This window comes from Cygnus olor, chromosome 3 (genome assembly GCF_009769625.2).
Source record: "Cygnus olor isolate bCygOlo1 chromosome 3, bCygOlo1.pri.v2, whole genome shotgun sequence".
NCBI lineage: Eukaryota > Metazoa > Chordata > Aves > Anseriformes > Anatidae > Cygnus > Cygnus olor.
The window spans coordinates 94,673,205-94,745,293 of record NC_049171.1 but is presented as its reverse complement, the minus strand read 5'-3'; the positions used below and the strand labels follow the sequence as shown (position 1 = coordinate 94,745,293).

The window sequence follows — 72,089 nt, the reverse complement described above, 5'->3', positions numbered from 1 at the left end:
TGCACCTCCTTGGCCAAGCCCTCACCTGCTAGCAGAAGCCATCTTCCAAAGAGCCATAAAACCTCAACCTCACACCACGCTTTCAGTCAAACACCACTCTCCTTCTCCAACATTTATTTCCTACCCTTGTTTCTGTGAAAAGTACTTCTTTATTTCTTCCTTATAAGGTCAGGTCTCCTCACAAGTCTCCACACAATAGCACCTTCCTGAAAACTTCACCCATGTGATGATTCCCCTCCTCCTTATATGACCTTCCCCTGAGTGTTTTTATTCCCTACAGCTGTTCTCCTTCCTGCACCCTATTGTCTGTCTTCTACCCTTTCCCTGTCTTGTGTGTGTTCTTCCTAACCCCCAGCCAATCAAGTCACTTTGCCCATAGGCAGAATTTATTCTTTTTCCTTAGATATTTATTTGGTGGTGTGACTTATTCCTTCTCTCATCCCTGACACCACCAGAGTCCCCAAAGACATTAGAAATTGCTGTTGAAAAAGTTAATAGGTATGACCTGATTTGTACTTCTTCTAAAACAAGGTTAATGTAATGTGGTTTTTGCCATCTGCCACCAAACAGAGGGAAAACTCAACTGCCTCTGAAGCATCTGAACTTAAGGAGAAAATATTAAGCATTATTAATGAAAACAAGCTGTGAACTGCTGCAGCTTAGCTATTACTTTGCAGTGCATTAGCCATTCCTGCAACAATTTCAACACTTTTGGAGGAGTAGGCAGCCATAAAGGAAAATATTCTTTATGGACCAGGGTCTTTTGTCTCTACTTCTCCACTGAATGTAGGAGCTTAGCTCAAGATTCAACCCTGAAGTTGTCCCATTCTCCACTAAGTTTGATCATTCACCCCTTTTAACAAAATCTTTAACCTTTTTAGTGTATTAGTTTGGGGTACTAAAAACTATGAAAAATCAAATCTGCTGGTCACTTTAAAATCTTTATCCTGAGATGAGAAATGACCGGTTTGGGTCTCTAATCCTGCAGCCTCTGAAAAACAGAGGTCTTGACTTTGAGCTCCCTCATAACCACACCAGCTGTAGCTGAGATGATTCATAGATTTTTCCAACCATTAAGACAATTCAATCTGTTTGAGTAGCACAACACTGAAAGTCTTACGTGGTAGTTCATGCAGCACAATAGATCACAAACCACACTGTAATTTTGCTATTTCTAGAACAGAAAAACTTAAGTGAATAAAACTGAAGGAAATAAATTAAAGTTGTAAGGCATAAGTGCATGTAGAATTGTCTTTAAATGGGATTGCCCTTGACAATGGCTGAATTCCAGAACAGGGGTTCCTTACAGAGTATTTTTAAAAGTCATCTGACTCTGAATTATCATCTTCTCCTAGTCCCAGATCCTAGTCTGCAAGCAGTCACACTGGGGAAGGACAAGCAGTTTAGTTTTATGCACTCCCTAGAGCATGTAATCTTGGTAGGGTGGCTGTGTTGCAGCAAGCAGGCTGCTCTATTATATATCACGACTGCTCCCCGTCTGTGTAAGTCCTGCCACAGGGAAAAAATAGTCAAGCAAGAGAGAAAGAATGTAGAGCTTTCAGCAGAGGGAGGTATTGACACAGCATATAACTCCAGGGGTGGGGAGCTGAGATGGCCTGTTTCAGTGCTCAGCTAGTTAGAAGTTGTATATCCCTCCTCTGGCAGTATTTAATGAAGAAAAAAAAATAGCCTGCACTTACACAGCTTTGCTGATGTTTTTTTTCCCATTTGCAGATGTTGAGCTGCATTCTATTGTCAGTGAAAAAAAAAAAAAAAAACAAAAACAAAAACAAAAAACCTGAAACTAGAGGGTGGGGGAAAAGGAAATAGAGACATAAATTTAAAGAGAGAAGCCTTTGGTCACCAAAAATAGCCACAGCAGATAGTGTAACTAAAACCTGTGCCTATGCTGTCAGCGCAGCACACAGGGCTAAGTTACATAATATTTTCCACGTTTATTTCAAGCAGGGCAGCCTGCCAGCTTGATAGATTTCTAGAAAGGGTGGGAGAGAGAGAGTGGTTTGATTCACAGACTGCTGTATTTACAGCTCACCCCACGGCCACTGCCTTCCCCTCTTTGGGCGTTTACCTTCACAATTTGCCAGAGAGCAGTGTGAGCATAACCCTGATATAGAAAGTAAGTCACTGTTCAGACTGCCTAAAGCACTACAGCTGCGTAAATTAGCTTTGCTTTTCTTGTTTTGACGGTGCTAACGTGCACTGATTTGCTGAAGGTGCAGCCATTGTCGAAGTCCAGAAATTAGCAACAGGAAAAGTGCCGAGACGAAATGATGGGGAGAGGAGGGCTTCGGGTTCTGGCTCTTCCTTGCTTTCAGTCTGAGGAGTCAGTCCTGGCTATAGGGCACAGAAGTGGCATCTTCAGAAAGAAAAGGTTTCTGCAAAACTGTTGAAACAAAAGTAACTCCATGATCTGTTCAGGTTAGAAGTGAGTGTGAGTATCTGAAATGGATCTGAATTTTCTCAAAAGGCAGGGCTACTCCTATCAAGTGCCTGGATGAAACCAGCTACCTACTTTTCTGTGAGGAATTGCTAGGAAAGGTATAATTATGTGAAAAACATACATCAAGGATAGTCATACAAATGACTAAATGAAGAGTTCTGTGCTACTTGTGACAAGACAATCCATAAAGTTACGTATTGGCTTGTGTACTTCCTGCATTTATTCTATATTTTCTGTACATGTGGCAGGTCCTCCATTTGGACTTCTCAAATACCTCATTAAGATTTTACTGTTGCTGGCAAGAACTAACATTGCAGTTCCCCATCAAAGCTAGAAAGTAGAAATGACTAGAAAAATGACAAACAAAAATGCTATTTCCTATGTCCAGCTTGCATGAAGAGAAAATGGGAGTGAAAGAAAGGGAAAAAATAGAGAACTGATATCACTGCAGTAAAACCAGTATGTTGTCCATAAAACAGGCTACAAAAAGAAAAAAAAAAAAAAAAAAGAAAAAAGAAAAAAAAGTTAAGACTCTCCTTCCCTCTTCCATTTGCAATACATGCCCAGCACCATAAATGACTGTAGGGATGTTTGAATGGGAATGAATGCAAAACTGGCCAATTCTCACTAAACTGAAATGTACAGATGCAGCATAAAAGCTGCTAATACATTTATGTAGATTAGTGTTAGTATCATTAAATCAAACTATTCCTCCAAAGCAAGTTGCTCTGACCATGATTTTAATCAAAGAAAACAAAAGGATGCCAGCCAAATGCCATAATTTTAACCTGTAAAGAAGAGATGTTCCCAAACCAGTGCAGAGATAAAACAAAAGCACACCTCATGAAACAATGCAATGATGTCAAGTGAGGTATAATATTTCCTCTCACTAGCAACATTGTGTGCTTTGAGAGTAATGCCTTGGAGTCTGAAATCACCCTCCAAAACAAACTCTCCCCTTTCAATGTTGGTCTCACCAATAGTTTACAACTGGAGTTTATTAGCTTTGCTTCTATGTTATAATAACCTCCACCCAAAATGAAGAGCTGGGTAGAATGTCTTTAAAGAAGAATTTTGCCTCTTATGACCATGTTTAAAAGGAATTGCTCAACTGCTTTTCTATCTTGGATGACATTTTATCATTTCCATGTTTTTTCCAGTCTAAACTTGGAGAGTCTGCACGTTGGCAAAATCTATAAATTTACCCAGGGAGAACTCAGTATCCTCTTCTCTTCTTTCCCCCTGGAAAGGAGTCTAATTTTAATAAATGAAAGCAAATAGTATTGAACTTACAGGATCAATTGTGAGCTTAAAAAAAAAAAAAAAGACATCCTGGTGTTTGGAAAAGGGTAACCTATTCACAAGAAGATAAAACAGAATAAATTATCTCTAACACAATAAGCAATGAGATTATGTAGCATCATCCAACTGTAACTGTTTTTCCACAGTGTTACATCGCCATTGATTGAGTTTTCTGAATATTTAAAGATTGAATAATGAAGAGTGGCAAGAAGAAAAAATAGAAGGGAAGCCAGAATTTTGCTGGGGGGGGAAGAACACAAAAAATCACAAAAAAATGGAAAAATGGAAAAAAGGATGTTTGAGGAGAGCTGACTCAGACCCCAAAGAACAGAGAGTGACTAGGACAATAGACTGGGACACAAAGATGCTGGGTCAGTTCCAAGCTCAGCCACAAACTCTGCAGCAAGTTGTATAATTTATTTGAAGCCTCAACAAGCTACTGGTGAATGGGGACAGAAACCCCCCTGCCTCAGGGAGGGATGGGTTCTCATTGTGAGGCACAAAGTGTGTGTTGTCCACCGTGCTATCAGGGACACCAGGCACAGAACCCATTTGGCTCCAAACAACTAGCTGAAGGACAACGTGCAGTATCTGCACCAAAATCAGCCAGCTCTCCTCCTGCACTCCTGCACCACCCAACACAAAATTATTGTCAGGCAGGAACACGCACTGCAATTTAAGTGCAAAGTTTGGAGTCACTGAACTGTAGCTTCCTAAACAACCACAGTAAGGACTGCCAGAGCCCTCCTTCTGCACCTCAGCTGCAGAACCCCACCAAGTCATGGTTTTCCTTCTGGGACTTAAACTATCTGCCGTGTGATATATTACACCATGTATAAAGCCACACCATGAAATATTCAGCTCAAAGGAGCTTAGAAGTAGAACTTTTTATCTCTCAAAGATAAAATAATTTTTCACTAATAAATATGTTACACTAATAAATGTTGCATGCTGTAAACGCACACTCTGTTTTTGTAAGTAGCCAAAAAATAATCAAAAACTAATTTTCCTGTTGCTCCTACAGTCCTAAGAGTTGATATTCCTCATTCTTTAGAAAAGGAACTTTGAAAGCTGTAGCTAGACAGCAGGACAGAGGAGTGCACCGCAGTTCCCAGGGTAGGGCATGCCCTTTCACCACATCCTGACTGCGTCCTCGGATGGGACCGGTGTGCACGCTGCCTTCACACCCGTCATCGCTCCTACCTGGCTGTCCCCAGAAGAGAGGTGTGTGGTAAGAGCTGCAGGGCCAGCAGACGGGCCCTGGGCTGGACGCGGGAAGCCAGGACCAGCTGAGCCACAGCCAGCGTGCTTCCCTGCAGTCCCTCCATTGCCACGCACTGCATGCTGAATTGCTGATTATGGCCGTGGGTTTTGACATGGCCGGATAATGTCATTTGCTTTTACTACAGTTATTAGTGTGGGGCTTTCTACTTTAGCTACAGAAATATTTTGCAAGCCAAAAAAAAAAAGCCATTAAATACATTAATTAAATTCTAAACTTGAGGAAAGTACTTAAATGTTCACAGGCAGACTTTCTTTTGATTGAGAATTAACCTGTGTCATCCCAATGCTGTGGAAAAAACTCCTTTAGATATTCCTCACTGAGGGGAGGGATATTGAGGCTGGTTTCCCATTATATATTTATTTTTATTACAAGGCAACATTGCAACAATTATTTACACAGAGCTATAATTGTGTATGGCACTTAAAATTCTATAAAGCAGAGTAGCTCCAAAAGTTCTTAATTTATTGGCACAATGCTGCAAGGTGACAAGGGCCCCGAATTTCCACTGAATCTATTGTGTAATAGGAGTATTCATCACCTTGTAGGAAATGAAGGATATGCATACTCACTTAAATACACTGTGTTATACACCAATAGGAGGTAATTTCATCTAGGCCAGCCAACAGACTAGTTCACAAAGTCATATGAAAGGACGTAACCCAGAAGGCAATATAGTTTTTTGGGACAGATGAGGGCAATTTTACCACAGATATAACCAAGATGCCAGCAGCTTTGTTACCTGGGCAACCCGTTCCAATGCCTGACTGCTCTTTCTGAGAAGAAATGTCTCCTCATTTCTAACCCAAACCTCCTCTGGCACAACTTGAGGCCATTCCCTCTAGTCCTATCACTAGCACGAGCAACTGGATCCACCTGAGTTGGCCAGTGGGCACAGTTCACACAGAGTTTTTCACTTGACAAAGTGTTTGCAGGATCAAGGAAGATCTCTGCCATGCAGTCAGTCACAGCACAGAGATCTTTGAGCCCCCAAAGTTGCTCTGGAAGTGGGATCTGTCCATGTGCCATGACCAAAGTCCTGTGGATGCCTCAACCAAAAGACAGAGGTCATTAACTCAGATCTGTTTTGACCTTGTACCTTATCAGCTCTATTAACACAAGTCCTGGGAATTACACTCCTTTACGAAAACATGCTCTCCTAGGCTCTGCCTAAGAGGCCACTACAGGGGTAGTGATGAGAAGGAAGTCCTGAACACATCAAAAACAGTGCCTAACATCTTTAGAGCATGGTCATAATGAACTCAGAGCAGTATCTGAGCAAGACCATTCAAGATTGGTCTTGTCCACGTAAGGCAAGTACTGTATATTAAAATGAATACCATGCAACTCTAATTTCCAACCATTTTAAATATGGTACAAGAAAGGAAATTTCTCACCCTTGGTCTTACCACAGAACAACAAAACCTATTTTCCTGTTGATAACAAACAAGCTGTCTAGAAGCAATGAAAGACATTTTCTTATTCCAAATTTGACATGTTAAAGTATCTTAAATCTATTTTTCTACTTTAGTCCAACTCCCTTGGTAACAACCTAACTACAGATTTCATTAACAATTTACATGTAGATTTATACAATTTGGATTTCATTTTTAAAATATTGCAAGCAGTAAATATTTAAAACTTTTCTTTCATCTTTAAAACTATTTTAAATTAAATAAATAAATAAATAAGAAATTATAAGCAAATAAAACTAAAATTTATATCCATACCAGTAGTCACAGCCTCAAAACTAATTTGACCTTCTTTTAAACTGTAATATGCAAAGTGGTAGACAGCCATTACCTCAGATGTCATAAAATATATTATAAAGACATCTCTGCATACCTCATAAATCAGCAATTTCTATTTATGCACTAAAAATCAAAGTCTCATTTTAAAGCTTCTTTCAATATACATAGTATGAGAAATAAATTTAACTTTATATAATAAATAAAAACAGAATCCAAAGACCTTGTGTGTCCTCCCAGATGCTACCAGTAATCTCCAATTCTTCTTCTACCATTTTTATAAAATGTGTCCACTTTCTAAGCCTGCCTTATTTCAGAACACCATAGGTTATGGGTTTTGATTATCTAGGGAGAAACCCAGCTGCCTGGACTCCACCTGGACTCAAACCACCCCTCCAGAAGAACAAGGTTTTGTATTGCACCTACTAGCCTTCCAGTCTACACATTTCTGTTTCCCAATCACTTTTACTGAGGTACACCGTTAGTTCAGAATGTAAGAAACCAAGGAAATTCTTTCCACTGAAAGACTTTGTCCCACCAATCCTTTAATGCTTCATGACCAGATAATTCTCTCTTCTGTTCTGGGCCTTTCCTTACTCATTGCTTCCAAAGGTATTAACTGTAAGAGTCTGAAAGATACAGCCACGTTAGTTATTTATGTTGGAGTAATGATTGAAACTTTTATAAACACTGTGATAACATCATATGGTAAATACCCTACATATTTTCTATCATTTTCCAACTGTAAGTAGAGATGAGTTTTAGCTCCTCATTTTCGATATTTTCTCTTCCACCCTGTTTTTTTTGGATTTAGATTCCACCAGTAGAAGACAGTAGAAAAAATGTCTTTTATGAAACCAAGGATGGTATCACCTGGGAAGGCACAGAACTCAGAACCAAGTTACTTCTGCAGCATTATCATAATAACAAAATATAGGTACTGTGAGCCTGTGGAAAACTATACCTATCTGAACTTAAATTCCTAAGTAAATGTTCTTTGACATCTACCTCTGTGCTAAGGGTTAAGGGGAAAGGTAAGAAGTTTGGTTCCTAGAGCAATGTAAAAGCTGGATGCCTCATGACATTGGTGTAAGCAGATCCTCTTCACAACTGGTCATAACACACAATTAGTGCCATCCAGGACAAGGCAAAGACCGGCCTTTATGTGGTTTCACAGCATTCCCAGATTCACAGGAATTACATTGCTTTCCACTGCCCAGTGCCTCTTAAATATGGCCTTTCTTCTTCTGGGCATAAAGGAGTAGATCTTCTCCGAGAGGGCACACAGACACTGGCACCATCTCACAGAGCAGTCTGGACACCCTATGGAAAAGATGCTCTGTATATGTAGCTCTTCAACACACATAGAGCATTTCAAGAAAGGGATAAGGCAACCACAAAACATAGCAACCCCATTCTGTCCTTAATCTGTCACAGTCCAGCCTTAGCCTGATTTATAATCTTACATGCTTTCTTTAGTTAGCGTTCTCTGTACATAACAGACTAATATGCTAAAAAAAAAGAAGAGAGAAATGTGTTAGGGAAAACAACTGACAATGGCATAGAAGTATGTGCAAGTTAAGACATAAAGCTTGCTTCAGCTTTGCACCTTCCTGCTAAGTATTACACCCCCTTCTCCTGGCACAAGCCAGAGGATTTCATACATTAGAAGTATATCAGATTGCCTTTTCATCTGTAATCAATTTTCATTTTCTCTTTGTCAGTCATAAAATTCTATCTAGGGAAAGTACTTGAAAAATCTTCTTATATATACCTTGTTTCTTTATGTTAATTAAAAAAGATTGTCTTTAATTACTTATAATTGGTTTGCATTGGGCTAACAATGTGTAGATCTAAATTCTGCTAGTACATGATGAAGTGCAAAAAAAAAAAAAAAAAGAGGAAAAAAAAAGCCAAGAAAAGAGAGACAAGAACCGCCCGTATACCTATACTCAACAAAATGTGCAAAACTCAGCATGTGCATGAGTAGGCAAATAGGGCAGTTTTGGGCTACTCCTTATCTGGCCTTTGGGGATGGAAAAGTCTTATTTACACCAAAGCTTTCACCACCTAAAAACCCGGAACTACCTCTGCTTGGACTCAGTGGCAAGCACCCCATTTCCAGACCACTGAGTCCACAGAAAGTCGCAAAAGTTTCTCCCAGATTTACAGCTACATGTGCAAAATGAGCTCAGTGCTACCCACTGCCTGTGGAGATGCTGTGAAGTACGCACTGCACCGCGGCACCGTGAACCCTGTGGCCTCAGGGTTCAACTATAACATCACCATTGTTACAACAGTTCGGTCCAGTTTCTCAAATATTTACTTTGCCCAGCAAAAGAACCCAAAGCAAAATGGCAGCTAAATCCTATTCCTAAACCAAAACACATTCTCAGGATGGCCCATGCACTCCAGAGAGCATCTTGCTAAAAGCTGTGCAATAGTATGGGTAGCCACATCTACTGTTCCTGAGATAACACTGCTCACACCTTCCCTTTTTCCACAAAGGGAACAGAAATATTCATCCCTCTTGGTATTCCACGTGGTACAAGACATATTGCCCTTTGCCTGATCACGGAGGTGGGGATTTTCTAAATTGTGCAGAGAAAAAAAAAAAAAGGAAAAAAATAGCATGGCAAAGTAATGAAATCCTCATCATTTTTAATTATTGCAGAGGGTGGGGAGTGAAGTCCTGCAAAAAGCACAACTCCTGAATGCAAAGGAAAAAGAAAAGAAGTAAATACATATTTGCTAGAGAAGCACCAATGCCTGCACCATGACATGAGAGAACTATTTCTTGGTGCAGTGGATCGTCCCTCTCAGGAAACGGTCCCTTCTGACTGAAGAGCTGCACAAAAGGAATGCACTTTCAGTTTGCATGCACCAGCTTCAGAGACAGCGAGGAAGCAACGAGAGAGGCTGGCTGTGCAGCATGCTCTAAGTGTGCCACAGAGATCAAGCCTCAGGTGCTACTGGAACATGTTGTTCTCTTCAGCCTCGCTTCACCTGCTGCCATTGGCTGACTCTAGGTATCAGATGGAAATATCACACCACAGCTCGCCCAAAACTGCACCCACTCTTTCACGGCAACAGACATTTATGGCTTACCGTTTGCGTCATTTATGCCCCCTAACAACAGCAGCCTGCAAATCTGCCTGCATTTGCAAAGTAACCAAACTGCCTTATCTAGAAGTGCTTGCTTTCTTGTGGCTCTTTTAAGACAATCTTTGTTCTGGCATCTTTTCAAAAAAGGTGCTTGATTTCACAGACATGATAATATTCTTTTAAGAGACAATTTGTTCATAAAATCCTCCTTTAAAAAAAAAATCATATTTTTAAAATATTTTTTAAGATGTTTTGTCCTACTGGTAACAGTAGGACGGAGTTATACTCAGCATAGATGGCAGTTTGATCATTTGGACAGCTTGTTTTGCCAGTGTTTGCTAAAAGTACTGGAAAATTAAAACAGAAGTCTGTAATTTCATTCCAGAGACTAGACATCTTTAGGCCCTACTTTGCACAGGTTCTTCTGCACATTTTCTTGTGCAGATTTTGCCTCTTTGCTCTCATTTGCATTCCCAAGAGACACCGGTTCAAAACCTTTCTCAACCAGAGGAGAGCTGGAATCCTCTTTTGGGAGAGAGCCCTACAAGTACAATTTGTAAAGCCTGGCTTCATAAAACCCACATAAATTAGGTAAGCCCTCCATAACCTGACAGCTGGAACATGCACCTGCTAGAGAAGGAACCTGTCCTCCAGTTTCTATATTGGTAGGATTTATGCTCACTGTGGCAGGGACTGGGACAGAGATCTTGCTTCTCCCTGCTGTTAAGCAACAGTAATTAAAAGTGAGTTGCCAGATGAAAGTGGCATAGGCAGCATACAGAAATCACCTCCAAAGATAGCTCCAGGGCCACCTTCACATGGCATTCACTGGGGAGGATGCTTCTGAGAAGAAGAGCTACGTGCTGATATTGTCTACACACCAGATTTTCACAGCTGCATGCGAAGCTACTACTGACAGTGTTTTTACGAAGTTTTTGCCTTTACTATCACAAATACTCAGATACAGACTTTGAAAATCTGCCTATAATAGTGAGAACAGAATCCTGAAAATGCACTCCAATTCCTCTTGATGCACACATTTCCACGGCAGATAAGGCAGATACCTGATGGATGGTTGGGAAGAGATCTTAGCTGAATTGGTTTGTTCCAGGCAGCTCAGGCATATCATTCAGTTGCTAACCAGCTTTTGTACAGCACCATTCCACACACGCTGCTCATATCAAATAAATAAGGGTCATGCAGTGTTAGAAATGTTTTGAGTTCTAAATAAGAAGATATCAATGCCATACAGAATCAATTACTATCATAGATTCAGCTACAGACAAACTGCATTTTCAGTGGAAAGTTATATGCTTCTAAGCCTTAAATATTTCTCTTGTAACAGCTTTATTTAAAGAACTGTATTTTGGGTACGCCTGATTTACTGAAATATTTTGTGTCACAGTTCCCATTAGCAATTACTTCAATCTCCCTTTTCACTGGTAAAATATGCAATCTTTCCTAATCCTTCAGATTTGTGAGATAACAACCTTATTTCTACTACTGGGCAGATGTTCCTCCAGGCGCTGGAATTCAATAAACCAGATGGATTGAGAAAAAAACAGTTGCTGACTGAGGCCACACCGAGTTTGCAATGTTAGAAAGAGCCCCAGGGGGATGTGGTTGTGAGCAGAGCGCAGAAGGGGCAGGCAAAGGTGTGAAGTAGGCTACCACGTCACTGGGTGACACAGACATAACTATTCTGGGTGTAAGCCATTTCCAGCGCCGGTGGGACCTGAGGACAGTGAGCTTGCTGGTTGCTGGAGCACCAGATCTCCAGCCCCACCACGCTCTGGAAAGCTTCAGCTGACCATCTGCCCCAGCCACAGCTCTGCCTTCGCACCGCCACTGTCCCCACTCCTCTGCAGGGGGTTGTGCAAGGCCCAGGGATGTGGGTCAGAGCCGTGGCGCCTCAGCAGTTCAGGGAAAGCCAGCCCTGAGGTGGCATGCTCATTCCCAAGCTCAGAGAAGTCTTTCCCTTCTCTCTCTTGTGCAAGAGTGGAAAACAGGCAGGTTCCTCGCGCCGCTGCCTCCCCACCCAGTGGCCTCCCACACTGTGGACACACTCGTCGGATGCCTCTGCACTGTGTTTTGTGATGGGTTCATTCACAATACAAACTGTATGGCTATAAATACACCACACCATAAAAGGCTTGTGTGTAGGCCTTTCTCCTGGAAGAGAACATATTTTGAAGATGGTTTGGCTGATAAACAGTTGGCAATTTTATCTGTAGCTCTAAGCAAACCACAGTTTGCTAAAACCTACAGAGCTGCAAGGTGGCAGTCCCATGAAAGATGCTCTCAGCAACAGGAATTGCCCCTGATATATGTGGAACAAAAAGCAGGCACAAATTAAAAAATATTTTACCCAAGGCATAAGTATGCCTAAAAAACAGCAGTCTACAAATATCCCATAAATTTGAGAGATGAGGCTGTGACGTGCAGTAGGAAATACTTTGCCGCACTTTATAGTTTGCTTCTAGACTTTCTAAAAGCACTGTGTTTCAGGAGGCTACATTTTTATTTCCCTACCAATGCCTTCATCTAACAGCTTTCTGCAGGTCTCTGGTAAGAAATGTGAAGAAAAAATAGGGTATGGGGATCAGGTACAGGACCTGTAAGTTTAATACATTGATATTATACCTTCATCCTTGTAAATCCCTTCTTTAATTCCCCTTTGTGCTTTGAAACTGGACTTGCAGTTTGGAGCGACCTCCAGGAAAGCTCACTTGTGCTCTCCACAAAGTGAAAGTCGAGGTATACGAGGAGTCGAACTGCAAGCATCATCTCCATCCCAGAAGTTCAGCCACTCTTCTGGATACTGGGCCCTGGCCATTGTAGAGGAGCTGCAGGCAGGAAGACAGACCCCAGCAGCCTCGTTGTGATCACTTGCCAAGCAATGGATAAGCTAAATCATCTGTAGTGTGCCTGAAAGACAAACCGACTTCTAGGGAGTTTGCATTTCTTTCCCTTTCTCTCATGCTGCAGCAAAAGTTGCCAAATGCTCAGGCTTTGTATGCAAATGGCCTCGGCTGTTCTCTGGCTGCAGAGCTGAAGCAGCAAGCATAGGCCAGGACGGCAGTCAGGGCTGCATAACTGGAGCTCATTGCCCCTTTTATCAAACACAGTTCAGGCATGCTGATGGTTAGATACACATCAGACTTTCAAACTGTGGTTTATAGAGCTGGTAAAACTCGCTAAAACAGCACACATGAATTTCCTTCTCTTCTCTCAAATCAAGAGCCCCTGACAAGAATCGGCGTTAATCCCAGGTTGCGAGATGGTTTTTATCCGCCGCGGAGACAGTTTGTACTGCAGCCCAGCTCAGTGCGAGCCTCGGAGACCTCTTATGTAACCTACCTCTTTCACTCACCGCCCGCGTTTTGCTTAGGCTTGCAGTTTGCACTGGGAACCACATCAGACTGGGACCCACATGAGATACGGAAGCAAAAAAATATGGATTATAGCTTCTCCTTTAAAAAAAAAAAAAAAGGAAAGAGGATGCATGCGAGTTGGGAAACCTTTCTGTGTGAGCAGACAGAAAATGGTGTGTCCCACGTGTGTCCAGACATACCTCTGCAACAACAGCACAGTATCTACTTCTTACCAGAGAAAACAATCTTATTTATTTTCTATGGACCCAACAACTGCTAGAGACCCTCTAACGCAGCTAATTCTGTCTCTTCTCACAATGTAAAATACAGTACATAATCAGAACTGATCAAGCTGAGAGCGAAGCTGCTGTATCCCCCAGAATTTGGAAATATTTGTCTCTCTAGGTATGTCCAGAACCATCAACAGAATGAATTAGCCTCTGGTCCAAGTATAAATGAGGATAAGTGTACAGGAAAATCTATTTGGTTTCTTGCTACTGGAGCTATGCTCCACCAGCATCACTTTCTCATCCCAATGGTCAGGAGGCAATCATGCAGAACACATTCATCACCTGAAAAAGATTTCTGCACATTATTTTCCTTTTGTTTGTGCCCAGAGGTCAGCATTGCTCACAGCCCAGGAAAAAAAAAAATAAAATCCTGCAGCAGCAAACCTCTCAGGATCACTGTTAGAGCCCATGCAAAGGTACCAGCTGCATGTTGCTAAATTAGGAGTAGCTGTATTCTCGTGTGCCAACAGCATGGGGGGAGGGAACGGGGAGACTCTCCAGAGCAGCTGAGTTTGGACATAGCAGTGAATACAGAGCCTTCAGTGCTGACTCACTTTTTCCATTTTTAAAATAAAAACACTAGCAAAGATATTTTTAAGTGGTTACTGTGCTTTTCTGCTGCAAGCAAAGCCTTTTCATAAGTTTTAACTATCCTCGCCCCCTTCAGCAGTAACAGACTTTAGTAATCATTCCTCTTATATTAAATCCTCCTAGCCATAAAGACCAAGATAGTTTTAAATGGAGCACTTTCTAGTCCATAACTTATTGGTTTCTAAGGGAAAACTATTGTCCAGAGAAAGTGTAGGAGCCTGGGAGCCAGGATCCCCTGGCTCTATCTTTCATGTTTCTGCTGACATGCCGTATTACAGAAAACGAAACAGTCCTGGTTGCGAAATTAGGGCCTGAGCTGTACAAGCAGATTTCTGGCTCATTGAAGTTGACAGGGGCTCAGAAGTTCAGCCACATGGATCAAGATCCTTCAATGTGCCCTCTCCAGAGCAGGTTTACTTACGCCACATACCCCACCTTCTAGCATCATCAACAGCAGCACTTGCAAAAATCTGGAGTCAAATCTCATTCTAAATTCATTCCAGAACTTCAATTCAGCAACATTTCATTCATTAAATGGAATTTAAATTCATTTCCAAAACAAAACAACAAAAATACTGCAGTGCTACCAGAAAGAAGGACAAGCACATGACAGGATACCACCATTAGACTTGGGCTGGTGACTCATGGAGTACCCTCCAGTTAAACTAAGAGGATTTCAGAAGCTGGCAACAATGCTCAAAAAGTCACAGGTCAAGCCCTTGGGAACACAGCAAGCCTGAAAATTAAGCAGCAATGAGCCACATCTGTGATGTACAATCTCAGACAAAGTGGAACCTAGAGAGTCCAAGAGAGGTTGAGTGGCATCTTTTTGACATTTGGGGCAAACAGCAATTTTTCACATGCTCCACCGCTCACAGGTGGTGCCTCATTTGGCAGCTAAAGAAGGCTCCAATTTTTTGAAAGCGTTCAGTACCCATAAACTTCAGGCCAGACATCTAGGACCCTGTCTTTTTTAAAAAGGTACACTAAAAGATTTTGAAAGTTTGTCACATATCCTAGGATAAAAGTAGGAGCACAATTCTTTTGAACTTGCCTTCAGTTCTGTGCTTGTGGGCTCAAAAATAGCATTTTCCCTTGAAAATAACTGCAAGCACAAAGCAACAGGCTTAAGAAGAAGAAAAAAATATAAGGTTCTATTTAAAGTTTAGCTTCGGAAGTCCCCACATGGAAATCCCCACTGTTTTATGTTCCGCGATAACAATTTAGGTAAAATTCTCTTCCATGCAGTTTTTAATTAGACAGTATCAAGAAGACTCACAGATTAGAATAAGTGTTCCTGTTGGGGTCTTGAAATTACCAGACCTATCCAGCTGATTTTGAGAGCTTTCTCTTGCTCTCTTTCCCTCTCTCCACTTGCATATTTGTCTCAGTATTCTTCTGCATCATATTTTTCAGTAATTTGAGAAATTCTCAGCTATTGTTTTTAAATAATATCCATTTCACGGAGGGGAAGTCTATTTTTCCTACTCCTCTCTTCCCTCCCACCCCCCGCCCCTCCAATTGTGCATGCCTCTGCACAAACAGATCCTGGAGTACGTTACACAGCATTCTGTCCCCCTCTGTTTCCCCCACAGTTCCCACAAGAATATTGTATTCCTGTTTCCCATCCTGTCCCAGACTGTCTCTGTGGTCGCCAAGTACTGTTTAACAGTTGCCACATTCCACCTAAAAAGTGGAAGAATTTCTCCAAACACTCAGCAAGTGATTTCAGTTTGCTCAATACTTCCAGACATTCCCTCCCATGGGACTGGTTTACAAATGTACTAGCTTTGTGGTCCTTAGAATGATTGAGGTGCAGAAAATGTATACTTTCTTTAGCTTGCTCACTAATTATGTGGCTAAAGGTTCAAGTCCCCCCAGGGTGTCATCTGGCAGAAACTCAGGCACAAATGTACAAGTGAAAACAAAAATCCAGGTTTGAGATTTGTTTCCATCAGGAGAGAAAAGAAAGGGTTGAACAAATTGAGAGTACATAAACTCAGGCTATCAGACTCATAAAGCCTGCAGTTTCCCAAAGGATTTAACTCTATCCCAGAAGTCAAGATTTCCACCCTTGAAGTAAACACAGAACTAGTAAACAAGGACTCGGTTCCCATAAAAACAGTGCATCCCCTCTCCAAAACCCACATCTTCTCAGTCTCATAGCTGTATGATCAGCTCACCTAGTCAAGGTGTGCACGGACCAGCATGATGTTCCTGTCTACATTCAGCATGCCAGAAAGCCTACCAATAATACTGAAGGCTGGATCCTCAGCTGCTCGGTCCTCAGTGGGGTAGCTCTACCGACTTGGGAAGAGCTGAGGATTTGGGCCCAGGCATGCACAAGATATGAGTCTATATAGGCAGAGCAGACAGAAAATCATTTCATTCCCGGCACACCAGTAGACGAGTGCCCTGTAGATGGGAGGGAGAAAGGGAGAGGGAGAGATTTGCCCTCCATCTCTTGCTTTTTTATAAAGCTTTCCCTAGACCCTCTGAGAGATGATGTCTTCAGTGTGTGCCCAGACCTTTGTCTGACAGCTGCTGAAGCAGAGGAACCAAAGCATTAGTTTTTTTTCCTCTCCCAAGACTGATGCAGCAGCAGTAATGGCACGGCAGACACAGCTGTCTAGCTTGGGTTCAAAGCCAGTATCTTTTCCCTTTTTCCAAGTACACATACACACACACTCACTGTGTCTTTTGATAAGAGAGGCTGACATCATCTCCTACCAGTTGCATTTCCCCCTCTGTTTCAAGACCACAGAGGTACAACACAAATCCACTGTGTGAACCACTGTTGAGGAGGGGGAACTGAGGGTTTAGATACACCCCAAGTGGCCAAACACCTTTTAGATCTTAAACTTTTAAATTCACATTAGTCAGTATTTGGAGAATCTGCTTAACGCACAGATAAATCCACGTTTTCTTTTTACACACTGGGCTGAGAACTGCAATTAATGGTGTAATGTGAAATGTGGGTGATTTGCACCCTGGAGTCAGGGTAGTTGAAGTAAATTTGTTCTTTCTTTCCATTAAATAAATAAATAAATAAATCTCACTTACTAGGAAATCTCTCGACCCACAACACTGTATGTTCTACACCCTACCCCCATATCATATAGTTTTTCCAGCTGAAGGCAGCTAGCAAGAGCAGGAAGAAGGTTAAAGAAAGTAATAAGACTGGGTAACCTTCTCCAATTCATGACATCTTGTACAAAATGAATCTGAATTAATTCTAAATCCAACCATGGCATCTTGTAATTATTATGCCCCATGCTGTCCTCAAGTATAGTCACTAGAAAAGAGGAACATATATCATGAATTTTTGCCTGAATTGTTTGCAGACACAGTGGGGAAGAGAGAAAGGTGAGCTTCTCACAGGGAATATATGCAGGGCAACAATAGCAGTCCTAAAGCTCCAGAAAGATCAAGTATTTGTCCCCTAAAGCTGTCTTAGCAAGAGACAGCTTTTATTCCTCATTACACAGCAGTGGAACAAAAACTGAAATTTGAACTTGGGGCCACACCACATGGAAAAGCTCTCTGTGACTGCAAGCCTGGAGTCTTGTTCTGGTGGAATTTTATGGTGCAATGTTCGATTACAAAATTTTGTTACACAGCTCTTGAACTTTTATTTTTTGGTGAGGAAATAGGTACCCATTTTAGATAGATTTCCCTCCTTGGCACGCTTCTTTTGCCTTTTTCTGCTTAGCATCTCAGCTCCTGAGAGAACGCACACTACAGGAGCACAATCTACTCATATTATGAGAGTAGTTGAACATCATCATCTTCTCCATATGTTCATACTTCTGACCTTTTAAGAAATCTTACTTGGGCTAAACTAACCGGAAGAAAAGAAGTCATTGATTGAGACAGCAGGGGCCAGAAAGGGCTACAGGAAATACCAGGAGGGGAAAAGGCAATAGAAGAACACAAGGGAGAAATGCCAAAAAAGCAGGGTCAAGAGCCTAGTAGGAAAAGACATGCTCCAATCCATCTCGTCTAACACTGAACACCTCATTGTGTGGGGGGCCTAAGTTAGAAGCATCATCGACATCCTCATGAGGCCTCCTGGCCATGGTTTTTTCAGTTTAAGGACAGGCCATAGTTACAACACGAGAGTCTAACCAGATGTATTGTGGAACAGGATCGTGAGATACCAGGTAAGATCCCTGAGACATCAACAGCAGGTGTTATTGAAGTATTTACAAAAGAAAAAAAAAAAAAGTGTCAAAATGTGTCAAAAAAGTGATAGGGGGATGCAAAAAAAGGGCATTTTTCAATCAGCTCTGTTGGTATTGTAGATGAACATATTCATTCTATGGGTGTTTTAAAGGTATCAGTTTCTAGTTTGCATAAGCCCTTCCTTTTCTAATTTCTAGTGACATTACCATTTAACTCCATTATGGTTTCTAGCATTTTCCTGGAGGTTGGTAAAGACAAAAATGGCAAGACAACTCCTGAAGGTCATTCTGTTACTGGCTTCAAGATAACCAGGACATTTTTTATTTTTTATTTCTCCAGAGCCCAAATTTCTGAGCTCTCAATAGAAAAGTATAATGTACCTCTGTTTTGCACACAAAGAACAAGCCTCGCTGGAGCATTACTGAGTTGCCACACAAAGACCAAGTACAGAGCACTAAAGTAAAATGCAATATTTTGTCATATTCTAAATGTCATGTTTCAGAGACACAATGGTTCCTAAAACAGCAGTATTAGACCCATTGGTATGGTCTCTTGGATGATGTTGGACCTGTCTGTTCACTTCATGACTGACTTTGCTGTCTGTAAATGATGACAATGATATTGCCTGACCTTATGAAAACACTGAGATCACAGATAACAAGTATTATATGATAACAGGTGTAACTTTAGATATTATGTGACAAGCTACAGGTGAGAAGACTTCTTAAAACCTTCTAGTCTGCCTCCTTCCCTGCCTTGCAGCTTGGCTTTTTTCAGTATATTTTTCTGCTGCTTTGTGCACAGACTCCCACAGCTCTTTAAACAGAGCTCCTCTGTTTCTTATTCCTACACTTAAAGATACTGTCTCATTTCCATTCTGACGGAACTGAACATACTTGATCTTAGAAGCCTGACATGTCCTACCAGAGAAAGGGCCATGTAACAATTGATAATGCCAGGCCCAGTAGGAAAAGAAAAAAAAAAAAAAGAACCATAGGAAAACACCTGATTAAAGTGAAAAAAATGCTTAGCTTAGAAAGGGATGGAAAAGTCCATACTTCTTAATCCTTCTGTGTTATACAGAGAGTAATGCATCTTTCTGTTTGGAATTTTTAGCCTTAAAAGTTGGTTTTTGAGCTTGTGTCAGTTGGCCTTTCTCTTTTATTCCACCACGACACTTGCAACCCTTGTGTTATTCCTTCAAGGATTCTGTTGGCTACATCTTCTGTTAATATAAGGCCCACAAAAGGAACACAATGCTCCTGCTAAAGTAAACATGTTTGGATTTGGTGCCACTTAAGACCTTTTTTTTTTTTTTTTTTTAACTTTTTTTTTTTTCTCTGGTAAGGGATTCCAGTTACTTGTGGGTATGTTTGAGCTTGCCTCTCTCAACTATAGCAGTTTAACCAAGTGAATGCTTCAAGTCAATAGCTGTAGCTACTCCACGGGGAGACTGGGAGGTTCAGATGATTCTCTCTGAAGGACCGTAGCCTCTCTGGATAAAAACACCACTCACAGCCAAACATTTTGATTGTAGGTAACATCTGGCTGCTGGGGAAGCAACTGTGATATTGGTCGATTCACTGGACTATGGTTTTGTGGGTGGAGCAGATGGGCTATCGTGCAGCACAGAGGTTGAAAACAGCTAATGCAACAAAGATTTTGTAGTTAATAGAAATGTCAGAGAAAATATTGAAACAGGTGTAAGGGAAATTAGTCTATATTACAATGAAATCACTCGGGCATTTCCCTAGCACGAAAGCCTTCTGTAAATATACTAAAACTTGTTTTTCCTTTTTCCAGCAACAGTAGACCCATCCCACAGCTTGCAGAATAACCTTTCTCCTGACTTTTACCACATCCCATATGCCAGTCTGATCTGACAGAACAGTACATAACACATGACTAATGGTTAAGGAGAAATTTATCAGGAATGAAAAGCGGTTATACACTGCTCTGTCTTCTGTGCCTTTCTTCCCCATTCTCTTCTTAATACCAAATGTCTGTACAGCTTTTATGAGAAGATTGGGGTCATATCATATTTCATTGAAATTATCAGAATTTCAGCCAAAAAAAAAAATCACAGTGTTCATAAAATGCGGTCACGGGTCCAACTCAGGCTGCTTGTTGTGGCACTAAAACAAGCCAAAAGTAAAGGGGATATAACGTATGTTAATACATATGCGGTTTCTTAACTGCTGTGTACAGCCAAAGAAGGAAATTCCTACATGTGAAGGCAAATGTCAGCTGCTCAAAATGCCCTACCACCTTTGGATATGGCTATAGATAGCACTCCCCACTACAGACCTTTCTTTTTTAGACCAGAAAAATTTGTTGTGTGTATGGGTATATGTATGGGTATATGCATTAAATATAGAGATGCAGATATCAGAACAGCCACATCAACTTCTATCACAGAATACTGTGACATGGACAAATAGCCACACAGTTTCTTAAAAGTGCATCACATAGGTGCTAAAATTTCAGTAGCTGCTCTCATTTTTCAACATCAAAAATAGATTCAGACATTTTTTAAGATCTATATTGATTTGACTGACAGTAACTGACTCTGAATTACTACATTTACATTTAGAAATCTCCATACACACACTTTATTGCACCAAGAGTTGCATTCAGCTATTCACGCACTGGTTGTGGAAGTGCTAGGTTGTACCAACTGCTAGGATACATCATACAAAGTCACCAGAGAAGTTTTTTGTTGCATTACTTCTTGCCCTTAATAAACAGGTTCTGGAAATGAAGATCCTTCTTATATTTTGGGAAGAAGAAATCCATACATAAGCAGAAACTGAGTTTCTACCAAAATTATTTTCTTTCTAGGTGTCTCCTTTCCAATAAACATTACAACTTCCAGCTTATTTTACTTATAATCATACCAAAGAGTAACATACTATTTGCAGGTAAAAGTTTTACATTCATAGAATAAGTCAAGAGATCTGACAGCAGCTTCCACTCATGCTACCTGTCTATGGAATCTGTCTTATGTGAAGAGAAGTCTAAGAATATCAGAAAGAAAAAAAATATATATTTTTTCAGTCAGAAAGAAGATAAGACCAGGAGATGAGAAACAGAATTACAATGTGAAAATAAAGTCATTTGATTTTTCAGAAGTCAGAAAGGGCTAACATAAAATCACACAAAATGACTTTTTATCCCCTATTTTAAGGGCAAACACTTATTTTGTTAATCTCTTGTCTTCCTTTGTCTTTAGAGATGAAAACAAAATATAAATGATAAGCAACCTTATTTTCAGTGCAGAATTTCACTGGAGGAGTTTGTTAACCAAAACTAACAACTGAATTTTTTTTGAAATTATTTAACATACATGACCTGTTTCTATACCTGCATCAATACTATAACTTGTACATTGGAAAAAAAAATCTACTTTCATCATTCAAATTTCACCCATTAAATCATTATGTTACCCCAGTGTTATCCCAGAGTTTTCTTTTTGTACAGAAAAAGCATATATGGAGAAAAAACTTCTGGAAGCTTCTGGAAATGTTTGTTAACAGATATGTAAACAGCAAACATTTGCTGTGTGTATGCTATGGCATGCCTTACAGCAAAAATGTAACGCAAAATGCATGGACAGTGAGCTTATATAAATAACGGGAAACCAGCTCCTTCAGAGAGGCCCTGGAAGTTTCAAAGCAGACATCTTACCAGAGCTTTTTAGAAATTCTAAGCCTGGTTTAGAAGCTTTATAAAACCCTATTTTTTCTTTATACATAAATGTGATTCCCATCTACAAAATGCTTTTTCTATACTGTGCTGCTGTGCTTTGAGCAGCTGAGATTATATGAAGTAGGACAGCAAAGCCATTTGACGGCTCTTAAAAAACAATCAGTCCCCTCTGTAGCTTTGTATAACAACTGTGTAGTGTTACAGTAAATCTGGAGAACGCCTTTAAAAAAAACAGTGAAGATTCCCATAAATCCAGAGACTACTGCTTCCACATTGACAACGTTGACCAGAATGAGACAAAGACACGGGAAATCCCTTGAGGTCTTCCGTGTTTCTGAACCTGAGCTAGCTTTGATGGTGTATTCCCCTCCTCCTAAGAACTGTTGTCTGAAATCCATTCAAACGTTCCAAAAAATAACAGTTTACGCTTTCATAGTACCTTTAAAACCAAATATTCTAAATTACTTTATGAACTCATTTTAGCAACACCACTGATACGCAAAGAAAAAGAAGTGAGATAAATTTCTAGTACAGCTCCAGTCTACCTTAAAATGAGTTTAGTCGACATTTTCCTATATGCTTAATCATTTAGTATTTCAAGATTTATCCTGCATACTTTCTGTGGGAAAGATTCTGCATAATGTCTATAGTCTACTGGCCCAGCACACTGAAAATACAGAGCAAAGTGATCAGAAGCAAAGCTTAGCTCTACCTGGGAATTTTTAGCTTACTGCATTCTTTTGGCAGATCATAGCCACTCTAGTGACTGTAATAATTGCATCCCATAGACATCCAATCCCTAAAAAGACAACTTGTTCTTTCCAGAGTGAGTTGGGAGATAATTTCACATAGCTCAATAAAGACAAATATTTGCCACTGGGCTGCAGTTTATGCACAAGTTTCTCAGTTGGACTCTCAGTGGATTCTCAGACACAAGTATACAAGCAGAACAAAGCAAAAAAAATAAATCATCCTAGTTTCTAAGAACAAAATTATTTTTTTGTCAAAAAAGATACACTACATGAAACAAAGCTAAGTGCAACAAAAGCTGTAAATGTACCACAGTTTTGGCTTACATCATTCATATAAACCACTTGATTGCAAAAGTAGATTAAGTAATATAACTCTCCAAGTTTCACCATATTTAAAATTTTGTATCTCATTTGAAGAAAGCTTCCTATTCTGAGCATTGCATTAGCTCTTCTTTGAGCATGTAAATAACTAAAACCCGAGTTTAACAGACCGTACCTTTGTATTGTCACTGACATGTCATGACACTGTCAACATAGTTTTTAATGTTGTTTATTAATACATATTTGAAAGGGACATAATTCATTTTCAATCTGATAATTTTCTGTCATCAGCAAACTTAACTAAAAAAGATTTGAAAATATAGCAAACTAAAAATCAACTTATTTTAACCTTGATAACACAGCACCATTTGGAGCTGGTGGTATTATTGTTAGTAATGCCACTCTGCCTACAAATTATCTGAAAACGAACATAAATATTTGCTTTCAGTTAAATAGCCACAAAGGTGCGTTATCAGTAAGTCATCCATCCTTCAACCCTGGACAATGTGTAGCAAGACGTTGTCAAAATGATTTAGGTATAATATGCATTTTATCTTGAGCTTTTAGGACTGTTGAAGCACATCCCTGGTTACTGAAATAATATTAAAATATTTCTAGCTCTTAGAAATGGCTTCTGACTATTACAAAAGGATACACAATTGCAGTTATAAAGTTCTACGTGAAGGGAGAAGGGGATGACAGAGTGGGTTTGCAGTTTTTACAATGTGCAAAGGACTTGTGTAATGCAGTCTGGACTTGAAAGTTTTCTTGTTCTCACACCTACAGAGAATTAAAGGAATGAAAGTTAATTCTTGAAGAAGAGATAGGTGACCCCCTTCTTTGATTTGATTTTAGACATTATCAGCTATTGAAATACCAATGGCTTTATTTTCTTTCCGCAACTCTTCCAAACACAGCTTTTCCTCTTAATACAGTCCCTGCACTTCTACCTGTGATCCTCTTCACAGATTTTCTGAAATTTCTGGATTTTTTTGTGAGAATGGGCATTTCTTTTGTAATTGTTGATGCCATTTATTGCAGGTCAAAGCTAAGCAATTCACAGAAATTACTTGATCAAAATAAGGTCTGTTATTATTTAAGTACTTGTCAAAAAAAATTCACAAAATTTTAAATTCACATTTGAACTTTAGCAAATGACACTTCCACAGTCTGATTCAGCAGTTCTCTCTAACAAAGATGATTTCTCATGAAGTCATAAAACTACAGATGCAGGCTTGAAAACAAATAGACATGAATCATTCGCATCGAGTCATGCACTTAAGTTACGTAGTGTCCACCTTTAAACCTTTGTTCTCTCAGTTTATTACCACTTGTGAAATGATTGATGTCTGTTCCTATCCAAATAAGATAGTGGAAATAATATTTTGCTCATGTAAATAGATTTAGGCAGACTATAGAGATGTGTTGAACGTTAATTAGCTTAGGAGACAGTCTGAAATTAAAACTGATTTCAGCTGTAACTGCAAGGAGGTCCTCAACACAATATAAAAGAGTAAAGATATCCTGAAGGGCTAACAAATATACTTTTAAAAAAGAAACTGGAACCTACAATAGTTGTAGTATGTTTTCATCACAATTACATATAGAGAAACAGAGATTATGTTTGCATAATTCAGTATTGATACAGCATTAAATGAAGGCCGGGATATCTATTATTTAGTGCATCCTATGCCTTCATAGGAAATTATGAGTATTATGGAGCATCTAGTAGCACCTCAATGTTCATCACATCAGACCAGAGGAATGATGCCATGCAGCTCTCTAACAAATCAACTAAGCAACAATGTTTAAAATTAGATTTTCCATGAGCAATCCACTTAGTAATTTTTTTTCACATCTTGATTCTCTTCAAAAGATGTTAATCTATTTGCAGATCCTCGACCACACTGGGGAGCAAGCTAAATTCATTGTCACTAACTGTCCTCAAGGTTACCGGCTAGTACACTAGAAAAACAAAGTTAAAAAAGGGTGATGAGAAGACCTTTTCTCAGCTGGTGTCTGTAAGAATCGCACACTCTCTTCCTCCCATCTTAAATCTCCCCTCCTTCTCTCCAAAAAAAAAAAAAAAATCCCTTTAGGTATCTATCTGACTAAGTGCAAACACTATCAAACACAAGTAATTCAAACTCTCCAAGTTTCAGGCCCAACTGTCAGCTGAAACAGAGAGAGCACGGGGTTCAAGCCTCCTCATTTCCCCAGATCGAAGACTGGTGAGATGAGATGTCAGACAGACGCGACAGCACTGTGCTCGGTTTCAGGCCACTTTCAGAAGCTACAAAATTTATCTTTGCATTTCAGGACAGCTGGAGCTGAAAAGCTTTGAAAACCAGCTCCAAGACAATCTTGCATCAGCCATCCGCCCCCAGCTGAGCTCACCCTCCAGGCACTGCGTGGGCCAGCAGCTCCCCGTGAGGGTCCACCAGGGCCTGTCCTATGTCCTCCCTGTGGAGGGGACATGGGTGCCCCAAAGGCCTTGAGCTGGGAATCCTGAAAAACATTTTATTATTTGAGCTGGGCAGTCCTCTAGCTAAGACGTTACGAGAAAAAAAAAAAAAAAAAAAAAAAAAGCAGTGTTTTTTCAGCCATATCCCCAATCCCTGGTCTTTTGGCAACCTAACCTTTTTTTTTTTTTTTTTAAATGCTCAGTTGTCCACTTTATAAAATGAGCATAACAATGTCTACTTTTGAAGAAATTTGACACCCCTGGTCATCATGTTCTCAAAGCAGTAAATATTACTGCATCACAGAACTATGAGTGAGAGGCCAAAAAGATCATTTTATTTTATTGTGACTAGTTGCATCATTCATCAGAGATGTATTGCAGATGGAGAAAGAGGAAAAACATTTTGTTGTCTTTCCCTTCTCCATGTCCCAAAATTAATACATTTACAGGTGCAGTTGAAATATAATTTACATCTTTTAGCCTCCATCTGTGTCATTTGCAGGAGTTATAACACTTCAGCAATCCGCTACTCCCATCCCCATGGAAACTGCCATCAAACTGCCAAAAATGGGACAGAATGCTTTAAACTAATCACTTTTCAATGGAAGAAGGCCTTTTTTTTTTTTTTCCAGAGCTGTTTCCATGGGATCAGAAGCCATTGCTGGTTGCCTAGTTGTTTAAAATCTTGTCAAGTGCACAGGCAAGTGCTCAGCCTTTTTAAATGTGACTCTTTCTACCAGACCTCTAAAGCAGAATTTGTGAGACTGATTCTTCTGCTATCCCACTGGGTATCAGCCATCAGAAACTCATGAACTCGGTAGAGTTTCACCAGTTTGAAAACAGCATGCAAAAAATGCCATCATTTAACTTCAGAAGACAGTTTTCAGAGGGATGAATGAAAGAGAGAACATCCATACATTATTTTCACCCCATAAGGTAGCTCAAAACAGTTGTGAAAGGACAAACTCATGGTCTGGTACTGTCAGCCAGCACAGGAAAATGTGATGTGTCAGGAGAGCCAGGCTACAGCCACAAAGATCCAACAGACTTCCTTTGTGAATTTCCATTTTCACCTATGTTCCCTTTATACCAACTTCCCAATCTATAAAAATGAGAAAAATTAGAATATCGGGTTCTACTGAGAGGAAGTTAGAAATAATATTAACAGGCAACTCTTTTGGCTAATACAAATTCAGAAGGCACATTTTGCTACAAGGTTCCCTGAGCAAGTGCTCCAATGCAAATCTCAGTTATGTCTCAGTTTATAGATTATCCCTCTACTAGGAAATCTCACTTGGCATAAACCTGAATTTTCACATGAATAATGCCTTCTGAATCAAGCTTCTATGTTATTACTAAAGAGCTAGAAAATATACACGTCTATGAGGATGTATATGACTGGGTGTGCCTCTGCTCAGGTTCTGCAAAACTCCAATCATTTTTAGTGCTAAAGGCATGGATTATCATTAATTCAGATTATGAGACTGGCCAAGCAGAGCAGCATAAGGAAATATCCAACTATACTCCAGTATTTTGCAAACAAAATATTCTAGGAATAAATGTTAATTATACAATTAAACTTCAAAAAGATTATGTCATTTGGAACCCACAGTCTTGTATTCAGAATTATAACAAAGCATAGCAATCCTATTAAAACACTTGATAAACTGTGAGCAGGTCTGCAGATATGCAGCCAACTGTATATAGTTCACCTGCACTGTAAAAGTATACTGGTTTTTATTGCATATGCCTGAGAAATAGGATTTGAAAGTAATAAGTATGTGACTAACTAAATGTCAACAGACTCAAAGAAAACAGTCAGAGAAATCAACGTTCCTGGCAGAAACTGGTGGAAAGTTCTGTGAGTGTCTGGTGGGTTGACCCTGAGCAGCAGCTAAACACCCACCCAGTCATTTGCTCACCCCCTGCAGCAGGATGGGGAGAGAGTCGGGTGGGCAAAAGTGAGAAAAAACTTATGGGCCAAGATAAAGACAGCTTAACGAGTGAAGAAAAAACAAAACAACGAGAACCAATGCAAAGGGAATCACTCACCACCTCCCAGTGCCCAGCCAGTCCCTGAGCAAGGACTACTTTGGAAAAATTCCCCACCCTGTTTCACAGCTGAGGATGATGCTAAACGGTGTGAGATATCCCTTTGGTCCGATCAGGTCAGCTGTCCCAGCTGTGTCCCCTCCCAGCCTCTAACTCACCCTCAGCTTGCTCCCTGGGGGACAGAGAGAGAGACAAAGAAGCCCTTGGTGCTGCGCTAGCACAGTTCAGCGACAGCTAAAACCGGTGTGTTACCTACACTGATTTGGTAACAAATCCAAAACACAGCACCATATGGGCTACTATGAAGAAATTAACTCTATCCCAACCACACCCAGTACGGGCTGTAAACAGCCACTGTATCTTACACACATTTTCTGTTTTCAAGCCACAGAAGCTCAAAGGCGTGAAGCTTCTTTGCTCAGAAAATCAAGCACATGTCCTTAGTTCTGAAGGCTCTTGGCTCCAGCCCTGCCTTTGGGCAAGGCAGCAACCAGCACAGCCATAGATTAAAAAGGAAGAGGGAAATAACCCCCTAACAACCCAGGGGCTGACCTTACAAGATGTTGAACCTCTCCTGAGAGAAAAGCATCCTCAGCTTCCACTACTGCTACAGAATTACACCCTGCATGTTCCTAGAAGGATACGGTAATTAATGACTCAGTTTCTCAGCGGTACTAGATATGCCTTAGTGAGACCAGGCACAATCATTAAAAACCTCAGCAGTTTACCGAGTAGAAAGAGGAATGAGACCAAAGTGTCTAAAACTTGTAAGGTCAACAAATTTTTGAATTTGATGGAAATGTGACAGATTTGAATTTGATGGAAATGTGACAGAGCTTTAATCTTGTGGTGTAAGAGCTAGGAGCCCCTGAGGTACCAAAATGGAGCAATCAGGTGGAGAACTTTGCCTGGAGCACCTTGTTTTGAGAGGTTAGTGGGATGTACTGGGTTTCACATCAAGACACGACTTTCTCCTCTGGATTTCCTTGAACCTTTGCACTAACCTAGAACTAGCACATTTGCTCTGGCACATGACAGGCACTATCTACACGTGAGAGACAAAATCTTTAGTAACAGCTGATTTTGAGAACAGTTTCTCCAGATTAATTCAGCACATTTTTCTTATCCTGGTGAGCCTGTCAGAGCAGTAAGTCAGTCAAAAAAGACTCCTCAAACCTTGGATTGTTTAGCAACAAAAATCAAATCACTTTCACTATTGACCCCTTTATAACAAGTTTAATAAAGATTTTTACTTCAGTAAACACAAAAAGCTTTTGTAGGAAAGCACTGTTGAGAGCTATTAAGACAAAAGCAAAAGAAAACCAGCCATACTCTCATCAAATTGATGCTAAATGATCAATTCATTTTTTCTGGAGGTAAATGACCACTAGCTAATCAGGCTCTTTACTCTCTTCTCTCAGGTCTCTCCCTGGCCTTTCTTTCAAAGCCCTCATACCTTCATTCAACCTTCTTCTGGACTCACTCTTTAAAATCTGCTCTTTCTGGAAGGCTCACAGCAGCTGAGAGAGACAAGCCTGCCTTCAGCATGCCTCTGGATATTGTTTGTTTAGTCCATAAACCACCACACATCCAACTCTGAGGTAAAAACTGCATAACAAAGAGCAATGCCTTCTTTTTTCTCTCACACTTTACATCGAAAAGAAAAATAGAACAGCATTACGATCCCCTCATCAGTATTAAAAATGAGGCAAATACAGTAATCGCTTCTCAATTATTCTATACTATTCCATGTTTCTGTGGTTCTGGAAAAACTTACATTGAAGTAAATGAACTCTACTTAGCGTCAGAAGTCTTGCTCTTTTTATTTCTTACTAAGCATCCCTATCCTAGCAAGAATACTGGTATTGTTTGCAGAAGTTGTTTTTCTGAGTCTCATCACTATGGGCCCTGATATTGTTTTTATTAATTAATAATCATTATGTATCAGTGTCTTGCTCATTTGTTCCATTTAGAAGATAATTCCTGTCCTCAGATGCCATTGGTTTGAATAGGAGTCTCTTGCATATATCCAATATTTTGTCTTTCCTGTTTGTGGGTTTTTGTTTTGTTTTAGCACTTGGGAAAAAAAAAAAAAAAAAAAAACTCTGGAAAAATAAATTGCATGTACGTAATGATAGAGACACCCCCACCCCCCAAACTGGGTTATTTTGGGTCACATTTCATTTTCACATCAAGAAAAAACTGCATGAATAGTGAATGGGAAAGTATCAGTATAATTGGAATCCTGCTGTTTTATGCAGGCCTGCACATCTGGAAGAGGGTGGGAAAAGAGAAACAGAAGAGTGGGAAAGGCTGGATTTGTCTCACTAGACAAAACCAGGGAGTCTGGAAAGCACATGTAGTCTGGTTACTTAAGTTACAGAGAAAGTTAGCACAGCAAAAAGAAAACGTTCAGCAGCAGGACATTACTCCCCACATATCTCATGCTCAGAAGTGCTCTTCTCCCTTTGGAGCTCTACCTCAGCCACCTCCATTAGTTAGTTTCTTTGAACGTGCAGGCTGTTGTCCTCCCCTGCAGGCCCCAGCGAACACAAGGAAGGTGGCAGAGCGGTTCTCCTCCAGCCAGCCTCCTGGTTACAGATTAACAGGAACAGCCCTGGTACCACAGAGCAGTTTAGACAGGCAAACACATTCATTCATGTGATTGATAAAATGTGTTTGCTTTGTGTTAAAGAATCCATAAAAGCCCTTTCTACCACTGCTATTGAAAAAAGCCGTGGAGGTTTCATTAGTGGTAAACAACTTCAGTGGCTTATCTGGGTCACTATGGTGTTGCACACAGGAGTCTGCACCTGGTGGCCTTTGTAGCTCTTGGGAAGCTTCGTCTTGGACTCCAGCTGAGCCCCGAGCCAGAGGAGGAGCAGGGGCCTGCCTAGCTCCATAACTGTGAGAATGCCCTCCCGGCCTCACAGATCAGGGTGGGGGGAGCACACTGACCCCATGGATGTCGTTTTGTGGTCACTCCGCAGACGGGATGAAATTTTCACTCCACAGACAGGATGAAACGCCTCCTCGCTCCCACTCCTCCACAGAGCTCCAGAGCGTGCAGCCTGGCCATTTCTACATTAAAGTCCAGAAGAGAGACAGTGCATGCTGTTTGCTAAATATATGCTACAGGAGGAAGCCAGAAGGCTACATTACTATTCAGAGACAGTGACAGTATGGTGATATACTGTGAGGAAGTATCACATAACCTCAGCGCTATTATTTTTATTACTATTATTTTGTCATCTCCATCCTATTTAGCTCTCCACTTATACTTCCCAATCCATCATACAGCATAATTACATTCAATGAATGAGCTCTCAAGTTACATTACAAAAAGAAACTCATTCTTAGAAGTTTCTCAACTGAGTCGTAAGCAATTAAAAACATCTCTGAGTGCTTCATTTAATTTTCTTGAATGGGAAAAGTCTTAGAAGTAGGTAGAAGCAATTTCCTTTGCGGAAGGGCCATGAATTCATATTATGGCATATGAATAATGCATTGTTCCATTTAAAACATCTGAAGAGCCAGCGCGGTCTGCTGAAAGATGGACCTACTGGCAACATAAACCAGAGGGGACAGACAAGTCAAACATGAGTAACGCAGCGTCAAGGAACCCTATGGCTGCCTCATCGCTCAGACATGGGGGGGCCTATAGAAGAGGGAACTTTATCTTGTTCCAACCACAAAGTTGGTCAGAGAGATGTTAGAAAACAGTAACTTAATTAAACTAGTCTACTTCATTTAGGGCAAGTTATTTGTTTCTCTCAGCCACTTGACCATCAAGTGAGCGAGGTCCAGACACTTCCCACTGAGAATTCAGATTTTCTGGGGGAAAAAAGTTGCCTCAGTGCTAGCGTCACTGAAGCAGCATATTCATCAGCACTGCAAGATTGTATAACTAACCCTTCCTAACTCTTTTTATAACTAATCACCAATCCATTTTATAACTATACAACTCTAACTATATAGACTGATCTTCAAAACAAGAACACACCAGCTCTATTAATACTGAAGCTGCAATTCTGACTGCGTAGCTCTACAGCACCTAATGGCACTTTGTCTTCGCTGGGCTCAGTAATTCCTGGCTAACAGGTTCACCTTAAATACACGGCCAATAGAATAGGGAAAACAGTGCCAAAGCATGTTTAGGACTGTAACTGGATTTGTGATCTTCCCTTATTTCTGAGAAACAGTGTACTTGTTAAAAAATGCAGCTTTAAAAGCAAAATCTTTGTTCTGAATTAATGTTTGCATAATCAGGACTGACACTTGGAATTTTTTGTGCTCTGCTTAATCTCAGTGCTTTCTGCACAAAATATGAAGTGATTCTCCATGATTTCTATTGGTTGTCCAGACAAAAGGTTCTTTGTGCATTGCTGGACCAAAAGCATTACATAAAGTAAATATTTGAGTTGAAGGTGTGCTACTGATAGGTTTGTACCCACTATCGTTATTTTATGTTGTTCATGTTGCTGGCTGGCATCCCACTTTGTAGCACAGTGAGTAAATGACTGCTCAGAAAGCTGCTGAGCAGGAATGAATCTGTCACATAACATACAAATTGCAACAGATGATTTCCACTTTAGACAATAAAGATCTTATTATTTTTAATAGCTGGGAGAATGTAGGTTTCTTAGAATAAGTAATATGCTGCAATGACTCACAGGCTATTTTTGAATATGAGAACAACATCTTAATTTACTTTAGCTCCACCTAGAAAGGTCAATACATTAAAAATATGACCACTTCTGCAAACAGGATGAAATTCTACCGTGCTTATAGCGGGGTTCATCTCCCTTAGCCTTAGCTAACTAAAAGGTGGACAACTGTTACAAGTTATTCAGCAAGTTATTCAGGGATGAACAGCTTTGAGAGGACACCTATTACTTGAATTTTAGAATTAGCCAAAGCAACTGCTTCAGATAAATGCAGATGTTAGGCAGCAAAGCTAGGTGAGATTAACTCATTCCTTACCATTGTTTGTGTTTCACTGCTAAGTACCACTGTGAATGAGAAAAGAAGGCCAAATATGGGCCTTTGTTAAAGAGGAATTTCTTCAATGGCGTAGGGATAAATGAGTTAAATTTAAGTTACTTCTGCCACCAACACTTACCTCAATCCTACTTTACCCAATCAATAGTCCTATTGAGATACCAGTGGTATTAGCTGGAGAATTAGGTAAATCATGCTGGCTGAGTTGACAGCATGATATAACCCTATTCTTTTTTCAAATACCATGTGAATGTGATTCCTATCATGTTCTTCTTGCAGTTAAATGCCAAAAACAAGCCAAAGATTTCAAAACCTTATTCTCTCACTCACAACTTGAAAAGGCACCCAAACTTGCACATAGTGAACTGAAAACTGAGCCATTTATTAGATCTTTTCAAGATCCAAACAAAAAGCGTCCTTGACACTGGAAAGCATGGATTTAATTCAGATAATTTCTAAAATATATGTGTTGGAATAATGTCATGCTATTTATTCTGCTCTTGTAATTTTTGCAACTTCATTTCTACAATATAACACAGCGTTATTAAGAATATAAAAATATTTCCTCTTCGATTTTTGCAGACACAAACAATTAGTTATTCTTAAATATTAACCACTAAAATGAGATGATGGCAACTTCCAGCTGCCAGTATGTATAAAAAATGATGTTACACATGGGGCCCATATTTCCCCCTTACCCTACAAGATTTGACCCAGTGACTTAGCAGAACCTTCTTGGAATAAGAACCAAAAATACTGCCCTTAATTTAAGGGGACATAAACTAAACACATGAAAATGGAAATAAATATCGGAGCAAAAAGTATTGTCAAATATGTTGATATTCTGCTTAGCAAACAGGGGATTTTTTAATTCTATCTGGGGACTTTTTCAGGAGAGGAAGGAGGAAGAGAAGAAAAGCAGAGAATGGGTGGGAGGTTTTGGTTTTACTATTAGTTTTGGAACAGAGAGTTTTGAGCTAAGCTGTCATCTGGGTTTTAAACCACAAGAATAATTAATAAAATAGTCATAATCAGGGTAGAATGCTTTAATCAAAGCTGAAATAATTTCTAAGAGACACATGATTCTACTACAATGAAATGTATGAGCTTCCCCTCAAAAATTACACAGTAAAGCTAGGCGCTGTAAATTGTCATGGCGTCAGAGCATAATTTAACTTGGAAGGGATCTCAGGATGTCTCTAGTCTGTGTCCAGCTGGGTCCTGATAACCTCCAAGGGCAGAGACTGTACAGCCCCTCTGGGCATTTGCTGCACTGCCTGGCTGCCCTCATGGGGAAAAAGCTCCTCCTCATGTACAGTTTGACCCTCTCTCATTTCAGTAAATGCCTGTGGCTCTCATCCTGCCACCACACCTGAAGACGAAGGTATATAACCACAATACTCCCTCTCTCTTGCTAAACAAATGAATCCCATGTTCATGGTGTTAATATGGTGTATGTTAACACACACAGTATGAAGGCAGTGGAAAAGAAACTATATATTCCAGGACTGATGCTAACACAAATGTGAGGCCATCATGGTAGCTAATAAATGCAAAGTATTCTACAATGGGCAAATGTGGGTCTTCCCAAGAAGTTTCTGGTGCTGCCAGTAAGGATACTAGGTCTAATGCACTATGGCTCACCAATTACATGAAATCTTTCCTGTTCCTTAAGCTTTGTATCTGTACAGTGCATAAATGAGAAGCAACCAGGAGTTCGCAGAGCTTCAGCTATGTTTCCATCACAGTTCTCACCAGCATGCCATCCATCACAGCAGAACCAATTTGAGAAAAAGGGACAGTTCATAGCTGACATATTTCAGCAGGAAATTTCTGTGTTCACAAAGCAAGTAGGACTCTCTCCCAAAGGCAGTCTCTATGACTTTCTGGGCTCATGTAGCTCTACTTTGCGCAGTCCTAAACCAAAAGATTAATGGAAGAATCACATTTATACTCCAACCATATGTTTTCTCTGGCAGCCACCACTGCAAAGACACTATTATTATAATAAAAGCATCAAAACAGAGTTTAGAGACTTTTCCCTCTCCTTCGGAGACTTCCAGAGACTCATTTGTTTGCACAGTTTTGCAATCTGGACAGAATAACGTGAAGGAGTGTTTGTCCTCCAAATCTGGTTGATAAGCAGTTAACTTCCCATTGTCTCCAACGAGCTTGGAGTGGAGGAGTATATATTGACTGTTTATATTTTTTCTCAGAACTTCAAGAAGACGGTGGAGATATATATCTGATAGTGGAGAGTATACATCAATGCTCCATTCTTGTATGTACACTATTTAAGTGAGGGTCCACAGTTTCCTATCTAGACAGGACCTTTGGAACACAAACCATCAGCGCTCCTGTGCGGTACCAAATCACCTTTATTTATTTGCAGCAGATCTACAGCCTGTAATGCAAATCATCAGAAAACCTCCTGCCCTCAGGGCACAGAGCTTCCACTGGCATTACCCTTAGCTAAGAGGGTCAGTCAAGGAAAAGGCTGACTACTGACATGGAAGCTCCCTTAGACAGACTGCATTAACAGAAAAGTGACTGCAGTTTCTAAAAATTTCACCTTGTTTGACTGCAGCCTCCAGCAGCATCTCAGGCAAGCTCTGAGGACCAATGAGTTTCTTGTGCTGTATAAAAACACGCAACTATGAGGCATTACTGTTGCTGTAAGAGTAGCAGGTCGATTGTACTACACAAACTGTCAAGTATCAGATTGCGTTACCGCTTCCCAGTACCAAGAACATGCAAATGACAAGAAAAAAGGTAACACAGAGAGGCTGTTACAGATAGAAAGACTGTTCAGACAGGTACGTTACCCAAGCAAAAAAGATCCTTTACTATGAGTGCAGTGTAAAGCATAATTTCACACCTTTCTACCCACCCTCTAGAGAGATTTCAACAATCTAAAACCGTCGAGTTCCTATGAAGGATATAAGGAATGTAACGATGAGTTTTCTAATGAAAACAATTTTTTCTAGCCTACTGTACCAGATTGTGGTATATATAACAATAGAAATGGTATCGGTGAGTGCTTTTTGAGTTCCTCCACCGCAAAGCCAGTCAGCCACCCACCAGCGAAGTCACCAGCTCCCTGCTAAGCCAGACAGATGGCTTATGTGCTGAGGCAGATGAGGAAACTTCTTGCATTGCCTTCCACCACCCACTTCAAAAGTATGGTAACACGAAGCCAGGTATACAGTCACATCTGAATTTGTCACAGCCATCTTTTCTACCACAAATATTTGATTATTATTTAAGTATAACCAATATATAGATACTCATACCCAAAAGAAGCACAGAGCAACAATGAAACGAGTAGTTAGTATCCTACCATTAAGGTGCTGGTCTGAAATTTCAGTTTAACTCCACATTTCACATTTTTTAGCCTGATCTTGTGTAAATAATTTAGCGTCTCCATGCATTTGATCCTTACCTGTAGAAACAATTTTAAAATATCCCTTCTGCATTCCACTATTTGTTTGTCATTGTCCTTTTAGACTTTCATCCCTTTGGGGAAAATACCACCACTTTCTCCTTGTGAGATCTACACAGTATGCAAGAGTAAATCCAGTTCAGGTAGATGGTCCTTTGTAAGGTACCATGTGCCTTAGGTTCTAACTCAGGCAGAGCACTCAATCAAAGCCAACTGTTGGAGCTTCCATCTAAGAATCCATCTAAGACCCTGTTGGAGAAGGGTCTTTAGTCTGCTCTGAGCAACACGCCTCCCTCTCCCCAGCACCCAGCTCTGAGCTCATACCTACACGAGCAGCAGCCACAGTTTAATTGGCACTCTAGGCAGTAACATAACACAAGGTCATAGCACAAGTTTTACCTGAAGGAGGATGAATGTGGAAACACAGGATACAAACAGTGTAGCAATGGCATAAATTATCTGGTAAGATTAACTCTACGTTTATGGCCCGTCAGCATTCCACTGGTCACTTAACAAGAAAAGACAGCTTAGGAATGCTGTTGGCATTCCCAGAGATATTTCTGGTTCTGGATGCATTTTTTTTTATTGGAGCTATGAAATAAAGTTACTCTGCAGCAATACTTCAGGAGAATATAATGAACAAATAGGGTGGCAGGAGCAACAGGTTTGGGTGAAATATAACATTTAACAGTCTTTTGATAGTCTGAGCACACATAAGGAAAACAGAACTTAGCCAAGAAAGCAATTAAAGCTTCAGGCCAAATCCTCTGTGGGCATAAATCAGTTGCACTGTTTCATACAAGGTGAAGAGCTCGCCCTGAAATGAATTCACCCTGCTGCTGTGTTATCAAAGAGCTTCTATTCACTTCTCCTGCTCACCAACGCTTGAAAGGAAGCATCCCATGAAGTATATGCCAGAATCCACACGACATATCTCATTGCATTTCCTCATCATATCCCCTCTGCTGATGACCTCTGGACCCTTCCTTTCAAATCCTCTGTGTCTCGATACCCCCAGTGCACAAACATGGTTACCTATTTCCTACAGAAATAAACTTTGCCCAGTAACCATGGACATAGTTTATCCAGTCAGGAAAACACACAGGACAACTGTCCATTGTGAAAAAAATGAGAACGCTCCTGTTCCCATTCAGTGACCCCATCCCCACTGACACCAGAGCAGTAATTTTTCTTATCTGAGGAAACATGACCACATGGGAGAAGATTACTCGTTGGAATATTGCAGTCACATTGAGCAATGCTTTCTTTTGCCTCCTCTGTAATCAGCGTACTGAAGGATAGATCTGACAGGATTTTATTGACATAGACTTTTTATAGATCCCGTTAAAAGGTCCCCAGACACTCATTCAGCTTCCTGTACATACAGTACAAAAGCACTGCAAAATCGTTAGTGAAAATACATTCTGCTCTGAATAGGCAGGGGAGGAGAGAAGGGAGATCCAAAAGACCTCAGTGGACTTTGGTATAATATGGCACATTACCTCTGTTAGTTTGCCATAACCAAGCAGAAATACTTTCTCTTATCATTAAGTGAATTATAGGACATGGCCTCAGTTCTTAGCCCTAATCTATCTGATCTTTGGCATATGTCTCCCTCACCTCATTTCCCTATCTTAACAATAAAGACTGGTTCCTTCACTTCATTTATCTTGTCAAATTAGACATGTACACTAACCCTTTCACCCTACATAATGTGGTTGGAATAGTGTCAGAGAGCCCTAGAACCTCAGATTCAGCCACAAGAAGAAGGTTCCTGCAGTGAAACACAGAAGCCACAAAGCTCCTTACAGAAGTAACATACTACATCAAGTAATCTCAGCTGAACCTCCAGAAGCACACACAGAAATTACACCTTTCATTTCTTGTGTTTTGAAATCCTTAACTGAAGAATTCAGCCAGCTATCACAGCAATAGCACCAATACCAGTCAAAGTTGGAAAATAATTTCTGCTTTAGCCTCTTGGTTTCACGCGTTTATCCTCTTTTGAAGCTGAATTTTTTATGCTTTAGGCTAAAAACAAAAGAAAACAAAACACCAATACATCTTGCTAAAATGGGAGCAAATTCCGAGCAGCTTTTGTGCTATGGAACAGTGGGAAACAAATATACACACACTTTTCCCATTGTAATGAAATTCTAACCATAGTTGTTTTTGAATAGGGCAACAGCAAAAACAGCTGAAGTTTGAAATGTGACACTCAGCACACACATTGTCCTTAATAAGAAGTACATGGTGTGCTGTGTTTGAGGAAGACACGGTTTTTGCTTTTTTTCCTTAAATACTAATTGACTGAAAAAGAATCCCTTCCCATTTTAACAGAGCCTAATAAAGCTGTGCCTTTTCAACATCACAACAGCTACCCCTGCCCAGTTTGACAAGCCCTTGGGCTGCTGAAAAGATTTTGAGAGGGGGGGAAATGTTCACACATAGATAACATTATATTTTCTGATTCATAAAATGAGAGAAACCTGAGTAAAATCACCTAAAACAGTTACATGATCCATAACACAGACCCAAGGCTGGCTCTGAAGCTGAGACTTAGTCTAAATCACAGATGAAGTCAGAACATCCATTTCTCTGGAAAAACTTGTGATCAGCTGTGTACTTCACTGTGCCCTCAATTGCCTTCACACCCAGCTGGAGGCCTTCCTTCCCCTTATCCAGTCATGAAAGATTTGGAAACGATGTTTCTGGATGTCCTACTTCCTTTGTAAGTAACTTCAAGGCCCTTTCCTACTATTCTGTGGGGAGAAAGAAATGCATTTCTTCACTGGACACTGCTACTACCACCCTCAACTACCTACAGACTGCAACTCTCCTGCAAAACAGTTTCTGCAGTACTCTCAATTCTTTCACCTATTTATGGCCACATTTATGCCTTCATCTCTTCGACTATGATTAGGCCACAACTGTAGTGTAGCAGAGTGGCTATATGTACCATTTATGTGCTGTATATGCCATTTGGACCATGTAGATCCTGGGCCATTATCGGACCAAACCACAGCTACTGAAGGTTACGTGCTCGACAGCAAGCCAAAACAATGTCATGCCCTAAACTATTTGGAGCTTGGTCATGCATAATACAGGGACATGGCCATATAAATCTCTCAATTTACACACACCTGCAGGAAGCAGGCTGGCATGGCAGATATCCAAAGACAGATACAATTTTCAAACAAGAATACGATAGATGCCCAAGGCACGTAGGAGGCCACAGGTCCTGATATGCAGGACCTCTGTGTATCTCTAGAGAGATCAAGGGCAACTCAGAAACAAAAGCAGATGAGCATTCATCATAATCTAGATGAGTCACAGCACTCTCTCTGGACAGAAACAGGAAAGAGGACATGTTTACAGGGTTGTGAGTGTTTACATCACTCTTATTTATTGTGCTTTAGTCATGGCCTGCACCTGCCCACTGGCAGCTCCATAAGCCTAGTGATGCTCCATAAATAGTTGTGACCTGCACCCCCACCCCACAACCACTCAACAGCACTTAGCAAACTCCCTGCTTTACCTTCTCCACGGAGCACCAGTGAAACCTTGGCAGCACGTGGTCTTTCACTCCCAGATCTTAGCTGGTTAAAAGTTTTCAGTTTAGCAGATTCAAGAGACTACTATTACATAATATAACATTGCAGCAAGCCAAAACCCAGGTTCTAACCCACAAAAACAGACACCTCATGCCTGGTGCCCTAGCTTTCCAGCTCAAATAATCGTCTGTGACTGCCAACACAAGATGCATGAGTAAAACACTGGCCCTGAAGCAAGTAATGCAAGATTAGTTATCAGGGATTGCAAGCTCTTCTCAGCAGCAGGGAAGGCAGCCATCATTTTCCATCTCTGCAGGATTTCAGCAGAAACAAGCCTCTTTAACCTCATGGAGAGGACAGCTTCTCAGCCTTGGTCAGAAAAATAATACAGAAGATGTCACGTATGTCATCTATTTGATATCACTGAGTGATATAGGAGGAACAGAGCTGTTTGGCAGTGACCCACAGACTGATGGAAAGGAACACTCTTCTGTTAACAGAAAACCTCACCAGGTCTATGATAGAGAGAACGGAGATGGACATACTTTCAGTTCCCCTGGAACAGATGGGGTAAGTTAAGCCACCAGTGACCTTCACACATCACTGTTTTGCAGATAGCCTGGACGACTATCTTTTACAGCCGTCCATACTTCACAACAGGCTCCAGCTCTTGGCCCTATATCAAATCACATCCATGGATTGTTAGAAGTCAAGAATTGCTAGCTTTTGTTGCTGAGTCACAACTGTACAGTCAATGCCATGAGCAAAGTGCTTACCCCCACAGCAGATACAGAGTAATCTTAGTACAGATACCCATGTAGGGTGCCATGTATATCTTTCAGCATTCTTTAGTGAATTCTAAGTAATTGTTCCAGCCTTGAAATGCAGAAGAAAATTAATGGATTAATTTTCTTTACAACTTCCCCATTCATCTTCACCTGACATGAGTAAATATTCAGAGCATATTGATCCACTCTGATGCTTTTATCCAACAGTGGCAGAAAGCTTCATCTTCTGCAGACCTCAAGAAGACACCAGGTCTGCAGGTATAGAGACCAGGTGTGTTATGGAAAATAGCAGGAAGCATCCTATAATTCTCGGGCCTACTCCTTCCGATGATGGCAGTATGTCTGTGACACAGACTGAAAGCAGAGAAGCCTCAGTCCTAACATACTGCATAATCTGCAGAAGGCATTAGATTTGTCTCTTCCCGGTTTTCTTCTCACGTTGACTGTGAAAACAAAAATTGGGCTGCAGAGGGAATCACGCTTATCAATCCCAAACTCAAAAAGCAAAGGAATGTTTCTTCAACCAGGCACTACCGAAGCTTAGAGTAAGGCATGTGTCAGTACAAAGCTCGTGCTGTTATACCAAGTCTCTTCTCTTCGGGAGCTGGACATGTCCTTCTTTTAAACACCAGAACTGCTCACCAAACTGTACAAAAGACCTTACATGCAGGAGATTTCTCAGACCTATGGAATACCAGGGACTTTTGCAAATCAGCATGATATACTGTCCTTCATTTAAAATATGAACACCCTCATTGTTGAAAGAGAACATTCTGTTAAGGTCATCAAGATAATTCTGAACTGAAATTTCTTAGAAAGAGATATTAAAGAATAATTAAAATCTGGTGCTTCTTCTTGCACTTAGCGGGGGATGAGGATGCTCACTGCTTTGCATATTTCCCCTTATTGTAAAGACACGGCTGCAGAACAAACAAGTGTGCTCACTAAATGATAGTAAAACTTCATTGTTCCTTACAGAGTTTTAGCATATTTTTCACAGAGGGAGATTGAGGGGAAGGTTGTTAGGTTTTGGCTGAAAAGACATATTACAGAACAATGCTAATCAAACTACTAATGACTATCCCATGGACAAGTGTGGCCAGCATTGTTCGTTGCAAAAAAAAAAAATGTACCAGCATTGTTCAGAGACCCTAAACGAGGATTTTTCTGGCAACATTTGACAGTGAAATATGTTGGTACATAAAACCGTCCTGATGGAGAAGGCCCAATACTTTGGTAGTCTACCTGAACATCACTGGTGCCTCTTCACTGGAAACAAAGTATTTGCAATTCTGCTTTTTGCCAGCCTTTCCTCCTTCCAAGCAAGTGTGACAGACTGCAAGAACATTTGAGTCCCAGCTAAATGAGCAACAGGTCAGCTCTAAGTATAATAACTATAAGCTCTAAGCATAATAATATAATAAGACATTTCTAAACATCCAAAAGATTGTGTTTCATGAATAAGCTGCTATAAATGCTATTTAAACAAACTTATCCACCACTAATACCAATGTTGACATTGCCCTGGATTTATAATGCATTTCAAAGGTCATTAATATTGTCATCATCAAATATCCAGCATTTCTTCTCTGAAAAGAGGGGGCTTTTGTTTTCATATATTTGATCTGATCATATCAAAAAGAAACATTTCACTTCTTTTTTCTGCAAACACTTTTGACTCTCCATTCTAATTCAAGACAAAAAACCTACATATTCCACAACCTCAAACATTGCACCAGGCAGAAGCTCAGTTTTTGAACCAATCTTCAACTACTACAAAAGACAAACTGTTTTGAATATTTCTAGGACAAAATTTGAAATGCAAGTTAGCTTGCAGTAACAGAATGTTTGGTGTTACGGAAAGAAAGAAAATACAAAATACAAAACACTCAGGCAATTTTCCTTGTGCACCCCTTTCTTCCCTTCAGGATATGGCAAATACTTTGGCTCTGTCCTCCATACTGACACCACGTCTTCAGTTTGTGGCATGTTCAGCCCAGCATTATCACAGCTGAGCATCAAAGCAGTCACTGGACTTTCTTTATCTGCTCCGGCAATAAAGGAAGAAAAATTATTTCTCCTGGGGGGAACTCATCTTGACATCCCAATCAACACCCTCGAATGCACCTGGGAGGATCTCTGGGATGCCAGCAACACAAGTGATTGCCATATCTTCTTGTCACATGCAGAAGGCCTGGAGTACCTTGTAATGGTTGCTGCTGTGGCAGGTCAAAGGACAGATGATGGCATCAGGTTCCTGCAGCTGCACATTGAACTGATCCTGAACACAGACCTCTTTATGAAGGCAATATGACTTATTTTTGCACCACTTCTCACTCCCTAATCTAATCTCTTTCTCTAAGAAGGGTGTTTCCATCTGGAGTCCTGTGACGGGTCATAACGTAGCAAAGCATTTTAACAATGTACATCTACAACAAGCCAGATGCATTCATGAGAGCTGATCACCAAATGGGTACACCCCAGGACTGTAAGTAATTCAGTGTTACTACCCCCAGTTCTGTGGGTAGCAGCACTTACATGCAGCTCCATTCTGATCTCTACAGTGTTTACAGCAAGTAACCTTACTACAGGTTGAGATGAGTGATAATAACATCTACAGAACACAACTAGACATAACAAATTTTTAGTTAAAAGTCATTCTAAGATGTATAAGGGAGGGATGCAAAAAGGTGAGAAAATCACTATAAGACATCCTAACAGGACTTCAGTAACTCCTGAGAAGTAATCAAGCTCTAAGGGAAATAAAGTTAAAATCTGAAAACATAAGTTCTTTCCACATGTTTTCAGGTTGCTCTAAAATCAAATTTAAAACAAACAAAAAAAAATCTTCCTGATCACTTTGAATAGGTTAAACCAAAACATCATGGACATCCAAGGCTTGTAGATATCATCAGTTGAAGACTGGATTCATTTTCTGGTGTTTTCCTTGGACCTAGGTTGAAGCCGAAAATGAAAGGCTCAACAGCTTTGCTCTGGAAGAGAAAGGTCTGTGTGAGTTAAAGCCTAATGTATTAGATGCTCAATAAAGAGTTGTAACTGAGATGCCCACTTGACCACAGACCTTTGGCTCACTCAACAGATACTGGAAAAGGTATTACAGAACTTGCAGACTCTTGCAAAAAAATCTATTTTGGAAGGAAAATATCTCAAGCTTGACACAAGTTTAGAAAAATAACTAGACCAGTAAAAAGGGATGTTTACTCTATGATATTTCCTTTCTAAACACGAGCTTACTTTCTTTTATTAAAATAACAGTATGTATGTGCTTTATCTGGGTTAAGTAATCATTCCATCAACAAACAAGTACTGTATATCCCACCCGTCCAACTTTGGAAGTACCCCAAATAAAAGAAAATGCCAGTAGTAAGGGAACATCTCAGCTTTGTTATTTGATTTTTCTGAAGAGCATCTTTTGTGCAACTCACACGTATTGCCGTAACACCTTAGGGAGCAGTCAAGAATCACAGAATCCGTCTCATGTTTGCTTTTACCTAGGTCTAATCTAAAATGCATACATTGGCATCTAAGGAGTGCTACGTACACCCTATTGTACACTATACCAACTGTTATTTTCTTAATTCAAAAGGCTCTTGTGTAGTCACATGAACATAGCTCTACTTGGTATTAAGTGGGAAGGCACACACATAAGTCAGAGGAACTCTACTGAGGAAATGGAGTTACATCAGTTGAATTGTTAGTGTGAAGGAACAGGGTCAAGCCTTTTGTTTAAATCAGTCGACCACAGAAAACTTTGCACATACTAGTCAAGGGTATAGCACATTAAGAATACATTGTGAAAAGAGAAGAAATGCTGTGCTTTATTTTGAAGCTACCAAACCCTCCTTTTTCTCCTCTGTCATGTGCAAGTCATTGCTAGAAGTGCCTCTTTGTTCAGGCTAAGAAGACTGGCATGAGGAAAGGGAGGTGCCTGGTCCCTAAACATGAGATCCCATTGATATTACTGATAGACTATTCTTTGAGGAGATCCATCTGTTTCTTATTTGGCATATTAGAATAGTAGCTTGTTACATTTTTACAAGAATTTGTGTGATCCAAGAAAAGCAAAACCTCATGTAATGAAAGAAAAAGAAAGAATACTTATTAAACAATCCCATCCATGCTGCACAACTCAAATATCCACCTCCAAAATGCCTTCATTTCTTTGCTTGGGGAGGAATGGGAGTGGAAGGCTACTTATTTGCCTTGAATTTTCCAAAATATACATAAAGCAACATCTCCTAAGTCCAGAATAAAACTTCTCTTCTTGCAAGTCTATGTTTTAGCACTTCTATGAAGTGCTGCTCTTCATAGCTGTATTACAGGTAACAGGTTCCTTCAGTCAAACTCCTAAACTGGCCTTGCAGAAATTTAAGCTGAATGCAGGAGCTGGGGGTATGATGAAGTCAGGTCAACAGCAACATATGATAACAGGTAGCTTTGTTTGGATAACGTAAGTTGCAACAATTATTCTGAGCTGGCTGTGGAAATACAGAAGTTGTGTTGCAAAGGTGGGAAGGAAAAAACGTCTTTCTTCAAGTATTAAGTATTCAATTTCCTAATAAACAGAAAGGGCTCATGTTCAGCTTGTAGTGTATATAAGCTTGTTCAAGTACCCGAAATAGTCAGGAGTATCATTTCTTAGTCAATGCAGCCAATAGTAAAGTTGTGAATCCAGTGCTTCCGTTTTGTCCTTAAAATGAAATAAACCTATCTATTGATACTATTTATCAGCACTGTCCCTTCTGGCTGGTGTTTAAATTAACATTGCAAAATATAAACCTTCCTGATTCATAAGGTCATTTAGTTATATTCTCATTTTCAAGGACAAATATTCTCTATTGACAACATCCATGCAAGAGTATTTATACCATGTGTAAAATACTATTTAAGAAATGCAATGTCAAGATGAGGTTGCAATACACAAACCTACTTCTGAACGAACAGAGTGAGAATTCAAGACATAAATATGATGAGAGTAACAGTTTAGTACAGACAGGGCTCCTGAGAGATTATCTGAATTTCAGAGGCAATATTATTTTCAATGAGGTTTTTATGTACTATAGTGCCCACCACTCATTTTATGGAGCTGAAGGTTCAGGATACTCCCATGAGTCAGCTGTAAGCAGGCCAAATATATAATGCAGTTAACTGCCATTACCATTAACCTCCAAATAATCATCTTTTTTAATTGCCATATAACTGTACACAAGAAGCATTATTCTTTTTATAGAGAAGTACTTATCCCCATAGTCATGTGGAAAGACATTTAAACTGATGTCAGGTAGAAACTGCTGAAATATTCCTGAGTCTGCAGATACTCCAAATTCACAATTAGTAAAATCAAATCATCAGGATTCAGAAACAAGAATTACCATTTAAACAAATGATTTTAGCATCAGAACCACAAGCTGATGTGCTTCCTTTTCAGTTTCAAAATGAAAGAGCAGTTAGTCACTTTCACAGTGCACAAGAGGTGCACAGAAACCAAACCTCCTCTGTCTTCAGCTGCAAACCGCTTGTGCCTAAGAGAAAGAAGCATGCAGTCCTGTTCCCCATCACAAGCCTCTCCTCCTGCCTCAATTCCAAGAGCAAAGGGCAGCACCACAAGTCCCTGTCACTCCCTACTGCACTGCCAAAAACTCTCCACCGATCTTCTACAACACACTGGTACCATGTCAGTCCAGAAATAACAGTAGTGCTATGCATCAAATTTAGGATTTGAAACAATATAAAATGAACCAGACAGCAGAAGAGTGCTACTGATTAGTACAGACAGTAACAGATGAAACCCAAGAGTGGGCTGTTACATGAAGGCTAATATACAAGTATGGCATTTAATTTTCATAATACATTTGGCTAATTGGATATTCTGCTGGCTGCAATTCATGGGCTGCCAAGTTTGCAATATGAATGAATGCTAAGGAGGTCTTGACACAGGAAATAGAAAAGACCTCTGGTTTCCTAGGCTAGAAGGATAAGGCGTTGCTTCTTTCAGAACTATTGCTTAAAAAATAATGCATCATGAAGCCCTGAGTCTCTGTGAGACTATAGAGAAGTGCTGATCCTTTGCTAAGGCTGCTGCTAATTCCTCCTGCTCACAGAAGTGCTACTGGTAATACGTAGTATATATAGACACATTGAAATGGAAAATATCTATTTCCTTTCGGCTGCCTAGCAATGAGGATGTCTTGATCCCAGAGACAGCGTTAGTCAGTTTCCAGTTGGACTTCAGACTCTTTGCTCTGATTTCAAAACCTTGCTTTAAAAAGGGGAGAGAGAGAGAGAGAGGGAGTACAGAGATGACTACACATATGCATCTATCATTTGTGCTTCAGAATAGGTTGTGCTGGAACTTTCTGTAAGTACTGTGCTGGAAGTCCCAGTAAAGTCAGGCATCCCCACACAACCTTCACTGTTTTTGATGGAAAAGTTGTGATATAAGCTATTATGTAAAGGTAACATCTGTATTGGGAGATCTCAGCTCTTTCTCAGCTAAGCGTGAAAGAAAAGAGCAGAGTTATCTTCAGAGCTGAAAAGCTATGAACCTGTACTTAATTTTAGAAAACTGATGATTGAAAATTTCACCTTTGTTTCACCTGAGTTATTGTGATACAACATGTCACCGCGTCATTTACCTCAGGGGAACATACTGCAGTGAAGGTCAGGTAACAGCTGGTTTCCAAAACTTGTTTTCGTCACGAGCACGGTTCTTTGCTGTGAATAAAGCACAGCAACTCTACCATGAGGAGACCTTTCCTTTTGGAGGCTAATAATGCCTCACAAATATTTTTAGAAGTATGACAATTTTTGCTGTATCTGGACACAACACCACCTTCAGACAATCTGGGTGGCAGGGGCTTACCACATAATTTGACATCAGGGTGCTACATGTGCTATCAGCTTCTTGATGCAGGGACACTGGTATTGGTGGGGACTCCTTAGAAGTCCACCAGGGCCTGTCCCATGTCCCACCACCCCAGACAGGAGCAGGGCACTGGGGCAGCCCCAGTCCTGGGCATCTCCCCGGGGATGGGACATGAACCCAGCTCAGCAGGTCCCATGGCCAGGCAGGGCAGGGCTGTGGGGAGCTGGAGCCCTGCCCTGCTGCGGCCTCTCTGGGGCAGGGGCTGGTGTGGGGGCTGGGGCAGAGGGGGAGAGCCCCAGGGGGCCAGGCAGGGACACCAGGGCCTGTTGGTGCCCCCGGGCCTTGACACTCTAAAGCTGCACTCATTAACAATGCCCGTGGAAACATAGCTGCGTAGATTGTGCATTTTTTCTGAGTAGGATTGTGATAGCAGGATTGTGAGCTTTAAAGCTATTAAAACTGTCAATATGCTGTTCATATATAAGGTAACATTTGTTTTCTAAATCGGTAGACCTTGAACAGCAGTACTCAGCTGGAACAGGGAAGGGAAGAAACTGCTGAAACGCAGGCCTTTTTGGTTTCAGTAAGGAAAAAAATCATCTTACTTATATGATAACTTCCCATTCTTCCTTACTCAAAATTTATGAATCAACCTGCTTTTCAGAGCTCTGAACATCTTGATTTGCATTCCTCTTCTCACACTGGAGAGAAACATGAGGATTTTCATTTGGCAGTATTTGGGCAGAACTTACCCAACCTTGGTGCTTCTATTTCACCATCAAGGCCTCCTCAGTCTCTGGCTGCAAGGTAACATGTGCCTTAGTTTCTTCCTAGCAGAATAGATTGCCCATTCAGTCAAATTATTAAATGCATTTATTTCCAGGGTAGTGCAAATATTGCCATCAAAACTGAAAAAATCCAATGTTCTTTCCCAGGTATAGGGGTCATGCAGACTTTTTAAAATAAGGTTCATTAATAATCCTTTGTTGAAAGCATCAGAGTTTGTCCCATTAACACAACCATTGTCATTAGTGACAGTATATTATCCTTCCAGACAGATATAAAGAAAAAGGGTTCAGTGTGTTAACAAAATTAATTTCTAACATACATGTAACTCATACCTACTTGTTTGCAAACTGTGAACCAATAATTGAAATTAAAACAGTACATGAAATGTAGAAAAACGAAACACAAAACTATTGCAACCCAAAGTACTTGTGGAGAAAAAAGAAACTCAGTTAAGACTGTCACAATACCCTTGCCTTTGTGTCATTGCACCAGTAGATAAAGCAAGTTGCCCAGAACCTATGTTTCACCAGAATGCATCAACACTGCAATTAAGGCAATCATACATTAGATTTCTGGAAAGTATTGGAAGCCTGTGTTTAGAGCGGGAAGTGAGAACAGGGCTTTCAAAGGGAAGAAGAGAGATGGTCACAACGGACAATTCATCATAACTGAAATTATTCCCAGAAGAACTTCCTGTCCTCAAAAAAATTTGAAAAAAGTTTTGAAATTCTAGAAATGTGCCATTACAACATTTTTAATACAAAAAGTCTTCTTTTTGTGGTTAAAAGCATCTTCTCCTGATGAAACTTAATTTAGTTTATATTAAAAGTTTAAAAAAAAAATAAAAAGGAAAAAAAAAAAAGGTCAACATTAAAATGAAGTATGTTTGCTTGTTTCTTAAGTCACTCATATATTCACTGAGCCCCATGCCAGGCCTAAAATTTCAAAATCAACAGAACCCTTGTGGGATAAGAAAACTGTTTTCTGTATATCCACACAACAAAGGAAACATATTAGCAGTTCAAGTTCTTCCCAGTTTCCTAGCATTGTGGCTCAGAAGTGACCTTTGAGAACTACCTTGGTGAATGGAAACATGGTCTAGACCTCCAAACTTTCAAATGTACAATTATCTCCTTATACCACATTTTAATATATATAACATATATTATTATACTTTGAAAAGAGAGCTACGCAGATAATCTTTAGGGTACTAAAAATGAGGCACTCCTTCAACCAAGTCAACGCAAAATTCTTCCAGTAGATTCACGAAATCGGTGTTAAACATACACACCTATATTTTATTATGGCCTTTGCCTGACAAAGAAATTAGTCACTGTTGATGCTGAGACTGTTATGACAAACTAGATAAAAATAAAAAAATAAAAAATAATAAAAAAATAAAGTATACCGTATTTGAAAAGCTTACGAGAAGTCAGGGGCAACTTCCCTTTTGCAGCATCCAGCTTTTCCAATCATCTTTTCTCCAAAGTACAAAACAGAAAAAAATGAAAAAATGAAAAAAAAATGAACTTATTTGAATAAGCACAAGTCATAAATGTATGGAACTTAAGATCAGAAAAGACTGCTTGATAAAGCAATCTGAATTCCCACATATGACAAGCAGTCAGATTTTACTGGGTTCTCATGCTGTGCTCAGTTCCTAGTATCTGAGAGGCACACACTATGCATTTGGCTAAAGCATGCCTTGGAGACAGCCCTCCAGCTGAAGAATAGTGGAGATATTTAGGCGTAATGTGCAAGTATAAAAGAAATGAGCAAGAAAGAGAGTTTGAGAGACTCACAGGGGAAAAAAAAAAAAAAAAAAAAAAAAAGAAAAAAAAAAGAAAAAAAAAAAGTAACTATCCATTAACTACAATCTAAAACCCCAAAATCTGTATCTGGAATTATGCATATCCATCCTGGACACTAAACTATCACCTTTCCCTGAAGTAGCTGAAAAGCTACGCCATTATGTTTTGATAAATCTTCTACTGTTAGTTAGGACATCCCAAGTGTAATAGCTATACTGCCAAACCCACATTTCTGGGTGGCAGTCATACTGGCACCACAGTAATTTTGTCTTAAGATTAGTTAGATGGTTTAACCATAATGAAGGAATACCTTTTGCAACCGTCCTGGTGATGATGATAATAGAATATGCTATACATATAACTTGAAGTCTTTTTCAGTGTAGGCTACTGTTTTTTTGTTGTTTTTTTTTTTTTCTTTTTTAAAATCAGACAATGTTAAAAATTGAAGTTTTAAAGATGATGTTCGAGAGCTACCATGAAATGGCACAGTCTTCTTTCTAAGCATGTAGTCACTAAACTCCTTCTTTCTTTATAGAAAATAAAATACATCTCAAAGTTGAAGAACTATTGCTGTTCATGCCCAACTGCTCAGTCACGTATACCTTTCCCAAACTTCCAACTATCCCACTGTATTTAAATTTTGACAGTGAACAATGCCCAAAGGTGTTGGAAATCTGGGGAAAAAATGGTTTAGCTGTTCTCAACTGGAGGACTGGCTATGGAAAAGGGTTCTCTTTTAATCAGTATGCCAGATCACACTACAAGGGGGAGAAAATTAGTTTAGCTTAGAAATGGTCTACATTAATGAGAAATATCTTAGAATTTCCTGCATGGATTGCTTTTTATTTCACTGAGTGAATCTTGCATACTTATTTCTCATTGTAATGGCTGAAATATATATCAAGAAAGCAGCAGTATACATGCTTACTTGTTTATATGCTTGTTAATGAACTGAAGTACAATGAGCTCTTTAGTCCTCAAAAAGGGATTTCTAATATTATAAAATTACAGTGCCCCCTTATGATAGTAAAATGACCATGTAGTGACAGTACCACGTAGAAACTGTATTATAGGTCTGTAATTTCTCAAAATACTTTAGAATAATCTACTCCCAATCAGGAGTTGCACTCAGATTGTTGCCATGGTCATCACTACATCTGAGGAGTTCTTTGTAATGGTATTTGTGAAATTATAGATCCATAGCTCTTAAGGCTAGAAAGGACCACATAGAATATCTCATGTTCCCCGCTCTTTAGTACAACCATATAATTTCACCCAGCTGTGTCTCCATTGTTTGCTAAAGCATACCATACACTCTGTTTGAAGACTTCAAGAAATGGTAAGCTCACTGTTCCTCTTAATAATTTGTTCCAGTGGCTGATAACTTCATTGTTAGCAGCTGAGAAGTTTAATACTAATCTAGGAAGCAACCAAAAAATACTGGGAATATCTCCACCTGTTTAAATGATGGTATTCCAGATAATTAATATCCTTCTAACCAGGTCTGTTCATCATAAAAGCAACAGGGCTTTAAGAATTATTTTTTTTTAGTAACCACTACTTTTGTGATTTTTTTCACATTTGTTTCTCATCATTTGAGTTTCTAGAAGCTTATAAAATTTGGAGGCAAATCCCCTTTCTGGTTTCCATCTTCACAGGCCACAATGCTTTCAAACAATGGCCGATACTTTCTTCTGTAGCTTTCCGTGATTTCCATGCAGCCTTTTTTCTTGATAGAATGGAAGCCTTCTTCTCACAATGAAATTATTCCCAGATGGACTCATTGCTGAAAATTAATGAGAACTCCTGCACATGCACAAAAAAGGAATAAAAAATGAGAGTACTTTTTGGGATGCCACAAAACACATTTCCAGATAAATTGATAGTTTGCATTTTTGCAGACCTTTACATCTTCAAAGCACTGGGCATGCATTCATCATCCGAAAAGATTAGTGATATTAAATGCCATAAACATTATTTTTCTAAGGTTCTGCTTCACCATCACTGTCAGGTTTAGCTGGCACAGTTCAAGGGGTGATAAAACTACTATGTATGACTGACAGACTTAGGTTCTGTAGTGTACCCAACTTTGACAAGTACATCGCCAGCAGAATTCTTGGAAATCTCACCCCCTGGTATGGGGTTAGGATACGGAAAGAGTGTGTCGCACGAAGACTGACTGCTACCATATATTAAGACCAGGTGGTCTTAATGGGTGGGCTACAACCCTCTTATCTGCCCTCCCCCTGTAAATCTGTACTCACTTTGAAGCTTTACACTTACAAGTTCTGAGTCCTTTATTAGAAGCTGAGGCTCAGCAGCATAGAGGATTAGCCTTTATTGTCTCACTCATGGCCAGGCCTGTCTGAAGGCCCTTTTTTTCTATGAGAGGTGCTTATTGATGGCAGAAGTCCTGTGGAGGGTAATTCCCAGAATACATCCACATATGGCAGTGGACCACAGTGCAGAGACTCCTGACCGAAACTGACAGCTGAGATGGTCACATTGCACACTGCAGCATTACGCAGAGAAGCTGTTAAGGTCCCCAGAGCACCTCAGCCATGTTTTTATGGCACTTGACCCAACCAAGCCAGTCCTAGCTCAAGTTCACAGTCATCCTGATCCAGACCTACTAACTCAGTGCCCATCTCACCATGACTGCAGTACCAGCAGTGACAGACAGGCAGGAACTGTCCACAGCAGTTTAGAAACAAATGCAGAAAAATGCTCTAAAGAAAGCAAGAAAATTCTCACAAGTTTTATATTTATCATCTGTTACACTGACAGAGGAAAGCTCAAGTTTGACTGATTTGATCAAACTAAGCAATTCAAGCATCTTCTACCTAATTTTAGGCCAAAGAAAATCACAGCAATGCAGAAGCAGCTGATAAATCAAAAGCAGAAAATTGGGAATTAAAGCTCAGTTCAGGCCTTTCATCTTTATTACCCTTCTTTATGTGCATATGGTAGGTGTTCAACACTTTCCAAGTCCGTACGATACTTCTTGTGCTTCAGGAGCTTTAGGCCTGTAGTCTTCTATAAAAAGGCAACCTAACAGTTTCCTGTGGCCGAAAGTTGAACGTGTTATTTGTTACCAGCTTGTTCATGGTTAGAATGAGCCCAAGTCTTGGCTTTAAGTGATCAGACTTACTTCAAAACACTCACTCATGGGATGAATTCATGTACAGAGAGAATTCTGGCACAATATTTTATTTCTGACTTATGGCACATGACCGTTTTTTTTCTAAACTAATATTAAAACCAGAAACTATAATATGCCAAATGCAGACTGCATTTTTTGGAAAGCTGATACCAAACGTAACAGTAAATGAACCCTTTTGAAAGGTTAAAGTTGCTTTCATATAAAACTTTTTCTACCAGGAAATGGAAGTGGAATGTTGAACTAAACATTTAACTTGAAAGAACTGCGCACAGATTCCAATGGTTGCATTATCCTTTAAAATAAGAAAAGCAAAAGGGTTTTATGAGCATATATAGCTCTAGTTTCATAAAAAGAATATTATGGTGATGAGGTAAAATGAATCCCAGTATTTTGGATGCTTCTTTTAACCTTCCAACAGCTCCCTCCTTGTGCATTAAGCATTCTAGAGTGAGGTTTCACAGCATGGCTGAATTCACCTAACAGTCCTGCTCCTTACACTTCTCCCTGCATCCTCCCTTCCCTGGCATGCAGGCTTATAGCTTCCCTTCCACCCTCTCTGACTTTCATGTGGCCCTTCAATGAGCCCGTTTGGATTACTAAACCAACACAACACTATCCATTTTTTTTTATTTTGCTGAGTTAGTTTTCCACCAGCTGGCAAGGTGAACCAGCCCTAGAGGTGACACAGATACCAGAGCTCCTGCAGAAAAAAAAATGGCTGAGAACAGCCCTCCTAGATCTGCTCAATATGCCCAGGAAACCTCAAACCCTTAAAGAACCCATTCTAAATAATGTGACACTTAGAGGACCCACTGGAGATTGTGGACCTGTTGCACTAGCTTCTGCAAAAAGCTAATGGAAGAGAGTAATCATACCAAACAGATTTGCCACTTACAGAGATAACAAACGGCCAACAGATGCACCATAGGGTGGTTATGCATGCTCAGGAGTAGACACTGCTGGATGAGGGCAGAGATCTGTGCATCTTCATATTAAGCAATCAAAGAATGCCCTTTTGCTGGATACAATTTTCTGATTGGGGCGGAGGAAGCCGATTTTACACAGTTTCCTTGGCTCAATTTTGATTCCTTCATCACTCTGTGGGAAAAAAAAAAAAAAAAAAGCCACTCAAATGAACTTGGCACACTGAGCTACTGCTGATTTGCCAGATTCCAGTGTCCTCAAGTGTGACACAGCATTATTATTCAGTGTCCTGTATTTAAAATCAGAAGTGATTTAGTCTGGCTTTCTGCCATCCCACTTGCTGACATGTTGACACCATGTAAATAATACATAGCTCTGTGGCCACACTACTTTCATGCCACATGCTGAGAGAAATAGACAACACCTGCTATTATTATTAGCCACATCTTAGATACCTTGGAAATGTGCAAAAGGAACATCAAAATTAATTCAAACATGTTGTGGTCTCCAGCTCCAAACTCCTTCATTAGGACTGAAAAGGAACCCATGCAAGTACTGTAATTAAAAACAGAGATTGCTGATTTACATCTCACACCCTTTTAAAGTCATCATTCTGAGACTGTTGCTAAATAACTGAGTCTGTTGAATGACACAAGAACTTAAACCAGCAAGATATGTCTCTGTACACCATTGAAAAGGCCACCATTTTAGAAGAAAGCTCACAGAGCAACAAAAGCTCAGTTCCATGCTGCAAAATTCTAGCTGTGTAATTAATTTCAGACACTGCCTCCCCTGCTAACATTAGCTTGTCTACTTCTACTCTCCTGTTCATGTCAAAATATAAACCTACCGAAGTCATCAGGGCAGACCCATTAAACCAAAGTGAAATTATGGTTTTCACTGGGGAACACTGCAAAGCAAAGATAGCACATCTGATATGTCACCTACTTCCTATAAGAGCCGCTTTTGTCATCTAAATGTCATACACCCTCAGTCACATTGGGAACAAGCAGCAATATATACTGCTTCTCAGAGGACATATAACAACATTGAAATTTGCTGTCTTTATCCATGGTCCCCGACTATTGCTACACACACCCCCTTTTCACAGACTTGTGACAAGAGGAAGTGGATGATTATACTTTACCTTTTCATAGTGTACACCAGAAGAAAACTTGCTCATCCTCATTTCACTGTGCCTATGCTGTTAGAGGAGGGTCATGATATTTGTCATTCTTGTGAAAACAAACAAGAATAACTATGAAGTCAGAAGAGACAGCAAAATACAACAAACCTGATGAAAAATAAAAGTCAAGTATTTATAGTTCAGAAGCTGGGAAGCCTGCATTGTTGTAGAGAACTCGCCTCAGTCCTCACTCTGTGACCAACACTAGGGAATTACACCTATGTAGGTACACAGTTCCCTACTGACTTTAGATTCCTAAAGCCATAAATAAAAGAATCTCTTGCTCCAAACCTCTGAACTTTGCAACCAGATCATCATTTCTTAGGGAAAATCAGATATACAGCTTGAAATGCCTTGCCCAAGTGAATTTCTCTGGAAACTTTGAAAACATGCAAACATAAAAAAGAAAGGGAGGGGTTCTTTTCTGCTCCTGTGAGACAGGCAGAGCACAGAGAAATTTAGTTTATTTCTGCTCAAGGATGAATACATTGGACAATATTCTGTACTTGTCCCCATTGTTCAAAAGGATCAGCATTTTGAGTGTCCCAGACTGAGACCAATTCTTTCTGTTTTATCCATTAAGAAGACCAGGAATCTTGTGGTCTCTTTTCAAAGGAATGTCTTTGTCCAGAATCTTGCCTCTGAGATTTTATTTGCAATATGTTATTTAGAAAAGAAAAGAACACTGGAATGACTTCCTCATTTCTTTACTAAATCTGTTCTCAATCTACTTTATTCCAAGCTTCCTTATAGACAGTTCCTTACAAGATATTCTACTGTGACGCTCTGTAATTACACACACGCTGGTCAAACTTTCTCTTGACTGGAAAAGGGTTGTACTAACTCCAGTAAACTGGAAGAAAAAACTTCAGGAAAAGAGTAGGTTGGTTGAGAAGATAACTCACAGTTCAAGATGTGATTTCTGTTCTTACAGTTTCTCTGGGTAATGTGAATGCTTCTCACACAGAAGTGAGAAAACCTATCTTGTGAGGTTTTGTGCAGTTTTTGTTTTGCCTGGGGTTTGGATTTCACAAGGCTAACTAGATTGCCCTTGTCTAGGAAACCCCGGGGGTAAAGCAGATGGTGTCTACATGCAAGCTAGAAAGAGTGAAAACTGGAGAAGGGTAGTGGCTGAAAACTAGGGAATAAAAAACACTGAACTGGACTAGCGGGTAAAATATATAAAGTTAACAAGAAGTTATGAAGTGGCACAACAAGGATAACGAAGTGTGCTCACCACAGGCAGAAACGTGTTTCGAGAGGAACATCAAATGTGTTTGGACCTTTTTTCTAAAGTTCCTTCAGAGCTTCTTTTGGTGAAGTTTTCCTTCTGCCTCCTCAATGGAAGTCTTGTGAGAATACTATTAGCTCCAGAAAATCCCCCCAAATTCTTGTCATGTGATATATACCTATATATAAATAAGTTACTCCAAAAAGGTAAAAAATAGCTCAAAAATAGCACAGAAGGAGCACAACTTGCACATTCTTACTAGAAGCCAGCAGCACTGCCTGAATGGTCAACTGTGGTAGCCTGACTCAACTGTTTTCTCTACCTAAATGTCCTATTTAAGTGATATAAAACGTACAGGTAAGTCTTGCCTTTTGTGCAGCTGGATGTGCATCAACACCAAAAGAGCAAAATCTGGTAAACGTGAGCTACTGACAGCAGCAATGAGTCTCTTCGAGAGGAAATGGTGCACTCTTCCTGTCATCGCGGTTTCCTCTCTCGGTGGTGGGGGGGAAGCAACGAGGGAAACAGACTGCCGCATTCAAAAGCAAATGCTTCCAGCACCGAGGCCTTCTTGCACTTTATCTGACATCCATATTTACAAACTCGAGCACATGTGGTTCCAAATAAATGTTCAGAGGGGAAGACAGCTGCTGTGAGGGGCCCAAGCGTGGCCTGTTCCCTACGGTGGCTAAGCAAGGGGTGCTGGATGCCGGGCCCGGCCAGTGGGGCAGCAGGCAGAGCTGTGACCCACCAGAGGTGACGTGGGGTGCTGATGGCAGGGAAGTGGTAGCACGAAGCAGGGTAGGGGGGCACATACGTGCATGAGACCAAATAGCAGTCAGAGGCATTTAATTTCCCTGCTCGTGTCACTTGCAGAACAATCTCAAACAACATACAAAAGTAGCAGGGTTTTTTATGCAATAACTAATATAGCCCCATCCATACAGCATTTTGAACATTTTCTGTGATACAACACTACTATTAACATTTCAGTTTTCACATCTAAAGGCACGCAGTATTCCACATGGAAGTGTAATCTTCTCTTGATTGTTTACAATTCCAGTGTTATACCCTCTCTTATCTGTTCACTTTGGCTAATGTGGCTTGATGATTTCACTCTGTTTTCCCTTTTCAATTGTATACATCAGATAGCAGATATTTGTACTTCCCTCCCATCATATGACACATTTTCATAATGCAGAGCGCCAACATGGCAGGCTTACTTTTGCAAAGAATTATCCTTGATCTACTCTATGGTATTTTTTAGAAACTAGCACTAATTTTTACAGTATAAATTAGGGAATGCAAGGTGCAGACAGTGCAAATATTAAATTCTGTGTGTTATATTTCTGCAGAAAATTGGTATTCACTCAGTCTGAGGATAACTCATGTCTGAAACAGCCTCTTTAAAACTGTGTTATCTGCTTCATCTCTGTGCTAGCCTGCTCTCTCTGATATGACTGACGCTTTGGAAGACATTGCTGTGAAAGGAGACTACACTTACAGCAGTGCACTTGAAAGCTAATAAACTGTCATCCATCTTCGTTATACAGCATGCGCTGGGATAAACAATGGGGAAAACAGGGGCTTACTGAAGTTGCATTGAAAAGTGAATCAGAATTTCATTGAAAATGTGTTGAGGACACTAGGCTGTAATTTTAAAGGTGTTCAATGTTACAGATAAATGTCTACTTAGCTTTCTGTACAGAACTTAAGTACCTGAACTCCACTTAACTTCAGCTTAAGGTGAGCACCCTCACACTCCTCAGAACTGCAATAGGCAGCTACTTGCATGTTAAAGGATTACATACCCCAAAAATCTGGACACTAGTTCTTGATGATCAATAGTGTTAGCCTACCAGCTCACTTCAGTCTTGAACACTGCATTGTTGCCTACCTACACACTAGGAGTAGGCCATCACCACCCATCTGAAAATTAACTCAGTAGTAATGAATGAGAAATATCCCTCTTGGCCTCTGTTTGAACCTGTGACAGGCTGAACAGCTACCCATACCATTATAACCACCCTAGCCCTCCAGTCTTACTACCCTGTGTACCTCTAATTAAATGCGCAAAAAAATAAATGTTTTCCTGACAGTCTTTCCTCAGGCTTGTTATGAATGATCTGAGAATGTCCAGAAAACTGCTATGAAAAGATGTTGTGAAACAATTTTTCATTCTAAGAGCTATTTTTGATTACACACACACACACAAATTCACTAATTTCAAGAAAATGCAACAGCAGTCTAAGCTTGGATCGATGTGTCTGGAAACTACAGCAAAGTTTACACACTCCAGTTACAATAAACAAATTAAAGAATAAAATAGTTACTAACGATATGTTGTGGTTGTTTGTTGTTGTTGTTGTTGTTTTTTAAAGGATTTATGCTTTTAAGATTACAACAGTGAAAGATTTAGCAGGCCAAAGTGCCTTCCTTTTCTATTCCAACTAAATCGTACACTATTTGGGGTAGAAATTTGGCATGGAACTCTGCTAGATTATCCCTGCATTGTGTTTGGACTGATTTCTTTATCCTTTTTTGATAGATGGACATCTAGCCTATCTCTGAATATCTTCAGTGGTACTGATTCCAAAGCTTCAGTTGGCAGCTGCTTTCCTTGGCTAGGAGTCCTTATATTTATAAACTTTTCCCTGATATATAATCCTAATTTTACCCTCACAATGCTTAGGGCTACTTTCTCTTCTTTCCTTCTTTGTTATTAATTAATGAGAATAATTGAACATTGCCTCTTTTTAGTTTCCTTTCTATTGTGAACAATAAAAGATGTCACTTTAAACTTCCTGGAATTAATGTGATTAATTCTCTCAACATCATACTGTGGGTCTAATTTTGCAAGACTACCATCACTATTCTTCCATATCTCAAGATTCGTCCATTTTTTGTTACAGAAAATATCTAAAACCACCTACAGCTCTTCAGCTCATGACCATAAATGACCATAAGCAACACTGAAGTTCTCCCTTCTCATAGATATATATTTTCTCTATAGATATATATTTATATATATCTAGATAGATATATATTATATATATCTATATATATATTATATATATATAGATAGATAGATATAGATATCTATATATATCTATATAGATATATATTTATATTTATATATAGATATATATCTTCTCTATAGATATATATTTTTTCATGGATTATTCTCATAAAAAAGGTTAGACTAGCTGATTCTGTGGACTCATACAGAAAATGTACAGGTTTCTAGAGCTGAAAAATATCAATGCTGCAAAAAGAATGATGCTCATAGTTGAGACAACAGTTGGAGAAACTAAATCTCATTAGAAAAGAAATAAAACAGTAGGTCAGTATCAGTGTTAATGCCACCAAATTGGGAGGCTGTCGTCTCTGTAACCGCTGCAAGACAGTTAAGCAAGGCCAGAGAAGGAGAGATTTATTTTTAGAGGGAGTAAAGACAACGTGAGAAAAGGAGCAGTGGACTATGAATTAGCACAATGAAAAGCTGCAGGAGACGCTTTTAGGAGCTGAAGAAGGGCCTAGAAACTGGCTAAAAAGTTTTGGGGACCTGTTTTTACATTGGAAAGCCATGGAAGATTATGTTAACCGTGCCATGCAAAGCAGTGTCACTCAACAGCAGCTCATGGCTGTGGATCCTGGGAGGAAGGGGGTTAACTGTGTCATGAATGCAGAGAAAGGTGCAGTAAGCCAAGTCCTGTCTTTCCTCTGAACATTTCCTACCTGCTAGCAGTTTTTTCCTCAGTATGTGCCTGAGTTTTGTGCATTCCCTCCCAAGGAACCCAGGCTTGTTCCTAGGTGCATTATAGAATCCTGTTCATCTTTCCTGGACAAATTCTATTATGTGCATTAGAACGCACAACTCTTGGTGGACCTAGCCCTCAGAGTTTAACAAAATCACCATAAATCAAAAGAAGTAAGTACCTTATCACTCTGGCAATCCCATCAGACTCCTATTTGTGTCTTTGAACAGCTGGCTTCAAGTGCCCCAATTGGCCATTACAGCTTCAAGGATCAAACAACAGGATGTGTGAACGCACACAGAGAGATGGATCATGACAGTATGACTCTGGGAGTCTTTTCTATTAACAGGATGACCACTTGGTTCAGTGTTTGCTCAAGCTTCCGGACACATCTCATCCTCATCAAACATGCTCATATAACTAATGAGAGCTTTACCAGAGCATCTCCCATGTAGACAGTAATCTCATTTCCCAAGACATTCTCACACTACTAACCTGGCATGCATGTTTCTAGGTACCATGTAATCATTTATATTTTGTCAGTAGTTACATGGTATGAAATGTGCCGTGGCCATTCAAATGCTTTTGACTATTTTGCTAGCTCAGTTCCAACCATAAAAAGTAACTAAGACAATTCAAATTATTAAAAAACTGCTTCATCTGGGCATCTGCTACTTGTAGTGATAATTAAATAAGTTGTTTTAAAGTAGGAACGTTGTGGCCACTGAGTAGATAACTCCCAAAAGGCTCAGGTCTGACCTCATTTGCCAGGTAGCTTTAGCCACTACACCGTTTCCTCTGAGCTGTGAACCCTTCAACCCGTGCATGTGCATCTGGATCAGCATGTTCAAGTGATGCTCATTTCTGCATCACACTGTCCCCTATCATCAAGCTGTGGATTACCAAGTTCTTCTTTTTACCATAGGACTGTCGCTTTTAGTACGTGGGAAATGTGGTTCCTTTTTTAAATAAAGGAAGTCTGAGTAATTCTGTAAAGCCACGAAGGCTAAACTCTACATACACATTTATTCCAACAACTTACATCATTTCAGCTTTTGCAGCTCTGACATCCAAAATAACTTCATTAAAATCAAAGTTTGTAGGCAATCAAGCCACTAATTTGCTACTAAGCATTACTACTATACTGTAATGTTCATATTCTATACAAACCCTTTGGCAGCACAGCTTCCAAGTTGAAGAGCCACTAGATTTAATCTGACTTAGAGAAAAGTTCTACTACACCCCTTAGGAAACCAACAGATGTATGGGAGATCCATAATCAATTAGCAAGAAGAGATAATGGGACGAGGTGGCCGAGTGGTTAAGGCGATGGACTGCTAATCCATTGTGCTCTGCACGCATGGGTTCGAATCCCATCCTCGTCGGTATGCAAACATTTAACTATTGGAGAGTGTCCAGAGAAGGGCTACAAAGATGGCGAAGGGCCTCGAGGGGAAGATGCATGAGGGGCGGCTGAGGTCACTTGGCCTGTTCAGCTTGGAAAAGAGGAGGTTGAGGGGAGACCTCCTGGCAGTCTACACCATCCTCACGAGGGGGAGTGGAGGGGCAGGCGCCAATCTATTCGCTTTAGTCACCAGTGATAGGACCCGAGGGCATGGTGTCAAGCTGCGACGGGGGAGGTTTAGGCTGGACATCAGGAAGAGGTTCTTCACTGAGAAGGTTGTCGCGCACTGGAACAGGCTCCCCAGGGACATAGTCTGTCAGAGTTTAAGAAGCGTTTGGACTGTGCACTTAGTCACGTGGTCTGAATTTTTGGGTAGACCTGTGTGGTGCCAGGAGTTGGACTCAATGATCGTTATGGGTCCCTTCCAACTCAGGATATTCTATGATTCTATAATCAGCTCATCACTGGTCCGTATACAGATGTATACATGTTGAATGAGCCACAGGTCCTGGAACAACCTGGCAATACTAACCTCAGCAGAAGATATGGGTGCTAGCATGCAATGCTGCTCTTCACTTACTGACCAGGACACCTTGCAGGGAGGATTATAGTGCTCTGGAGCTGGGACAGACAATCCTCAAGTCTTACTTGTTTACTCAGAATCATAGAATCTCCTAGGTTGGGAGAAACTTTCAAGATCATCAAGTCCAATCATCAATTTGACCTACAGAGACCCCTCACTAAACGATGTCCCTTAGTGCCACATGCCCGTGTCTCTTAAATAGCTCCAGCAATGAGGAGTGCACCACTTCCCTTGTCAGCCCATTCCCATGCTTAACAACCTTCTCTGTGAAGAAATTAATTTCTAATATCCACTATAAACCTCCCCTGATGCAACTTGAGACCATTAATCTTATATCCTGTGATTGGTATCTGAATAGCACTCACACCTACTTCTATACCACATTTCAGGGCAGTCAGGACTCTGAAGCCAGAATCATTTATTGAAGAAAATATGGGAGACTATTAAAATGTTTTTTGAGGTTCAAGGACTATGGACCTTGCCACCTCAAGACCAAAACAGTTAAATATAGTAATATTTCAGGCATCAGCTGCTTTTTTGATGTGGCTTTAAGAATGGTGGAAGGTATATTTTTTAGGTAGATGAGGAATCAGACCAACTAAATTCTCCAAATACTTCCTAATACATCTCTGGAGGATCAAGTTCTGATTTGAATGAAGTGTCACGGAGACTAGAAAACTTGTTAATGTGAATATATAAAGTCAGAAATTTAAGTGAAAGCAATCATTGACAACAGTACTTTGAATTACAAAGCTCTTTATAGCTGGGATTTTAACAGGACTTAGTCTAAACCTAACTCCAAACCATTTAAGTCTATGGTAAAACTACTGACAATTGCACAGGCAGGCTGAGGCCTCACAGAATTTTTTTATTTTTTATTTTTTTAAGAATCTTTAAGCTTTCACCTCACTGCTTTAAAGCATTTTGCAAACATATACACCTTAGAGGTTTTATATAGCTGGCGAATAAGCTAAAGCATATGGGGAAGAAATAATTTGTTCCACACCACAGAAGAAATCTGTCAGAGCTAGAATTTGTACTCACAGAACTGTTGCTATTCTGTTCTTCTCTGTGGCATGGGAAAGTCTTCTCATTGAGCTTTCAAGCCCACAAGGCAGAAATGACACTAACAGTGAGTTAAAGCTGTTTGAGTCCTTACTGAAGAAAAGCGGCCATGATAATACTTGTAGGTCTACAGATTTCATTTCCTTAACACAAAACAGAAGATAATGCTTTAAAGGATCCATTCAGGCTTAGTCAGCTTTAGTTCTCAATGCACTTCAAGTAGAGACTATAGGAAATGTAAAAAACAAACAAACAAACGTGTTTCATCAGATCCTTTTCAACTGTCATGGTTAAATATTTAAGGCAAAAATCAATGGACACAATAGAAGTGGACCAAAACTGCTTCTTGTTTGCTTTCTATTTTATGCTGTAGAAATCAAAAAGGCAAATAGATTCTTCTTCCTTAAATGCTTACATTTGTTCTGAAAAAAAAAACAGTGTATTTAAAACTACACAGCTGATTTTCAGCATGTGACCTCTGATAAATGTCAGTTCTGACCTCTGATAAATGTCAGTTCTTTGGACAAATGAAGAATCTGCATTAAAAACAATATTTTATTTTTTTTTAAAGAGTAGAAACAGAAAATAGACAGTGACAAAATGGTGTTGAGGCAGATTTCAGGAAATATATTTTCTCTTCCAATGTTACATTCCAAGATATTTTTAAAGCACAGATATTGAAAACAGATTCCCATACAATTCTTAATCAGTTACAGTAGCCACTGGAGTTAGTGGTTCCTAACATGTGGCAAATATATAATATTTCTAATTCAAGCCATGCCATGGTGGTATTTTACCAACATTCCTTATGCTATTGTTACAATTCCACTAGTTTCACAGCATTTGATTTTGTTCTGAGAACATAGCATCTCCCTTTCTGATATTAACAACAAGCTGTACAATCATAATAGCCATGGTTCTTTCCATCCCAATATCTCAAAATAATTTGATCCTTACCTCCCAGTTTCGTAGATGGAGAAACTGCAACTCAGAAATATAAGGAGACTGGATTCGGCCAGCAGTAAGCTCGCTGTAGGGCCTAGAATGGAAAATCAGCAAAAATCAAAACACCTCAAACTTTGTAGAGCCTATCTGGTTTCATAAATGAAACTCGTCCCCCACAGTGGCCATGGAGAGGAATGCTCCACTGGAAATGGACACCATGGTCCTTCCACTGTCACTTGACACTGTGGCCCTGGAAAAGAAGGGGCACAGCGAGGCACAACCTGGCGTGGGTGCTCCTGCACACAAGCCATGACAAGCCATGTGGCACGAGCAAGTCCTCACCCTGTGATTTGCATCAAATTCAGACATTAGGAATCCACATGCTCTGGGATGGGGCGCAAAGTCTCTTAGTAACACACTACAAAAAAATATTAATCGTCTATGAGACAATCGTGATTATTTAGGGAAACTTACCGTTTATACAAAACACATTGAAATACATCACATTAATAAAATCTACCTGATTTCATAAGCAACTTGCATGCAACATTTAATATTTTAGAAGCCATTAAATACTTCATTTACCAATGGATTAACTAGAACATTCTGAGATAAAAGCTGTAAGAAGAGACTTGAACTATTAATTGAGTGGCGAGAGAGAGGTCTTGAAAAGCTTGTGGCAAAGCTATATCAAAGTGTGTAAGGAAAACCATTCCAGCTTAGCTATTATGCAGCAAGTGAGAGTTTCATATGAAAGTTCAAAACAAGTTGCTGTCATCAGTCAGAAGCTGAAAAATCCTAAAGAGGTGCTGATCACAACCCTGGATGGGCTTTTTGTTCTGCATCAGTAGCCCTAAGGGTACGAAGTGGCAAATTGCACTTTTTCCTAAGCAAAATGATTAAACTGGACAGAAAAAATGGTGATGGGTGAAAAACATGAAAGCTGATAATTATATTTCAAAGTTGACCTACTATTTTTACATCCACACAAAAAGAATTCACAATGATTTTTTAAAATTAATTTCAAGTTGATCTGAATCTGTATTTTTCAACACTTTCCCCTGAAGTTAGAGGTAAGAAAGCTCAAACCACCACCTAACCAACAGTAGGGAAAGGCTCGTTCCAGGACTCACAAGGATGGTTATCTCTCTCCTGTGTAAAATACAATACAACAGTGGCTAGCAAAGTACTGCTGACTTATCTAAAACAAATGCTGCAGGCAAGTTAAACATTTTGAAATAACCTTGCTACTTTACAACAGTTATTCATGCACTTCAAATGCAGATTTTAGTTATCTTAATCTAAAATCAAAGTTCCTGAAGAGCAAGACATATACGTGGATTAAAAGTTGTCATTCTTTTTTAATTGAAAATGCATTTTTAAAATGAAATGCTAGATAAAAAATTAGACATTTGAATAAGATGATCTGATATTTGTGAAATTTCACCACCGTAGTCACCAAGCAGACAATTACAAGAATTTGGCCTCTCTCTTTTTAATGTATCATCAAGGAAATTTGCAGAAATTAAACAAGCCCTAAACTAACGGTGCCCACTGCCCTTCCAAGCTCAGTGCATTTGTTTTCTCGCAAGGACATCAGCAGTATATTTAGCACCAGGGTGGAAATAGGGGAGGTTAGACTAAAAGACTCATATTACATATTGCAGGTCTCATATTCCCACTCTTGTGCTGCTCCTGGATTTACAACCTGCTCATTTCATGGTTTCTTTTGAAGCATTTTGACAGACAACCACTTCTCTGCCTAAAACTCAATAATAGCTCTAATGTGATATACTAGATGTACAGGCATCATGGTTCTTCACAAGGAAGGATAGAAAGCCTTACCCAGAAAGCAATACTATTTTACTAAAACAAGGTAATTGGGGTTTTGTTGGTTTGTTTTTGGCTTTGGCTTTTTTTTCTTCTTCTTAAGTCACATCATGCAGATGAAGCAGCAAATGAGGGGGGAATTAGCTGCATGTACACTAAGTGCCATCATTGCTGCTACATATATTCGACCTAATTGTAAGAGTGAATTGCTCTGTATGAGAGCAGGTGAGGCCTTAGACACATACAGAGTTAAATACAGAGACGCTGTTGAGATACTAAAAGCTGAGATATTGCTGCTGACCACAGAGAGTAAATTACAGTTAAGTACACATGCTTCTGGGAAGTTTGCCAAGAAAAAAAAAAAAAACAGGGAGAGACGGTCATCATTGCTGCCTTGCCTATGCTAGGAAAAAATGGAGATCTAGCTGCCATAACTCTCACCAACCAAGCAATTGTGCTTGGAGCACAAAGCAAACCAGTGCTGATGAGACAAATGAGGAAACCATCTCTGAGAAGGAGTTCAAAGAGCAAAACCAGAAATGCTTCAGCATTGTTGGCTTTATCAGCTGAGCACCGGGACAACTGCACCACTGCCAGCTGTTGGTGTAGCATGGTGGTTTGGTTTTGGTGTGCATGGTGGTGGTGGGTATGTTCCCCCCCAACCAAGGACTGAAAAGCTAGGGGAAAAAAAAATGGTTCAGGCGTAGAGTTACAGCAGGAGAAAGCGTGGATATTGTAGAAGCAAGAAGGGTTTGAGCATGGCTTTTGCCTTTCATAAGGAGGTACCAGGAAGAACTGAGAGCAGTGAGGTACAGTGGTAAGAGCAGAACACAATCAAGAGTATTTGCATAGAGCTGAATTTCTTCAGCAGGTAGAGTAGAGAGAAAGGTAATAACACTGGCCACAGTATACCCCATAAGGAGAAAAAGATGAACAGGATTCCAACTTTTAACATCCTGTACTGGACTCAAAATTTAGTTTACTAGGTGACACAAATTGAGAAGAAGGATGAATGGTAAAAGCTAATGGGAGCAGACACAGGAACAGGTAAACACCTACATTATTTCAGTAGTTTCTCTGAAAGGAATCAAAAATATCTGATTCAACAAGAAACAGACTATTATGACTTTTTAGCGAGGTCAAAATATCTTCAGAAGTTCTCCACCAGTCTTTGCTGGTAATACGTGGTCCTCATACTTCCATACTCAATATTCAGAGCAGATGCAGCTGTTGCCTGCAACCTCAGCATGGCCAGCAGTGTTGATCCATTTCTGCCATTGTAACTGTAGCAGCCCTAAACAGAGGGGGGCTCTTCAGCAGGAACTTTTCTTGTAACCTGGCAAGCAACTCACTCCCCAAATGCTTTCTTGCTTGGTTAGTTTTGTTCTGGATCTAACATTAGCTCCAGTTCTCATCTCTACTACCCTGGTTGTTACAAGATCTTTTTTTTTTTGCAATTATTATTATTTAAATGTGCAAAGTAGTAGTTTATAAAGACTAAGTTCAACTCCTCTCCACGTTACTTAAGTATACCTTTATGTCTAGCATTGGATCAAAAAGCCTTTACATTCTCCTCTCTGTGAGAAAAGTCTCTTCTGGTGTGAGAAGAAAATATTGGGAGTTTCATCTTGCATGATTTCCTGAGATCCTCAGTAAGCAAAGAGCATTCATACCTTTGTCTCACCATCTCAGCCTTTCACAGGGCTGGGCGTCAAGGCTGTAGCCAACCATTGCTAATCCTAAAAAATTTCACAAGGGAAAAAAACAATGCAGATGTAAAAGCCCAATTGCAGGCATCATATTTCTATACGTGTTGGTAGTTCTTTCCTATGTCATTTTGCAGGTAATGAGTTGGACCTATGAGCCTCCTCTTGGGAGATTTCCTTTCTTGTTCCAGCCTCTGCCAAAGCATTGGTGGCAGCACTTCACAGGGGTCTGCAGTCCAAAGAAAGAAACATCACAGGCTACAGAAAGTAATGAAACATTTTGCTACAGGAGCCAATTTTATTCATTAGTCCAAGGTCTCCTTTTACCTCAAATAATGTTTGATGATGAAGAGAAGTTTGAGACCAGAATTTACTTAAGAACATAAATCAATATTTCCATGTGGTTTCTATACTCTTGTAATCCAGGAACAACATTCAAGGGTTTAACAGCATAAAAGGCAACATCACCAACCTCTCACTCTCGATGACCTGTGTTAACACTGAGTCTCAAATCACCTGCGAAAACAATATCATGGTGAAAAAGTAATCAGTCCTGATCTTAATGCACATTTGTCTGTGTGGTATTATCAGACAGTTTTGAAGTTTGAACAATTTTCTCACACATAAAGCATTAAAACCATTCTGAAGCACTCAAAGTACATGGGGGAACACATGCTTCGCTGCTTGCTGGCAACAATCTTTTCCATGGGTCTTTTGCCAGTCTGATCAGGCACAAGACTGCAGGACTGAAGCAGAAACTGATTAAAATATGCGTGGACACGTGTGTGTGTGTGTATGTGTACTCACACCTTTTTAAGTAAGTGCTAAGGAAAGAAAGGATGCATGGAAGACTTTTTAAAAGCTTTGATGCAGGGCAAGGTTAAGGAAGTCAGGGACAACTACTCTGGATAAACTGATCTGAGATTGAGGGAAAAAAAAGGAAATTATCCCCTTTGATGAAGGAGTTTAGAATAGGTACAGCTGCATTGTGCAGGAACAGGAACTTGATAATAAAAACTGATGTGGCATTTACCCCAAAACATCAGTGAGTAAAATACACACACATCCACAGAGCTTAGGCTATTCTGGTGCAGCTTAAATCACTTCAGAGCATCACAAAAAGATCTGGGACTTGCTTGAAATTAGTCTTCTGGAAATTATTTAGGGTTGCTCTGACCAGCTACTGGACGTTTGTGTCTTTTTGGTAGTTGTGTATACTGGGAATGGGATGCAGCATCTGCGGGCAACAAAGTTAAGCACCAGGAACAAGTCATTTAAGGAAAATTGCTGCCCTGAGCCAGAATCCATATCACACACAGTCCTTGTCAGGTTCATCTCTTTTGCTTATTAAGGCTGTTTGCATGGGTTGCTACTGTCCTAAAGTCACACGTACTGAAGTCCTCTTGTTCTTATTCATTTGGGATACTTTCTTCCAGTCCAGTACAGCTGTCAGTCAGGGTGCTAACTCTTTGAGAGCAACAAATGAGCCAGATGCATAGTTCAATGGCCAGACACTTCAAGTCATAACAAGCAAGTGAAGCGAGCTAATTTTGCTTGCAAAAGAATTAGCTTTTATTAGCCACTAATACCACTTTTTGCCCTGTGTAGCCCTTTAACCAGCTGCAGCTCCATTGACATCACATTTTGGGGAGATTACTAGAGGCATGTCTCGATGTGAAAAGCTAAGAGGGCTTTCTAGAGCAGCCACCTCTTACTAGGACAGCAGAGGAATGGAGAAACTTAAATTACCATACTGTAGACATTCACATGGCATAAATCTTGTAATTCAGACCACAAATTGTGCAAGGCATTTTTGCCCATGTCTAATTTTTATCATATGTTAAATAGGTGCATGTATAGATATGCAGTATATGGCATGCATATTAATAACTTAATGAATTGAGGCCAGAGAACACATACAGAATTGCATAAATATATATGTATGTGCCATATATATAGTTGTGTGCGTGTGTGAGATCATGTTTAGTCCTGGTTCTGGAAACAGTGACAGAATATCATTAAGTTGTGTTTTTCTATCTTCTCCCTTTCTGAAAAACTGAGGAGAGTGAATAGCTTAGCTGCATTCATAGACTCTAAGTTCAGATATATTTTTATATAAATCATAGTGATTTATAAACCCCAGCTAAACCCCCCAGTGTAGTTACAATTTTTCCTGTGAGTGTCAGACTGCACTGATACCTTACAACTTTGTGATACTGCTGTAGATCAGAGATCAAAATCAAACTGCTGATCTCAAGGATTAGACCCCCCAAAAAAATATCAAATCTATTTTAATCAGCTATGGTATGTCCTACACAGAAAACAGTAGAAGCTTCTAAGATCCCAACTAGTTAAGTACAGGCAAACTAACTTGATTTCATTGCAAAGGGTTCAAAGTCCAAGTCAGGAGCAAAGTTATTTTTTATTCTGAAGAATGTCTAAAGAAACAAAGCACAAGGAAGCTACATAGGTCACACATGCTGAGAGGGTGAAGAGAAAAGAATCTCAGAAAAAAATAATAGTCATTAACAAACCGCTTGAACTTTTCATTAAATACAGCAAAGCTTTGCAGAAGAGGGAGAAAGACAAGTATCACAGGATCTCTGTTAAGGTATTGAGGTGGGGAACCCAAACTAACTACATTTTTAGTAACTGTTATCACAAAAAAGGCTCATGAAGGCAACTGATGCCTGTAAGGGGGTAAAAAGGCAGTAAAGGAAGCCAGTAAAGGAAAGGCAGAGAGAAACTTACTTCCAGAGCTGCCTACCTCAGAAATGATGGTGTGGGCCCCTGCACTCTGGGAACGTGCCTCAGCCACTGGAAGAAATAACCTTGCTGTTTCAGGAAGCACGGCATCACCATGCCTCTCCCATAGCAGCAAGCAGTCTCCCAACAGCTGGGCTACAATTTTCAACCCCAGCAGCCTTTTTTGTCCCTAGAGATTATCTAATAAGGAGTAGGTCCTGAAGCGATGCATTTCCCCTGCAATAGTACATTAATGAGATACAATGGCAAACAATGTGTTCTAATATAGCTAGGATGCTCGATGCACCTGAAGCCCAGAGAGCACAAAGAACAAAGGAGTTTGTGTGATTTCCTTTAACATAAATGACATTTTCTGTGGATTGGATGCATGACTAGCAGTATTTCTAATATCAATTTTCAATCACTTAGAAAACTAGAAAGAAGTCTTCCTTGGGACTGAACTGAAACTTCTGATGGGCATATTTGAGTATGTAGCAGATGAAACATGGAACCAGATCCTGATTTTGCTGTTACAGGTAGGATGTACAAAAGAAAGGGAGCTTTTTCTTTCCAAAAGCATACCTGAGCAGAGGGAGTCAACCTAACCACACTCCGGGCTGTGCTAATAGAAAAAAAAAAAAATCATGCATAACCTTTTGGACAGGAAGAAGAGTGGGGTTCACCCTCCTTCTGCCACATGCCAGCTTGGCTTTGACAAGAAAACCATAGGTATTCGTCCTATCAGTGGTTGCAACAAAAAGCATTTGTCTTTCCTTCTGATCATGTTCTTCAAAGTCCAACACAATGGGTTCTTAACCTGGAAATTATTAATGTAGTTGCAATCACCCACCTTTTTATAACTAGACTGGACAAGTTCCTACATGGTGTGTAAAAGGGTAATCCCTTAAACATTTCTCTGGCACAGTGCAGGAAAAGTTAAGAATGCAGCAGACAAAAACCTGAAAAGCATTTTCAGGGAACATAACTCCTCTCCCACCTTAGCAACACCAACTCCACTCAGCAGTGCCACCAGCAACACCACCTTTGTGTTTTTACTTCACATATAACCCCAGAAATACCCATGTGAATGGAGGACTGGTCTTCTAACTAGCTAACTGCTTATGTGTCCCAAAACAGATCTAAACAACAGGGCAGCTTGTGTCCTCGCTCTTCCTCTGTTGCTCTCTGGTGCTGCCCAGAGAGGGCAAGAATGATGGAGAAAATAAATTATGTACAGGGAAAGCTGTAAGGAAATACCTACCTTGTTAGTTTCCTTTGCAAACAAACAGTAGCTATTAAAGGTTATACATGCTTTGTCCAGTACACAGAAAGAAAAAAAAAATTATTTTAGAAGGGACAATTGCTGCAGCATAGTAGGAACAGAGATTCCCATCAACTCCAGCGAAGCTGGCTAAGATCACTGGTAAATGAAAAAGGAAAACATCCTTCTTAGGAAAAGCAAAACAGCAAACAAATCAACTTGATAACATGGTTAAAACTTAGGTGAAGGCAAACGTGCTTTCTACTTGTGTAACACCTACAACAGAGGGGAGCAGTAGTGAAGCAGAGAAGACACACCAATACGTGCCCGCTGCAAAGACCTGCCCTGAGAATAGACTGCCACGTACCACAGTGAAAATAA

At 40.0% G+C, this 72,089-nt stretch overlaps 1 long non-coding RNA gene and 1 other non-coding gene across 3 annotated transcripts; one reads left to right on the top strand and one right to left on the bottom strand.

The window, feature by feature from the left end:
* Positions 1–43,230: 43,230 nt before the first annotated feature.
* LOC121068190 lies at positions 43,231–64,634 on the bottom strand. Of its 2 annotated transcripts, XR_005818688.1 has the most exons (6): positions 64,179–64,634; positions 63,201–63,364; positions 53,965–54,167; positions 50,217–51,712; positions 48,059–48,136; positions 43,231–43,373 (listed from the first exon to the last, which is right to left on the bottom strand). It is a non-coding gene; the product is annotated as an uncharacterized LOC121068190 (long non-coding RNA). The 2 variants fall into 2 exon arrangements; XR_005818687.1 differs by lacking the exons at positions 43,231–43,373; positions 48,059–48,136 and having other exon boundaries at positions 49,952–51,712.
* TRNAS-GCU lies at positions 61,472–61,553 on the top strand. Its single transcript has one exon. It is a non-coding gene; the product is annotated as a tRNA-Ser (tRNA).
* Positions 64,635–72,089: the final 7,455 nt, after the last annotated feature.